General features: G+C 45.6%; 4 protein-coding genes and 1 long non-coding RNA gene across 6 annotated transcripts; 1 reads left to right on the forward strand and 4 right to left on the reverse strand.

Annotated features, from left to right (window-relative positions):
- Window positions 1-18402: 18402 nt before the first annotated feature.
- Window positions 18403-26221, reverse strand: TRIM11 (tripartite motif containing 11). Of its 2 annotated transcripts, none has more exons than XM_016128464.2 (6): window positions 25600-26221; window positions 23406-23501; window positions 22930-23157; window positions 20109-20131; window positions 19927-20027; window positions 18403-19618 (listed from the first exon to the last, which is right to left on the reverse strand). In XM_016128464.2, exons 1-6 carry the CDS (start codon window positions 26005-26007, stop codon window positions 19071-19073), a joined length of 1404 nt encoding a protein of 467 aa, XP_015983950.2. In that variant the 5' UTR covers window positions 26008-26221; the 3' UTR covers window positions 18403-19070. The 2 variants fall into 2 exon arrangements, with proteins under 2 accessions (XP_015983950.2, XP_015983949.2); XM_016128463.2 differs by having other exon boundaries at window positions 22930-23160.
- A 1010-nt stretch (window positions 26222-27231) lies between these two features.
- TRIM17 (tripartite motif containing 17) lies at window positions 27232-32086 on the reverse strand. The gene is made up of 6 exons (XM_016128465.2): window positions 31360-32086; window positions 30052-30147; window positions 29435-29665; window positions 28266-28288; window positions 28077-28177; window positions 27232-27803 (listed from the first exon to the last, which is right to left on the reverse strand). The coding sequence occupies exons 1-6, from the start codon at window positions 31963-31965 to the stop codon at window positions 27256-27258; spliced, it is 1605 nt and encodes a 534-aa protein (XP_015983951.2). The 5' UTR covers window positions 31966-32086; the 3' UTR covers window positions 27232-27255.
- LOC118605356 lies at window positions 31731-32820 on the forward strand. The gene is made up of 3 exons (XR_004952097.1): window positions 31731-31848; window positions 32094-32147; window positions 32313-32820. It is a non-coding gene; the product is annotated as an uncharacterized LOC118605356 (long non-coding RNA).
- Window positions 32821-38192: 5372 nt separating this feature from the next.
- LOC107501894 (histone H3.1) lies at window positions 38193-38761 on the reverse strand. Its single transcript, XM_036224904.1, has one exon. It carries the CDS (start codon window positions 38730-38732, stop codon window positions 38322-38324), a length of 411 nt encoding a protein of 136 aa, XP_036080797.1. The 5' UTR covers window positions 38733-38761; the 3' UTR covers window positions 38193-38321.
- Window positions 38762-58523: 19762 nt separating this feature from the next.
- LOC118605533 (histone H2A type 3) lies at window positions 58524-62359 on the reverse strand. Its single transcript, XM_036225075.1, is given in 5 exon segments — window positions 58524-58597; window positions 58600-58730; window positions 58732-58958; window positions 61964-62047; window positions 62132-62359. Coding segments are annotated over 5 exon segments (744 nt in total).
- Window positions 62360-70832: the final 8473 nt, after the last annotated feature.

Below are 70832 nucleotides of genomic sequence, written 5' to 3' on the forward strand. Positions count from 1 at the left end.
CAATGTCAAAGTCAGGGATGGCTCAGGGACAGGAGGTGGCTACACAAACCTTATGATATCTAGGGTGCTCTAAGTGGATCTACAGAGTAATCTAAGCCAAGTTATGAATTCTAAATAAAAGCTAGTGTACAATGGGCTCCCTGTTAGGCTGTATGTATATGTTAGGTTACAGCAACAGTCTGTAGAACCATACACAGAAATGGGATGTAACCCACATGTTTGCCTGGTTATATTTTGGGGGCCTCCAACCTCATGGTTTAATCACTTGTATACATGGAGCTGATATCCTGCCTGCCCTGGCTGGACAGAAAGCCAAGGCAAGTTCTCAAAACATAAGACAAAACAAACAGGAAAGCAATACCATCCCTGGGAGAAAAAGATTTGTAACTGGTGGGTACCCCCAAACCAAAGGTTAATCAGAGTCACAATCCAGGAAATTGATTCTTACAAATGTTTTTCTTCTGCCAATCTGAATTTGGAAAGGAAAGAACCATGTGAAATTTTGCCTTCCTCTCTCAACCAGGTTCTACAGATGAGACCAGGAAGAGCTAACTTTGGTAGAATCCTCATCCTTTTTCAGCTTCTGCCAGTTTTCCAGGGATCCCGTCTGCAGGCTCCTAAGAGAGAATGGTTTCTTAGGAGGTTATGTCATGGTCGCCAAAATTATAAGGGAGGAAAAATAATTTTACCTCTACTCTTCTAGGGTCTTGTTTCTGAGGCTCCAACACCCTCTATAATAAAATATGGATTAACAAGACAAAAACAAACATTAACTTGTATACCTCCTGTATGGATGGAGGATGCCCAGGAAAACTTAGTTATAAGTCTCTGAAATGTCTCAAGTCACCACCTTAGATATCCTCTTCATCAAAAGATAAAAAACAGAGGTTGTGGGGGGAGCCATTTATGGGGGTGGGGGCGGCATTACCAGGAGAAGCGCAGTCAGCAAGGGAGATGTTGTCAGGTAGATCTTAACCTGGCCTTCTCCATGGGTGAGACAGGAGGGAGACATCCTTACACATGGAGATTTCTCTTACTGATGTGAATCGCCTTCACAAAAGGGCAGTTCCTTCTCTGTTTTCAGGCTCTTTTTGTGTCTGCAGCCTCTCAAAACAGCCCCAAACTGTCCTTATGCCAAAGAGGCATATTTTGGGGTGGCACATTCTGCTCCTCTTGATTATCATCAATCTTCCTCCTTCCAGAATTCTACCATATTTTATGTGCCAGATGGGAAACTATACATTGATTGTACATGAGATTCATTAAATTCTATGACTAGAAATGATCAAAAGATTTTTTTTCATAACATTTTGCAGAGAGAAAAGTCTTGTCTTTACCCATCTAGGACCTTGAGCTCTCACAGGCCCAGTGAAAAAGTCGAGACACACTAGCATGTCTTAAAGGGGTCAAGTGGGCCTGTGTGACATGTGGACACAAAGACCAACTTCTAAGCAGGAGCACCATCAGTTTATCTCCCTGTAGGCTTAACCTTCACATCAACCACAGAAGCAGGATGAGCCATCACTTGGGAGAGAGGGAGATGGAACACACCAATAGGGCATTTATTCATCCTCCTGAAAAACAAAGGAGAGCAGCTGTGTTACTTGAGAGATTCAATGAAGGGTGTTTCAGTAAACCCAACAAATATTTCCTGTTAGGCTTGCTTCCAAATGGATGGAACCCATGGGGCACCAATCGCCAGAGTTGCTGCCCGGCAAAGAGCCTTTTTGAGGAAGGGGGAAATTGTTCCCATCTGCCTAGACTAATGAGAAAAACCCTGCCCTACCTATATTAGTAGGAGAAGAACCACGCCCCCATATGTACCAGGTGGCAGCAATGTTCTGGGCCTGGGACTCACCTGTAACCTGTGCCCAGGGATGGTGCACTTCTGGGCACGTTCACCACTGTGCCCAAGAGCTGAAGGTGACTTTCTGTTTTTCTAGGGCTGCTGTCAACCTGACATGGGTGAAAGGTGGCAGGAGAGGCCACCCCAAAATGTGCCTCTTTGTCATGAGGATCACTTCAAGCTGTTTATTTTTGAAAAACAACAGACACCAGAAAAGCTGAAAACAGAGTAGAAGCTGCCTTTTGTGAGGGATGGAAATACCAGTAGAGGGACTCTCCGTTGGTAAGGGGGCTCCCCTCCAGATCCTATCGATGGAGGCTTCGATCTGCATGATAAACCTTATCCCTGTTCACCAGGCTTGACCTGAAGACCTCCCACAACTGGTTCCTCACTCCCCCACTTCCTTTTTTTGTCTTTAGCTGAAAATAGTGTTTAAGCTGGTGGTTTAGGCCACCTCAGGAAGGTACTCAGTTTCCCTGGTTATCTCCCATGTGTACATGAGGGGTATGTGCTAATAAACTTCTGTTTGGATATTGAAAAGATAACTGCACCCCCATATTCATTGCAGTGTTATTCACAATAGCCAAGACATGGAAACAACCTCAATGTCCATCGATGGATGAGTGAATAAAGAAAGTGTGATAAACATTGTCAAGGTAAAAATGTCTAAACCTGTGGAGAATTTTGTAAGAGGTTATGTGAGCGAAAACTGATGACAATTTTTGGGAAGCGAGATCTCAAATGCTCCAGAGAATGACAGTTATGCAGTTTCTTTTATACATTTGAAATTAAGGATGGAACATAAGGAAGATTACATGAAGATGGGAGCGAGCAAGGTGGGGTTGGATTACGGGGTGGTTAAGACTATGTGCTTTTTTGAGAGTGGTTATGCCTTCCAGAGGTATTACTATTTCAAATGTGTGTTAATCTATAGACACAGAAACAATGGACTTAAGGCAAAGATAGGACTTCCATGAAAGTTACAGGCCTGGTGCATCAATACCCACTATGATCTGCCCATTTAGGAATTATCTATTCATCACAGCACCCCTTTTTCATCCACAATACATAGGAATATTATTTTTTAATGAGAAATAAGGAAATCCTGACATATGGGACAACATGGATGGACCTCGAGGGCACTATACTAAGTGAGGTATGTCCGACAGAGAAAGACAATTATTATATGACCTTACTTACATGTGGAATCTAAAAAAGGTGAACTTGAAAAAACAGTAGAATGGTGCTTGCCAGGGGAGGATAGGAGAAATGTTGTTTAAGTCACAAACTTGTGACAGTGGATAAGTAAGAACTGGAGATCTAATGCACAGCATAGTAAACATAGACAACAATGCTATATCATAATCATCAAACTTGTTAAGAGACTAATCTTCATTATTCCCACCACAAAAAGAAATGATACTTATGTGACCTGATAGAGATGCTAACCATTGCTATAATGTCAGTCATATCGAAATATATAAATGAAATCATGTTAAATTTATGAAATGCATGAAATGTTAAATTTACATGATGTAATATATCAAATGTATTTCAGTAAAAAACTTCTTTTTGTTTATCTCTTGTCCATGTGTCTTTTATTACAGGAGTCTCAGTAATAAGTCATTTGCCCTCTACCCTTGAACTCAAAAGAGTAGAGGGCAAATGACTTTTCCTCCCCAACACAGAGTGTCTCTGCTGTTGGTGGTGTGCTCTGCACCTTCCATACCCATCATCCTTGAGTGACATCTGTCACACATCTGCTTTATTATTTTGGGAGCTTCCTTTCTCTAGGAATTTGCCACCCTTACCTGTTTGGGGTGAAAACACTCTCTGATGTCACAGTCACAGGAGTGAGGATGGTCCCCCATGTCGACATGTTGGGGCAGCATGGACCCCAGGACCACGGCCAGCAGCTCCTCTGATAAGCTCCATTATCTGCCAATTATCTTCCTCTTGTCTTACTGTGTCCTCACTTCTCTTTTTACATTTTTCTTCCTTCAGTAATTTTTGTCTCATAGTCTCCTTTGTATACTGTGGTCATGACTACAGAAATCTCCATCGCACAGGGTTCCCGAGTGGATCTTTTATAGCCACATGCACCACCTCCCAAGCCCCCATTTCCTGACTTCCCTAAGCGATCCCCCTTTCCAGAATTTTCACAGTTTAAGAATGTTATAGTAATAGAAATGCACAGTGCCTGACCTTTCGGGAATGTCCCTTTTCCCACTCACCATAATTCTCTTGAGATCCACTAGGTTGTCACCATGTCAATAGCTCCTTCCTTTTGTTGCTGAGTTGATCTCACCATGTGGATTCACCACAGTCTGTTTAACCACTTGCCCACTGGAGGATGTTCACACTGTTTCCAGTTTGGAGTGGCTCCAAATAAAGTTGCTATGAACATTCGTACACAGGTCTTTGTGTGCACATGAGCTTTATTTCTCTGGGATAAATGCCCCTAAGCGCAACTGCTAGGTCACATGGTGGCCGAGTGATTTATTTGTTTGTTAGAACCACCCAACTGCACTCCAGAGTGGCAACCCAGGTCCACTCTCCCAGCAGCAGGGCACGGGGGTCCAGTTTCTCTTCACCCTCACCAGCATTTGGAATCGTCACTTTTTAATATTCCAGCTGCTCTTATAGGTGAAGTTGTGATATGTCATTGGGGTTTTAATTTGCCTTTCCCTGATGGATAATGATGAAAATATCTTTCATGCGCTTATTTTCCATCGGTATCTCCATTTTGGTTCAATGTTGCACATGTCTTTGGCTTATTTTCTAATTGGACTGTTTGGCTTTTAAAATATATATATTTAAATACATAAGTATATTTAAATATATAAACATTTATTTATTTGCACACAAGTCCTTTACAAAATACATGGTTTACAAATATTTTCTTCCACTCTATAGCTTGTCTTTCATGCTCTTAAACAGGGTCTTTCATAGAGGAAAAAGTTTTTAATTTTGCTGAAGTCCAATTTATTATTTGGAGGAGGGGAGAACTCTTTGCCTAGCCCCCAACAATTTTATTGTATTTTTTTCTAAAATCTGATATTTTACATTTAAGTCCACGATCCATCATTTTGAGTAAATTTTCATACGGTGTGTGAGGTTTAGGTTAAGGTTCATTTTGTCCTCTGTGGATGTCCATTTGCTCCAGGACCATTTATTAATAGGCTCCTTCCTCCACTGAATTGCTTTTTATTAAAAAAAAGACTTAATTATGCAAAGTGATAGCTGTATTAATTGTCTTGATCTTGGTAATTATTCCAGAAAGTATATGTTTATCAAATCATTACATTGTACACTATGATATATACAACTATATTTGTCAATTATTCCTTGACAAAGTCAGAAAAAAATAAATTAAAAACATCATTTGGGCATATTTGTGTGGTCTGTTTCTGGGTTCTCTGTTCTATTCCATTCATCTATGTGTCTACCCCTCTGTTAATAATGTACAGTCCTGATTTCCGTAGATATATGATAAGTTGTGAATTTGGGTAGACTAATTCTGCTCGCTCTTTTTCCAAAATTTTCTAGATATTCTAGTTTATTTGCTTTTACATATAAATTTTAGAATGATTTTGTTTATAAGTGCAAACAAATTTTGCTGGGATTTTGATAGAAATTGCATTAAAACTGTATATGAATCCATGAACACAGTATATGTCCCAATTTATTTAAATCTTTGAATCCTTTTATCAGTGTTATGTAGTCTTCAACATACAAGTTCTGCACATGTTTTGTTAGATTTACACCCAAGTGTTTTTCTTTCTGGAGGTAGTTTTGTATTTTTAATTTTGGTGTATTTTTTTTTTTTTTTTTACTGCAAGCATATAGGTACATTCAATTTTTATGTTTATCTTGCATCTTTCAGCCTTGCTAAATTCACTTATTATTCTGGGAGTTTTCTCCATAGAAAATTAAGTATCTGCAAATAGGCAGAGTTGAATTTCTTCCTTTCTGATCCTATGCCTTTCCATTTCTTTTCCTGCCTTTTTCCCTGGGTAGACCTTTGAGCATTATATTAAGTAGGACTGGTGAGTGCGAACATCCTTGCTGTGTTCCTGATCTTAGGAAAGCTTTCAGCCTTTCATCTTTGCACACAGTGTTAGCTATAGGTGATATTTGTGCTCTCTACTAAGTTGAGGAAGTTCCCCTTCAATTCTTATTTTCCAGAGAATTTTTATTGTAAAAAGATGTTGAATTTTGCCAAATGCTATTTCTCCATTATTTATACAGTCCTGTGATTATTTTTCTTTAACTTATTCATTGATTTTTGAATACTGAAATACAGAAAGTCTTCCATGTCTACAAAGACCGCATTTTGTCACAACGTATAATTTTTTATATATCGTTGGATTCTATTGGATTATAGCTTTAAAAATATTTGAGTCTACATTCATGAGACATATTGGTCTATAATTTTCTTTATTTGTACTGATTTTGTCTGCTTTCGGTATTAGGATAATACTGTCATCTGTTCTTAAACATGGTTTTGCTTTCCAGTTTCAGTTACTTGCTGTCAACTCCAGCCTGAAAATATTAAATGGAAAGTTTGAGTAATAAACAGTTTAGTAAACAATTCATAAGTTTTAAATTGCATACTGTTGTGAGTGGCATGTGAGATCTCACGTTGTCCCTCTCTGTCCCACTCTGGACATGAATTATCCCTTAATTATCCCTTTATCCACATTATATCTGCTTCATACCTATTAGTCACTTAGTAGTTGTCTCAGATTGACTTTTGAGGTATTGCAGTGCTTGTGTTCAAGTCACTCTTACTTAATAATGGCCCCAAAGCCCAAGAATAGTGATGGTGGCAGTTGGATATGCTAGAGAAGCTGGAAAGTGCTTCCTTTAAGTGAAAAGGTGAAAGTTCTTGACTTAAGAAAAGAAATTATATGCTGAGGTTGCTAAGATCTGTAACAAGAATAAACTTTTTACTCATAATACTGTGAAGGAAAAAGAAATTGGTGCTAGTTTTGCTGTCACTCCTCAAACAGCCACAGTGCACGGTAAGTGCTTAGTTAGATAGAAAAGGCATTAAATTTGTGGGTAGAAGACATAATCAAAAAATATGTTCTGATTGACAGCATCATGTTCACCAGAAAGCACTGAGCCTATATAAAGACTTCTGCCAGAGATTTCCCCTAAAATGAATAACCACATTCATATAACTTTATTGCAGTATATTGTTATAATTATTCTGTTTTATTGTTAGTGCTATTGACCTCTTATTGTGCCTAATTTATAACTTAAACTTCATCATAGGGGTGCATATATAGAAAAAAACATAGTATATATGGGGTTCAACACCATCTGTGGTTTCAAGCATCCACTAGGGGTCTTGAAAAGTATCCCTTGCAGATAAGGTGGGGATGGCTATATTAGCTTCATACAATGAATTGGGAAGTGCACTCCCCATCCCCGGTTTATGGAAGGGATTACATAAAAGTCATATTAATTTATCTTTACATGTTTTGTAGAATTTTCTATTGGATCCATCTTTGACAAGAGCTTCTAAATAAATTTATTTAATTGTTATAGGGCTGTTCGTATTATCAATTTCATCTCCATTGGTTTTGGTAGGTTTTGTTTGTTTGTTTTTTTGTTTGTTTGTTTTCTTTTTAGCAATTGATCCATTTTTCCCAAGGTGTCAAATTTATAAGTGCAAAATTGTATTCACTTATTAGCCTTCTGGATTTGTAATGATATTCCCCATTTCATTCCTGACATTAGCAATTTGTGTTTTTTTTAAAATTTTCATCAGTTTTGCTAAGGGTTTATCAATTTTACTGATATTTTTGAAGAACTAGGCTTTTGTCTCATTGATTTTTTTGCCTTTACTTTCCTACTTTCAATTTCACTGTATTATTTCCTTACTTCTGCTTGCTCTGGGTTTATTCTGCTCTCCCTTTTTATTGTCTTGATTGATACTTAAATTATTGATTTGAAATCTTTTCCCTTGTCTAATCTGAGTATTCAGTGCTATAGAGTACAATCTCAGCACTGTGTTAGCTGCACCCTGCATGTTTATATGTTGTATTTTTATTTTCATTTGGTTACATATATATTTTATTTCCTTTGAGACTTTCTTTGACCTGTGCATTATTCAAAAGTGTGTTGTTTAATTTCCAATTGTTTACAGACGTTTTTCTTCCCTTTCTGTTATTGATCCCTAGCTTGATATCATTATGGTCAGAGAACATACTATATAATTTCAATTTTTAAAAATATTTTGGAGTTTGAGTGTGTCCCTGGATATAACATGTCTTGGTAAATGATTCATGAACTGATGGTATTGTGTGGAGAGTTGGCAGAATGTGCTGTTCAGATCTTCTAAATCCTTGCCGATTTTCTAATAGTTTTATCAGTTGCTGAGAGAGGAGTATCAAAATCCTCAACTGTAATTGCAGATTTTGTTTGACCTCACTTTTGCTTCATGTGTTTTGAGTCTCTGGTGTTTGATGTGTACACCATTAGGGTTATTGTATCTTCCTGGTGGATTGATTCTTTCATCATTACCTGATGCCCCTCTTGTGCTCTAGGAATTTTCTGACTATGAAGTCTAATTTATCTCATATTAATCTAAGTGCTTCTGATTTTTTAAAATTAATGTTTGTATGGGCTTTAACTCAGTATGTTAGACCATTTACATTTAAAATAATTATAATATATTGTGGGTTTTTTTCTGTTTCTTTCCTCTTTTTTTGTTCTCTTTTCTTTGTGTGCGTTACCTGAATATTTTTTCATATTCTTTCTTGATGTATTTATAGTATTTTTGAGTTGTATATTTGTACAGTTTTATTAGTCATTCTCTGAGTGTGTGTTTGTATGTAAAATCATGGACTATTGGTATCAACATTTTACTACTTTCTGTACTTTTAAATGTTATTGTTTCAGAGGCAGGAATGTTTCCGAACATTCTTCTGTGAAGTCAGCATTACCCCCATACCAAAACCAGACAAAGAGATTACAAAAAAAGAAAGAAAGAAAGAAAATTACAGGCCGATATCTTTGATAAACAAAGTTGCAAAAATTCTCAATGAGATATTAGTAAACTAGATTTAACAATACATTATATACCATGATCAAATGGAATTTATTCTAGGGATGCAGGGAGAGTTCACCATCCACAAATCAATCAACATGATCATCACATTAACAACATGAAGGATAAAAATCATTAGATCATATCAATAGATGAGGAAAAGCATTTAACAAAATTCAACATCTTTTCATGATAAGAAGAACTCTCAACAAAGTGAGTATAGAAGGAACATACATTGACATAATAAAAATTATGTATGACAAACCCATAGCTAACATTATACTCAATGGAGTGAAGCTAAAAGTGTTTTCCTTCAGATGAGGAACAAGAGAAGGAAGCTCACTATCACCACTTCCTTTCAGCACAGTACTGGAAGTTCCAGCCGCAGCAATCAGACAAGAAAAAGAAATAAAAGAAGGAGCAAAACTCACTGTTTGTGGATGACATGATAGTATATATAGAAAACTCTAAAAATTTCACCAAAAAATTATTAGAATTGGTAACTGAATTCAGTAAAGATGCAGGGTATGAAATTAACATATGAAAATAAGTTGCATTTCAACATACCAATAACAAATGACCAGAGGAAAAAATTTAGAAAACAATCCCATTTACAATTGCATCAAATAGTGTAAAATACCAAGGAATAAATGCAAACAAAGAGAGGAAAGCCCAGTATTCTGAAACCTATAAGGCACTGAAGAAAGAAATTAAAGAGATTACGAATAAATGTAAGGATATGTCTTGCTCCTGGATTGGAAGGATTAATAGTTTTAAAATGTCCTTACTACTTAGAGCAATCTACCAATTCGATGCAATCTCTGTTAAAATACTAATGGCATTCTTCTCAGAGCTAGAACAACTAATCCTAAAATTTATATGGAAACACAAAATACTCTGAATAGTCAAAAAAATCTTGAGAAAGAACAAGTGGAAGATATCACACTCCCAGATTTCAAACTGTACTGTAAAGTGACAATAGTCAAAACAGTATGGTGCTGGAATATATATATATATATTCCATGGAATAGAACAGAGAATCTAGAAATAAGTCCTCGCTTATATGGTCAATTAATCTATGACAAAGGAGGTAAGGACAAATTATTATTTGAAAAAGAAAAAATGATTCTATTTACAATACCATAAAAACAATAAAATACTTAGAAATAAATTTCACCAAAGAAGAAAAATATATCTACACTTAAAACTACTAGACACTGATGAAAGAAATTGAAAACATAAATAAATAAAAAGAGAGCCTCTGTTCCTGAACTGGAAGAATTAATATTGTTAAAATGTCCACAATACTCACAGCTATCTATAGATTCAATGCAATCCCTGTAAAGATTCCAGCAGAATTTTTGCAGAAGTAGAAAAAGAAATCCTAAAATTTGTATGGAACCACATAAGACCTCAAATAGCCAAAGCAGACCTGAGAAAGAAGAACACAGCAGAATGCATCACACTTCTGGATGCCAAGCTATATTATAAAGCTATAGTAATCAAAACAGCATAGTACTGGTATGAAAATAGATACTTAGACAAATGGAACAGAATTGAGAGTCCAGAAATAAATACATGCTTACATAGTCAATTAATATTTGACAAGGGAGCCACGAATACTCAGTAGAGAAAAGACAGCTCCTTCAATAAATGACTCTGGGAAAATTGGATATTCACATATAAAAGAATGAAACTAAACCCCTGTTTTATACCGCTCATAAAAATTAACTCAGAATGGATTAGACTTAAATGTAAGACCTGAAACCATAAAACTAGAAGAAAACAGGGAAAAGGCTCCTTGACATGGGTTTGGTAATGGTTTTTTGGATATGACACTTAAAGCACAAAAAACAAAATTTAAAATGTTATATCCATTTTTTGACATGACACCTAAAGCTCAAGAAACAAAATAAAAAATAAACATATCAGACTACAACAAACTATAAAGCTTCTGTACAGCAAAAGAAATGATCAATAAAATGAAAAGGCAACCTATGAAATGGTAGAAAATATTTGTAAATCATATATCTGATGAGAGGTTAATATCCAAAATATATAAATTACTCAAACAACTCAATAGCAACAGCAACAATAATAATACAATTAAAAAATGAAGAAAGACCTGAATAGACATTTTTCCAAAAAAGATATTCAAATGGCCAAAAGGTACATGAAAGTTCTTCAACATTACTCATCATCAGGGAAATGCTAATCAAAACCACAGAGAGACCTCGCCTCACACTTATTAGAATGACTGTTATCAAAAAGACAAGAGGTAAATGCTGGCAGGGATGCGGAGCAAAAGGAACTCTCATGCACTTTTGATAGGAATGTAAAACAGTGCAACCACTATGGAAAACAGTATGGACATTCCCTTAAAAAAATAATAACAATAGAACTATTGTATGATCCAGCAATTCCACTTTGGGGAATATATCTGAAAGTAATGAAATCACTATGTTAAAGAGATATCTACACTTCTATATTTATTGCAGCATTATTTATAATAGCCAAGACACAGAAACAATGTAAGTGCTCACTGATGGATGAAAGGATAAAGAAGTTGTGTAATATTATTCAGCCATAAAATAAAGGGAAACTCTGTCATTTGCAACAACAAGGGTGAAACTTGAGGGCATTATGGTAAGTGAAATAAGTCAGAAAGAGAAAAAGAACTATCACAGAATTTCACTTAGATATGGACTCTAAAAGCACCAAACTCATGGGAAAACATATTAAATTCATTGATATCAGAGTTGCACCCTGGGGGGCAGGGGCAGGAATTTTATAAAGGTAGACAAAAGATACAACAGTTTTAAAATAAGTAGGTTCTGGGAATTTAACATACAGTTGGACTAAAGTTAACACTGACGTATGCTATACCTGAAAGTTGCTAAGAGAGTAGATCCAAAAACTTCTCATGACAAGGAAAAAACATTTTGTAACTATATAAGGTGATAAATGTTAACTAAACTTATTGTGGTAATCATTTCACAATATATGTACGTTAAGTCATTACGCCATTCACCTTAAACTTATACAGTGCTGTATTTCAATTATTTCTCAATAAAACTAAAAAAATACAAACTATAAAACACTGCTGAAAATAATTAAAGAAGACATAAATAAATGGAAATACAACCAACATTCACAAATTGGAATAATTAATAATGTTAAAATGTCCTTATTATCCAAAGTGATCTACAGATTCCATGTAAATCTTATTAAAATCCCAATGACAGTTTTTTTTGGCAGAAATGAAAAAAATCTAAAATATATATATAATTTCAAAGTACCCCCAAATAGCCAAAACCAATCTTGAAAAAGAAAAACAAAGCTGGAAGCTTCACACTTCCTGATTTCAAAACATATCGCAAAACTAGAGTAAGTAGAACAGTACGGTATGGGCATAAAGACAGACATAGACCAAGTACAAAAACCGAGCAGAATAGAAAGCCCAGAAATAAGCCCTTGTATATATGGTGAAATGGTCTTTGATAAGAATGCCAAGGTTATATATACAACAGGGAAAGTATCGTTTCTTCAAGAAATGCTGCTAGGAAAATGGGACCCTTCCCTTATACCATATACAGAAATTATCTCAAAATGGATCAAATAATAAAACTATATAGCTACAAGAAGAAAACGTGGGGGGAAAACTTCATGACATTGGATTTGGTAATAATTTCTTAGATATGACACCAAAAGCACAGGCAAAAATATAAAACAAACAAAACAAAACAGGAAAATGGGACTATATAAAAATTTTAAATTTCTGCACATTAAAGGAAATAATCAAAAGAATGAAAAGGCAACTTACAGAATGGGAGAAAATATTTACAAATTGTATATTTGACAAGGGGCTAATATTCAGAATACATGGCAAACTCCTACAACTCAACAAGAAAAATAACCACGTTAAAAATGACAAAGATTTGAATAGACACTTCTCCAAGGAAATTATACAAATGATCAAAAAGCATATGAAAATATGCTGAAATTTACTAATTTTCAGAGCAATTATTTAAAAAAAACACTATTGAAGGAAATAAAACACAAAATAATTTGTGTTAGCAAGGATGTGAAGAAATTAGAATTCTTATACATGGTGGTTGAAATGTAAAATGGTATAGTTCCAATGTAAAACAGTAATAAAGCCACTCAAAAAGTTAAAAGTAGAATTACCATCTGGCCCAGGAATCCCACTTCTGGGTATACACTCAAAATATTTGAAAATATCTTGAAGAGATTTTTGCACAACATATTCATTGTAACATTATTTATAATAGCTATAAAGTGGAAAAAAACTAAATGTCAATTGACATGTGAAAGGATAAAGAAAATGCAATACATACACACACACACAATATAACATTGAGCCTTTAAAAAGAAGGAAATTTTGTTATATGCTATAACATGGAAGAACCTTGAGTGCATAACATTAAGTGAAACAATCTAGTCACAAAAAGGTACTGCGTGAATCTACTTCTATGAAGTATTTTAAATAGTCAAACTCAGAATCGGAAAATAGAATGGTGGTTGCTAGTGGTGGGAGGGGAAAAAGGAGAGTTGTTCAATGTGTTTAGAACTTAATTTTTGGCAGATGAGAAAGTTCTAGGTGCTGTTGAAAAACAGTATGCATATAGTTAATACTACTGTGCTGTACACTTAAAAAGATTAAGATGGTACATTTTGTGTTCTATGCACTTACCACTATTTTTAAAACAATTAATAGGCACCTCTACACACACACAAAATAAGGAATTTAAAGAAAGTATGATGACAATAATCCATCAAATAGAGAATATTAGGAAGAAGATAGAAATTATAAACAAGAAACGAATGAAAAATCTAGAGTTGAAAAGTACAAAAATGGAAGTGAATAAATTTATAAAGAGGGCTCAACAGCAGACTTGAGCTGGCAAAAGATAGAATTAGTGAATTTAGATGTATCAATACAGATGATCCAAGCTGAAGAAGAAGAAAAAAGAATGAAGAACTCTGAACAGAACTTCGAAGAACTGTGAGACACCAACAAACATACCAACATATGTGTAAATAGGAACTCCAGAAAGTGATAGAAAGAGGTTGAAAAAATAGTGGCCAAAATTTCCCCAGACTTGGAGAAAGACATTAACATATACATCCAATAAACTCAATGAACTCCAAAAAAAAAAAAAATGAACACAAAGAGATTCACATCCAGACAATCCAAGGAAAGCCAAAAACAAAGAGAAAATAGTGAAAGCTGCAAGAGAAAAACAACTTATTGCATATAAGGAAACCTCAAAAAAGACTAACAGTTGGCTTCTCATCAAAAATAGGGGAGGGCAGAAGATATTGGGACATTTAAAGAGCTAAAAGAAACAAAAAGTGGCTAACCAAGAATTCTATAACTAGCAAAACTATCATTTGATAATGAAGATGAAATAATGATATTCCCAGATATAAAGAAACTGAGAGAATTTTTTGCTAGCAAGCTTTACTAACAAGAAATACTAAAGGACATATTTCAGACTGAAAGAAATGGAAACAAGATGAAAACTCAAAATATACGTGAAGAAATAAAGAGCACGATAAAGATAATCACGTAGGCAGATATAAAAAAAGTCTCAATAAAATTCTCTCTTAACTAATTTAAAAGACAATCATATAAAACAATAGTTACAAAATTGTATTGTGATTTTAACACATAAAGACTTAGCATACATAACAATAGTAGCACAGAGAAGAGAAGGAGGGATGGAGCTATTTTTGAGAAAGGAATTGATGCCAGGCATTAATGTAAATCCACAGGAATTTTTCCTTTTCCTGAGAAATATAAGTAACAAATTTTTCTTTCAATAGTGTCATCACTCAGTCACCATGGGTACAATCATTGATACAATAAACACTGAACTGAACAGCAGTAGAATACACATTCTTGTCAAGTATACATGGACCATTCTCCAGGACCAGCAATACGCCAGGCTAGCAAACAACTATCATCATGGTTCTGACCACAACAGAGTGGAACCAGAAGTCAACAATAGAAAGAAATCTGGGAAACCCATAAGTATTTGGAAATTGAACATCATACTTCTAAATAACCCATGTGTCAAAAAATAAATCACAAAGACAACTTGAAAGTGTTTTGAGCTAGATGTAAATGGAAACAGTATCAAAATAAAAGGATGAAGCTGGAGCAGTATATAAAGGAATTTTATAGCTGCAAAGGCCTGTGTTAGATTAGAAAATTTAAATCAACAACCTAAGTTTCAACACTAAGAAAAATAGAAAAGGAAGAGCAACCTGAACCCTGAACAGGCAAAAAGAAGAAAATCAGTAAAAATGAGCGTGGAAATCACTGAAATAAAAATAAGGAAAAATACAGAACGTTGAATAAAATTAAAAAGTTATTCTTTGAAAGGATTGAAATAATTTTGACAAAATGTTACTTTTACTGACCAAGAAAAAAAAGGTACAAATTAATCGAGATCAGAAATGAAAGACATCACACCATTAATTAAAAAGATATGAAATATTTTGAACAATTTTATGCCAGAAAATTAGACAATTTAGATGAAATGGGAAAATTCCAAGAGAGACAAAAATTACTTAAGAAATGGAAAATCTGAACAGATCCACAGCAATTTTAAAGAAGTCGAAATAGCATTTTATAATTTTTCCATAAAGAAAAGCATAGAATCAGTGTCTTTGCTGGAGAATTCAGCAAGTCTTCACAAACATGTTCAGAACACAGTGGAGTAGGGAACAAAGTCCCAAAACCGCAGATTGACAACCCAGGTATGGATGTAAAAATCCTGAACAAAATCTGAGCTAACGGAATCCAGTTAACATCTTGAAAGGACCAGATGGGATTTAATACAGGAATGTCAGATTGGTTTAACATCTGAAAATCAGTAAGCAAGACACATTAGTGGAATAGGATCTTCCTGAGGTGATGGAAATGTTCTAAACTTGGATTGTGGTGATGGCAGATTTAGTAAAGGTCATTGAATTGTCCATTTTGAAACAGCTGTTATTTTATGGTGTGGAAATTATATCACAACAAAATTGTTACAAAAAATGAGTGACCCGGAGAGGAGGGGCTGGGCAGGGCGTGTCCAGGGCAGATTGGGGACCTTTGGACACTGGACTCCCTGTCTACAGGGTTCAGGCTGGCTCTCAGGTGGGTCTTTGGGTGAGCACTGAGAGTGAGACAGGCCTTGGGAGGTGGGGAGGAGGGCTGGCCTCAAAGGGGCACCGGATGTGGGGGACAGGAGCCAGGAAGCATCAAGGTCTGAGGTGAGCAGGGTGTGCGGATGGGTGTGGGGAGGGAATATAGAGGGTGGGGCCATGGGGAGGATGTGGAGATTGTGCGAGGTATGAAGGCGGGGCTTGGAGATCCTTGGGCCTGCACGTTGAGGGGCACAGGTTTCCAAAGAACGTGGGAAGTCTCAAGGGACTGCAGAGCAGGCAAGGAGCGTGTAAGGGTTGATTGCCCAGGGATGCGCAGGAGATAGAGGTGATGGAGGGTGGTCGTATACAATGCAGTCCTCCACAAAGACCTCGGGGCTCCTGGCTCCCGCCTGGAGTGGGCATAGACAACCTCGGCGTCCCCAGACGATCGGCTGGGGCATAGCCCTCTGGACCTTTGGACACTGGACTCCCTGTCTACAGGTCTCGTCCTAGGCAGCATGCTGTCTTGTCTGGAATGGAGACAGCCATGATTCCGACGCACACCTGGAGTGACGGGGCATTTACTGACATCACTGAATTGTCCGTTTACCAAGTGATGGCATGAAAAGCAGTCGTTATTTAAAATCCAGCTCTGTTGGAGTGGCCCTGCCCTTCTCTCCTGTTCACTCCGTGCAGTGTGTTACGTACCACACAGATGCGCTGCCAGATTAGCCAAGGAAGACATGTGAAAAGGAAGAAAAACAAAGACCCTCTTACCGCATTCCTGTGTGTACATCACATGCCAGGGAAGGAGCAGGAGGGAAAGGAAAAGGGACATTGAAGACTGATGGCTATTTCACATTTTCCTTATACCACAGGTACCAAGCTATGTGGATTAGACAAGTCACACATGTCCTCCTTTGGTAGTGTCATCATACCCAGAATGCTCATTTCCCTTTTCTACTAGCTTCCTTCTGTCTCCCTAGGGCAGCTGTGCCACGTGGGGACAGAGCTTCTGGGCATTTGAATAACCTGGCTGGCTCCTGGAGGGTGAGTTTTGGAAACCTGTTTGCCTATCATCTTCACGCCTGGCTCTACCTCCATTCAGCTATATTTTCTGCAAGACACCTGCCCAAGGGAGCTGCCTGATTACTGTGGGATTCACTCACCACTAGTGCAGGTGACAGCCACTACTACTGTGGGACACACTTGCGTACGCTATTCTGAGGCACCAGCCACCCAGAATCTTGCGTGTTCACTGTGGTCTCTTGTGCCCAGAAAAGTGGGGGCTACCACGTAGCCCCTGGATCAACAAGTAGAACATGTGGAAAGTACATATGGGGTGCGCTGTGGACAGAAGTCACCTAAGCCCATTTCTCATCACCTGAAGGATGGCAGAACATTTCACCCCAACAACCCAACTTTGGCAACGGGATCACTTGGGCTGGAGGCAGCAGATAAGCAGACACTAGAAGAGCTGACTGTCCTCCCAGGATTCCTAAAAGGTGTTTTCCCTCCTCACCACCTGGACTTAGCCAGTGGCCGAGACTACACCCTTCAGCGTGGAGGCTTGGGGAAGCCTTCCTGCCCTCATCCACCCGCTTGTGGGTGCTGCCTTGAAGCCTCAACTGCTTTCTATGGCCTGTCATTTTCTGGCAGACTGTTCCAGGATGCAGTCTGTGGGCACTGGAGTTCTCACCCGCTGTTGGAGTTCCTTTTTCCTAGGTGTCTCCCATGAGGTGTATGTGTTAATGAACTTGTTTTTCCCTATGAATCTTTGATTTGAGAGGCTGAAGCCATCTGTCGTGCTGTTCTAGACATGATCACATGCTTGTCTGGGCTCTCACTGTGAGGCTGTCACACCGCCTAGGTCCTGGTGGTCGTCTGGGAAGTCCCAAACTTGAAAGTCCACATCTTGCTCCAGACAGGAACTGACCAGCCTCCTCAAGATTATCAACAGGGACAGTGGGCATATTGCTTTGGAAAAGATAGGGAAGCTTACCCAGGCACAGAAATACCTAGTCCTGGCTCAACTGAGAAAAACTTCTCGTGCAGTTTGAAGGAATTGGTATTGAAGATACTCAAAGTGGCACGTGTCTAAAATGACAACAAAAGTCTAACAATGGGTAACGAGCAAATAAATAATCAGGTAAAGCACTTAGCTACTGTCAAACACCGTGGAACCCAGAAGTGTTAGGTTGTCTGAAAAAAGAAAAAGGATCTCTAGCAGCCGCATGAAATGAACACAAGCACAGGGCAGGTGATGTGTCCCCGACTCTGAGGCTGGTCTCCACCCGTGGACTCTCTGCGACCCATTCAAGACAGTAGATCAGACAACAGTTAGTTTATTTATTGCAAGGACGGTCCTTACAACAGGTGAAGTCTCAGTGTGCAGAGATGCTGCACCACGCCTTCCTGTGAAGAAGCACCAAAAACCAAATCCTGGATTCTGCAAGTGGGGCTCTCGCCCCCAACTCAGGCAAGCCCAGAGCATCATTCCCGAACCCTTGCTCACCTCTGGGGTGGAAAGGAACATTCTTTAGAAGCCCTGAGGGGTCCACACTAAAGGACCTGAGGGCCTCTGTCTGGTTACTTTGCCCCTCACTGGTCACCTTTTGCTCCCAGGGCCCTTCCTGTGGCTTCCCACATGTCCCCTCCTGAGGACTGCTGTACCCTGAGGCAACCACATCCAGCCCATCTTCTATGACCAGATCCCGAGACACGGCCTCACAATCAGGCTCAGGCTGCAGCCCCAGAAAGTTAAACAGGCCGTGATGCCCCAACCTTGACCAGCCAGGCTGACTGGGCTCCTGGAAGCAGAGCTGCCAGGAGCCCAGGCTTGCCTCTGGGGAGGGCTGTGAACGATGCACTGGCGACGGAGTCTCAACACCCGATGGCTGTGGAGGGTACCCCAGGTGAGGACATTGCCGGCCCTGCACTCACTTGCACATGGCTTCTCGAAGATCCAAAGGCAAGACAAGGGCGTGAGAGGACCACTCACTGGGGAGCCAGCCCATTCCCAGGGCCGCCCTTGGGCCGACAGATGGTCATAGGGGTCAGGCTGCTGGATAGTGGAGAGAAGAGGGCCCGCAGTGTCCCGGAGAAGGGTGTCTCAGGGAAGGCATAAAGAAGCGACCCATCAGTGGCACTGTAGAAGGACAGTTGCCCGGCCTCGTAGTCCAGAAAGATGCCCACACGTCGGGGTGGGTCACGCAGCGGGGCGAAGGCCGGCTCGGAGGAGTTGTAGAAGCCCCCCAGAAATACCAGGATCCAGAAGCCGTTGCCAGCGAAGAGCTCGCCTTTTTCCTTGCGGTTGGCATTCTCTCTGCAGACACCCAGGGCCCAGCTGGCCCGCTCGCCCACCTCCACTTCCCAGTAGTGGCGGCCGGAGGTCAGGGGCTCCCGGCCCAGCACGCAGGGCCCAGGGTCAAAGCGCTCAGGGCTATCGGGCAGAGCCTGCCGCAGGTCCCCCCGCCGCACGCTTCGCTTGTCCTCTGATAGGACCAGCTCAGGGTTGGCGGTATCAGGATCCAGCGTTACTTCCCCTGCAGACAGAGCAGCGGTCACCTCGAGTCCCTCCCACCAGCCCGAGGGGCTTCTGCTCCTGACCTGAGCAGCCTCACAGCTGCCTGCAAAGTGCCCACTCCCTCTAATGCATCCTCCCCAAAAAGATCACTTAACCATTAGCAGTTGTGACTCAGAATGTTCTAGATAATAGACCACACTGCTTTGTGAATCATTATCCTTTAAGAAACAGGAGGAACCCAAGTGCTTTCTATGACCATTTTCCCAGCACGGCTTTCATGCCAGGATCCCCAGGGCCTGGAACCCTACCTGGAGCAGTGGCACCCACCTCGAAACCTCTGCAGGACCTCCACCAGACCTGGGACCCTGCATACTGTTCTCATCTCCATGGGCACCACCTTGGGTGGCTGCAGCTTCATGTCCTGGACCCTGGAGAGGCAGCCAGGTGTCACCTCTGAGCAAGCCCACCCACACCCACCTGCCTTCCCTGGGGAGAGTCTGGGCTCCTACCTGCGCAGGGTGTCCCTGATGTCCTGTGGGAGAGACATGTGGCATCAGTGCCTATCACCTGGTCCTGGGCAACCCCCACCTGAGGGTCCCCCCAAACCACAGACATGCCCCCCCACACACACATATGCACACATGGTCAGAAACTGCCCCTGGGCCATCCCTAGCATGCTTACAGATGGATACGCTGAGAAGCTTGGGGTGCGGCCAGCCACACAGATCCAGCCCCATTCTTTCCATGTGCTTGGAGGGAACAGGGTATCTGGCTGCTGGCTCACTGGCTAACAGCCTGGAATGCCCATGGGTGCTGGGAACAAGCAGGGTGGGGTCCCAGCCTCCAGGGGATAAGGGCTGGCTCCATTCTAGCTGAGAGCCTGGCCAACATCTACCCAATGATTTCTGCATTCTGGCTCCCATCCCCAGCTCACCCCACAGGCATCCTGCCCAGCTCCCACCAGCTGCCATCCCTTAGATCTTGACTCACAGTCTGCCTTCCAGATCTGCTTATCTGTCTGGATGTCCTTTTCTCCCATAACAAAACATAAGAGCATTTTATTCAGTGTTACAAGCTGGCTGTGGCCCCCCCAAATCACAAGTTGGACCCTAATGCCCAGGACCTCAGAAAGAGGCTCTATTTGGAGATGGACTTTTAAAGAGGATTAGGTTAAAATGAGGTCACTAGGGTGGGCCTTAATCTCCTATGACTGGTGTCCTTATAAGAGATCAGCACACAGAGAGATGACCACGTGAGGACACAGGAGAAAGCAGCTATCCACATACTGAGAGAGGCCTTAGGAAAAACCAGCCTTGCCTACATCTGGATCTTGGATTCCAGCCTCCAGGACTGTGAGACAATAAACCTGTTGCTTAAGTCACCTATCTGTGGCATCTGTTATACAGCCTAAGCTAACTGAGATACTCTGTTACTTGAAACACTAGCTCCTAGCAGCAAGCAGTTCTTTTTAGAACACTGCCTGGCACACTTTGTCAATCCAATGAACCCCATGGCAGTCATTCTAACCACGCTGAGCACGAGTGACCAGGCAGACCCTGGAATGCAGACGCAGTGTGACGTCATGTCCAATGAGGGCTTCCTTTGACGTGGGGACTTTCACACAATAGGTGATTCTGTCTGGGGGGCACAGGACCCACCGAGCCTCAAAAGAAGAGGGAGATTGGTGGGTTTCTGAAGCCCGAGAATTCATCAGGAGACATGGGAATGGTGCAGACCTGGAGATGCACGTACAAAAGGCCTGGGCATGAGCAGCTTTGCATGGGTTGGGTAGAAGCAGTTAGAAACAGTTGTCCTTATTTGTTTTATTGGATGCTGGGGAATGGGGTAGGGGTGGGTGGGTGGGGGGGGTGGTCTTGGTTGTCACAAGGCCTGGGATTCTGTTGCCCAATCAGTAGAGGGACAGAACAAGACACCCTGCACAGGGGTAGGGTGGGGTGCGCCTGGACCCTGAGGGGAGGGAGATGGCCTCTGTGGAGACCACCTGGCTACTACGGGTAGTGGGGACTCAAGACACGTGTCCCTTTAGGAAAATGCTCTGTACCCATAAAGGAGAGCTGGGGGCAAGCTCGGGCGGGGGGCTGGGGGGAGCAGCTGGGACACCAGACTGTTGGCTCCAATGTTACCCAGATCCTTGCCTTCTGTGTCCTCGGGGCCTTGAGCACCCCCCACACTGGGTGTCAGAACCCCAGCTTGGGTGGTCCCTGCAGTAGATCCTCTACCCAGCACCGGGGCTGAGGGTACAAACCTACCTGACCTCTCCACTCACACCAGTAAACATGGTGCTGCCCATGGCTGTTCCCCAACCCTCCACAAAGCAGATTTACCCCCATCCAGCACAGGTCAGGGGAACTGGGAGAAGCCCTCCCCTACAGCCTGGGGCCAGGTTACATAAGAAAGTGGGGGGCTACAGAGCACAGGTAGAGAACAGTGGGGGCAGGTGGGAAGAAGTGGGGAGCAGGGAGGGGGCAGAAAGACACAGGTAGAGGAGCAGGTGACTACTTAGTGATGTGAAATGCAGCCAAGCTAGCTGAGGGCACCCACCCACTAGGACACCTGAGATCCCAAATTGCATTTCACACAGACCAGTGGGTCCATTCTAACACCCTGGGAAGACCCTTCTTCCTAGAACCTCCACCTCCCAGCTGGCCGCCCAGCTCTACTTCACTGTTGCTGATGCCCACAACCCCAGCCAGATACTCGTCCTGGTTTTGTCCCATTTCTCAGGCTTAGAACTGCTCGATGGCTCAACGAAGCCCAAAAGACCAAGTTCAAACCCCAGGAGAGCAGTCAGGAGCCTCTTCCTGGTCCCCAAAGGTATGCCCAGCCAGGCTCCATAGAGGGTCACTTCCAGCAAGAAGCCCCTTGGGCTGCACACACAGTGTCCTCACTCTGGCGTGGAGTAGGAAGAACTGGGGATAGGAGCTGGGCAGGTTCCCAGGGCAGCACAGGGGCCACACAAAAGCCCTATGGAACTGCTGGCCTTTTCTCTCAGCCCAGTGGGCCTGAACCTTCAGGGCTAGGCAATGACCCATAGCTCCTGGAGTTTGAATGTCATCCACCACACAGCTGAACCAGCCCTCAGCAAGGCTCTTTGCTAACAGCAGTTCTCCACTCTCCAGGCCGCAACATGTCTACAGGGACCTGAAGTCACACCTGGGACACCTGTCCTAGCCCCTACCCCACAGGGAGCGTAAGGAGGTGCAGGAAATTCCGAAGTCAGATGACCTGCTCCTCCACCCAGGGCTTCCTCTACTTCCTACTCCCAGGTGGCCCCCTGGCACTCCACATGCCCACCCCTGGTGCACCCACCTGCAGCAGCCCCAGTGCTGGCAGCTGGCAGCGCCCCTCCAGCTCAGCAACAAGCTCAGCCAGCTGGGCGCTTTGCTGCCCCAGCCGTGCTGCACTCTCTCGCAGCGGGGGCAGCACCTCCAGCTCCTCCTCCTCCAGCCTCTGCAGCAGGCGCTGCTCCTCTTCTGCCAGCAGGCGGCGCAGCCGCTCAAACTCCGCATGCACGTTCTGCCGCTGGCTCTCCACCATCTTCTGTGGGGGCACCGGGGGAGCAGTGAGCCGAACTCCCTCACCCAAACCCACCATGCGGGCCCCCTACCATCTCCCCTGATCCCCAGGACCACCAAACTCACCACCAGACTCTCTTACCCAAACCTGCCCCAGGGGTGCAGGGTCTGGAGTAGGGGTGCTGCCTTATGAGAAGCATGAGTGTGAAGGTGGGAGCCTCAGTGACCCCCTTCTCCCCATCCCCAGGACCTCAGTGCTGGGCTACTTGCCTGCCACAGGGCGCAGGTCTCCTCCGCCTGTGCTTGGAACAGCAGTGCGTCCTCCATTTGCTTCTGCAGGTGCTCCAGGGACTTCTCCAGCTTGCCCTGCAGGGAGGCGAGGCCAGCCAGTGACCCCACTCGGCCCTGTCCCCGCTCCCGCTGCCCGGGCCCAGCCGAGCCTACACCTGGTAGGCAGGCAAGCACCAGTTGTGGGAAACCATGTCTGGAACACAACGGACAAAGCAAACTGAATATACCAGGAAATGCCCTCCACCCCCATGGAGGCTGACCCCTGGCCCCCTTGCCAATTATTTCCTTTCTCCTGCCACCGTCTTCCCCTCTCCCCCCCCCCCCCCCCCGCATCTCCTGACAACATTCACTTCTGTGCCCGTCCTGGGCTTGCCAATGGTTCACCAGAAGCCCCCCGAGCTACCAGATGCCTACAACTGCCACTGTCTTCAGGCAATGCCCAACTTTACTTCAACTGTTTACCACACCCTGCTAGAGCATCCCCACCATTAAGACAAAGCAGACATCAGTACAGTGAAGGGAATCAGAGCATGCCACCCCAAGACAGGCCACTTTGGCATCAGGATTTAGAGTTACAGATGATGGTGAAACAGCAGATGCAGGAAGAGACCTCTGCCCTCCTCCTTTTGGCCTAAAGGCAGGGCATGGATTTCCTGTGACAAAGGTGGCTTCCTTGTACCAGGCAGGAGGCACACTACTCACGAGAGATGTGTCATCCCTGAAAGGAGTCTGTCTAAAAAGACTTTCCTAATACAAAGCTGATCTTCCAGTTGTTCCTCTATACATTTCCAGGTTCATTTCCCAGTTATTGGCCCTAGAAGCTCAAATTCCCATTCCTCTGTCTAGTTACTTTTCCATAGTTAAAATGGAATATAAGCCCCTGAATCTAACCACTCCTTTGGGTTTTTTCATTTCTTTCCTGTGAAACTTAATGCCATGTAAAATTAAAAAGACTAATAAAATTACATCTTTTTATGTTAACCTGTCTTTTTTCAGTTTAATTTGCAAGACTCAGACACAAAACCTAACAGGACAGAGAACATGGTTTTCCTCCCCCTACGATAGAAAGGGTTAAGTGCTGCCCCATAAGACTTTATCAGGTCAGCTGGAAAGGCCCTCTGGGGAGCTGCTAGAGAGCTCTCTGTTCTCATGATCACTTCCTGTACCCTAATCGACAAGAGTACAAACTTGCCAGATTGACACGAGGAGTGGACCATTCTGCATGCATGTAATACCTCAAAGTGAGAAAACCACAGGAATCCATGTCGACACCAGATCACTGATGTGGATGGGGGAACAGGTCTATCCGAGTATATCAGAAGCTTGTTCTATGATAGTGACCTACCAGCCAAGTATTGAACTGAATACTGATTAAAGTTTGTACTTGGCAGATCACACACGTGCACTGGCCATGAAACAAAATGCAAGCCAGTCAAAAAGCTTGAAAGATGCTGTCTCTGTATCAATACCTGGGTTCCAAAAGCAAACTCTCTGTGGGCAGCAGGCCAGGTGGGTTAGGTGAGCTTTTGTCCTGATGCTCCCAGCAGGGGCGAGGTGCTGGTGTGGCTTTGGGTTTTAAGAAAATGCATTTACAGAACAAGAAAACAAGGCTTCTCAGCCTGAGATCCAAGCATGGCTGAGCCCTGATGTGTCAGATGGCAGTGGTAATCCACTCAGAAAGCCAGGTAGGTCCTAGCATCTGCCTCCCAGGCCAATGGCTCTGCCAGCCAAGGTTCCTAGCGTGGGGCTCTGCAGCCGGTTCCTTCCTGCCTCCTTGAGACCCTTCTTACCAAGACTTTCGCTCTTGCTGAGGCCCCACTACGGACCCTGGTCACAACTCGTCCCCCTCCCCCGTCAGAAATGACAGTCCACCTCTGAGTGAGAGCCTCACCTGAGGTTCCCCGCCCACTTTCTCTTGCTCCGGGCTCCATCCCGGCTACTGTCGTCACACCTGCCCAGTACCTATCAGAGGGACCTCAGCCTCAGAGCGCACGCCCCGTCTCCCAAGTCCCCAGGTCGGTGCGCCACTGCTGAGAAGCGCCCCAGCCGCGCGCAAGGGCTGGTCTGGGACAGGCTTAGCGCCCCCAACCGGCACCCCCCACCCAGACCAGGCCGTGCTCCCCAGACCTGAGCCAGGCTGCGCTCGGGCCCACTCCCCCACCCTGCGGCGTACCTTGAGGTCCTCAGCCGCGTCCTGCAGCGGGCGCACACGGTGCGTCCAATGCTCCCCGGAGCGCTCGCAGGCAGCGCACAGCAAGCGCAGCTCGTCAACGCAGAAAGAAGCCAGCGGCTCTCGGTGCGCGGCGCACACGCCCTGCGGGACAGGCGACGGCGGGTGCAGGCGCCGCGCCATCTCGGCCATCTTGGCAAGCGGGCGGTTGGGCCGCAGGTTCCGCTGCGGGGACAGCTCGCGGCACTCGGGGCAGGCGTACGGGCCCTCAGGCTGACCCCAACAGCGACGGATGCACTCGCGGCAGAAGTTGTGGCCGCAGTCGGTCATCACCGGGTCCGTGAAGTAGTCAAGGCAGATGGCACAGGTGGCCTCCTCCTGGAGGTTGGTGGACAGGTCAGGGGCAGCCATGGCACGGTGGAACGGAGGAAAACGGCGTTCTCTGCTGGGTTGGACGCTGGCCTGCAGCCGCCAGGAGTCTGGAGAGTGTGCGGGGACCGGGGACTCTGAGCATGCGAGGCTCAAGATTCCGGGGAGCGCAGTGGCTGCGGGGTCGCAGGGCTCAAATTACGCGAGGCGCAGGATTGCAGGGGGCGCGGTGGCTCCCGGACGCGGACAGGAAGAGGAGACGGCGGAAGCAGGAAGCATTCCCCTCCCGCCCCCCCAGAACCACCGCTTTGGCCCAGGATTGGCTGCGGTCTGTCACGCGGCCCGCGGGCGAGACGGAATTGGAGGCTGTTCCGGTGTCGACCTTGTGTTTTCACTGCGGCTGGCGCGCGCTTGTGGCTCCAATTTATTCTGGATGTGCGGGGCTCGACCTCTTCCTCCGGCCTGGAGAAGAATGGGGTGCAGGGCCCAGGCCGGCAGGACGCCCCACACGGTCACTGGGCTCCTCACGTAGTGCAGCGACCGCTAGGACTTAGGGATCCTTACGGTAGCCCAGGCCCGTGCATCCCAGACCGGGCGTCCTCGGGCAAGCTCAGAATGAATAGGGCGCAAGGCTCGGTCAGGAACTCTGGTCTTTTTGGGGCAGGAGTACATTGACTGGAATTCTGGGGTGCTTATAGGTGTTACAGGGCTGTTGATGCGCCTGAAATTGCAGGCGTGGGGAACTTAAGGGTGGGGTAGGGAAGGAGTGAGAGAGCCCACCCACACAATGATCCTTACTCTTTGAATTTCACCCCTACTGGTGCAACTTAATGGGGTGGAAAAAGATGTGGGGTGGGAAGCTCTGAGGCTTTTAGGGATTCAGCTTGAACAGTTGTTCTTGTTTTCTCTGCGAAGGACCCAAATGTGGAACTGACGATGACAAAGAAGGTGGACCCCTGAGATCACAGCTTTACCTGTAATAACCAGAACCTGGCAGGACTCAGCAAGTGGCAGGTGGAAAGGAAAATGGCTAAAGAAAACTACAGCATGCTGACCTGGTCCGTAGGTGTGACTGAGAGATGGATACAGGTTCTATGAAGCCTTTGTGAGTATAGTCTCAACATTTAACTGCTTTAATCATGATTATACTTTGGCTCTGTGATCCTGCCTGGTACAGCAATAGCTGTCCCTGCTCCACCTGAGAGAAGCAGGTAGGTGGTGCTGAGCAAGACCGCCTCACCTTTTGGAGAAAGCAGGTGCCCACACTACCCACCCCCCACTCTTGTATGCCTATCCTTTCACCCACAGTGTCACTGTGGAGATGACCATCTGACCGGATTTGGGGGCCCCGAGGCAGAAGAAGGGCTGCAGGGGGCCTGGAAAGGTGGGCTGGGTGTAGGTATGCAGGTGAGACCCACTGTTCACATTATAGAAAGATACCTCTCCCGCCTCAAAGTCCAGGAAGACACCCACATGGCTGGGAGGCTCGGTCAGTGTGATGGGGGTCTGGGTGGACACAGGGGGCACGTACTTCTTTCCCTTACACAGCTGCACCACCCAGAATCCGTTTTCTGGGGACTTGGGGACCCTGTCCTTCCGGCTGACATTGTCCCTGCACACACCCAAGGCCCACAGTGCATCACTGGTGAGGTTCATGCCCACCTCCCAGTAGTGTCGTCCCGAGGAGAAGGTTTGACAGCCCACTGCACACGGGTAAGCCAGGAATCTGTCCTTGCTGCAGGGCACGCCGGCCGGCGGGGTGCTCAGGTAGCGCCTCTGGCGGCTCTCGTATAGCAGGAGGTAGGGGTACGCTGTGGCAGGGTCAGGCACCACATCTTCTGCAGACAGGCCCAGCCAAGGGGGTAGGGGGCCTAAATCATCCCCATTCTTCCCCAACCCCCCTTCCCCAGGACTCCCCTTAGCTGAATCCAGCTGTGAGCCTAGGTCACTGCATGGGCTACCCCTGCTGTCGATATTGGTGGTGCCAAGGAGATGGGCTGGGGATCATTTGGGCATCTCCCAGGAGGAGTTGGTCAGGGCAGCGTGTGAATGTTCAGTGAAGGTCAAGGCCTTCAGTGGTGGCTCTGGCCGAGAGAATGGGCCCCACTTACCTTGGAAACTCTTGAACACTTCTATCTGCCCTGGGACTCTGCAGACTGTCTTCAACATAGTGGGCGTGGCCTCTGGGTACTGCACACTCACACTGTTCTTCCTCAAGTGGACACAGGTGTCACTGTCCCCTCTGGCCCATGTGGAGCCCTCAGCGCCCATCACTGCCTCCACCGCAGGTAGCCACGTACCTGCCCAGGGTGTCCTTCATATCCTGTGAGAAAATGGAGGGAGAAGGATAAGGCCTCTATAGGAATCTGGGGCATCCCCAAGCACCCTATGTGGACATTTCTTGCCTGCAGAGCAAGAAGGCTTTATAATGCTTTCCCATGGCCCTGCTCCCAGTTTCAAGTTGAGCCCTATCTCTGGGCCACCCAGGCCTCCTGCTTCTCCCCTGCATGTGAGAGAGGACATGTGAGCAAGGACACAGGAGCTGTCCTGCTTGAGATGGGAGGGAAGGCACAGGAGACCCAGGGAGGGTTGCTTCTACAGTGTAGGCCTTGGGTGGGTCAGGAGTGTTTAGTGGTTGATGAACAGGCTGCCTTTTACTAGAAGACAAAGTAGTCCCCAAAGTTGGTGTGAGTGCATAGTCTGTCATCTAAACCAGGGCACTTATTGGTACAAAACCAAAGATGCCAGGACAATAGGCATATGCTTCAGTTGTATAAACATGGGGTGGGGTGGGGGGCGGGTAGGCAGAGACAGGGCTTGCAGGGTGAAATGTATTTTTTGCACCCCACACACTTGAGTCTGTCACCTATTTGTAGGCCTGCCCTGGCATTAGCATGCAGGCCCATCCCTGGCAGGCCTGCTGTGCTTTCTCTCAGCTTCCATCCACCTCAGGTGATATAACATGACTTATTCCTGCCACGAAGTCATGGGGCCTATCATAGCCCATGTGTCTCTACCCCACATCTCTACATAGATGACAACTGCCCTTGGGCCACCCCTTGGCTAGGAGGGAATACAAGTGTCTAGGACTGAAGCCTGTCAGGCCCCCAAATCCAGCCTGGCCCCCAGGACCTCTGATTTGGAGATGGGGCCTTTAAGAGGTGACGATGGTGAAATGAGGTCTCTAGGATGGATCCTAATCCAATGTGACTATTGTTCTTAGGAGATCAGAACACAGAGGGTCGACCATGTGAGGACACAGGAAGGAGGTCATCCACACACCACGGGGAGAGGCCGCAGGAGAACCAGCCCTGCTTGCACCTGGACCCCGGACTGGGAGACAATAAATGTCATCTGAGTCCCCAGGCTGTGGCATTTGTTAGGCAGCCTGAAACTACAGAGACAGAACCTGTTGGCCTATATTTGTTCCTGCAGGCCAAGCACACCTGGGCCAGAGCTCCCTCCTCACCTGCAGCATGTGCAGTGGTTCGCGCACGCTCCGGTCTTCTAGCTGCAGCAGCAGTGTCTCCAGGGAGCGGCTCTGCTGTTCCATCATGGCTGCGCTCTCCTGCAGCCGGGTGGCCGTGGCCTCCTCCTCCTGCCTCAGAGCTTGCAGCAGGCGCTGCTCCTCTTCCATCAGGAGAACACCCATTTTCTCAAACTCCATCACAATGCGCCTTTTCCGCTCCTTCACCTTCTCCTGAGGGGTGGGGGCCAGGAGTGAGGCACCACTTATGACTGCCAACTAGGAGGGCCCCAGGTGACCCACATAAAACCACAGTAAGCAAAGCGGAGTTAGGGGCCAGGCAGAACACCTGTCACTAAAGGGGTGACCCCTGATCCCCAAATGGCAGCATCTTGGCCTCCATGTGTCCATGTTCTTTGCGTCTCCAAGGTGGCCAGTCTGGACTAGGGCACGTTCTCAGTCCCGATTCTGGCAGCAATTCTGTGCCTTTCTGGGGTTCTCGATCTCATCCATATGTGATAGTGAGTCCCACCTCAAGGGTCCCCAAGTTTCAGAGGCCCTGTCGTGCCCTGGGGCCTAACCAGGTCTTCCCATCTACTCCCTGCAGCCCCAGCACCTGCCTGCCACTCTGCCAAGGCCTGCTGCTCCCTGGTCTGCAGCTTCTGGGTCTTCGCCATCTCCTCCCGCAGGTGCCCCATGTCCTCCTCCAGCTTCAGCTGTGGACAACAGACTGCAGGATAAGGATCAGAGGCCCCTTGCACACCCGTGTTGGGAGGTGCCCTCTGAAGCTGCATCCACCACAAAGACCATCTTAAGGGGGATAGAAATATGCCATCCCAAGATGTGCTCCTTGGGCAGGAAGATTATTCTGAGCTGGAGGCTAATGATAAGAGATGCAGAAGGATGCCTTCTAGGGCTCCTGCTATGTGACCAAAAGCAGAAACTGCTGAGAAATGAGGGCTGCCGTGAATCTGCCTCCCAGGGAAGTTTTATGGTCGTGAAGGAGATGGAAAGTGAGCACCAAGAGGTTACTGATGACCTTTATCTTCCATTAGTTTCCCCAAATATTTACTTTCTGCTTATCTGAATGTTCATGTCTCCCCAAATTTACATTAAATCCTAAGCCCCAAGGTGATGGTAAAGGAGGTTGGGCCTTTGGGGGTGATGTGGTCATGGGGTTCCCTCAGGAATGGTGGTAGTACCCTTATGAGACCCCAGAGAGCTCCCAGCCCCCTTCTCACTGTCTCACTTCCTGAGGACAGAAGTCGGCAGTCTGCACCAGGAAGGAGCCCCCACCTGACCATGCTGGCACCCTGATCCCAGACTTCTAGCCTCCAGAACCGTGAGCATGAAATTCCTGCCTAGTCTCTTATAAGCCTCCTGGTCTTACATTCTGGGACAGCAGCTAGAAAGAACTAAGACACTCCCAGGTGGCTGTCTTTGGAAGCTTATCACTTTTACTTTTGTCACTTCTCTCCAAATGTACTGTTCTTTGTTCAGATGCCAGACAAGCCCTAGTTCTGACCTCTCATCACTCAGCACTGTGGTGTCTCCTCTGTGACATGCACCAGCCACACATGTTAACAGTTTGCCTTTCTCTCCCGGATCTGGCTTTGCTCAGTCTAATTGAGGGGCCAGAGAGCCTCAGATGGGTGGAGGAAAAGGTTTTTCCCTCCCCTACAGAGGGGTCACCTGGCCTGCCCACACAGATGGCTGCACGAGGCCACTCAGTCAGCCTGAGTAACCATGGAGAGAATGCCCTGCTGTCTCTGCAACCCATCTGCTTGGTTGTGGGAGCAAGCAAAGACTTCCACTGTGGGGTCCCAGACATGGGCTGATTGTTAAAACACTCGTCCTCCCACCTGACACAATGCTCGATGCATGTGTACTCAGGCCTCCTTGGTCCCTGCCGCCCCAGCTGGGCCCACCTTGTGCTCCTGCACAGCCTCCTCCACAGGGACCACCCTGTGGGACCGGTGGTCCCGGGACTCCCTGCAGACCACGCAGATGGGGCTCTGGTCATCCTCGCAGAAGAGTTTGAGCAGCTCCTGGTGCACCTTGCACAGGTCCCTGCTCTGGAGGCTGGGGTGCTGTCGTGCCATCTCGGCCACCTTGGTCAGCAGGCGGTTGGGCCGCAGGTTCCTCTGGGGAGACAGCTCGCGACACTCCGGGCAGGGGAAGGAGCCCCTGCGCTTCCTCCTGCCCTTCTTGCCTTTGGCCCTCTCCCAGGTCAGCCGGATGCACTCGCGGCAGAAGTTGTGGCCACAGGTGGTCATCACGGGGTCGGTGAAGTAGTCAAGGCAGATGGAGCATGTGGCCTCCTCCTGCAGCTTTCTGGCAAGTTCCATAGCATCCATGGTTCCTGGGGAAGGAACAGAGCATCCTGCCACACTTGTCCAGAGCTCTGGGCACTTGAGGTATCCTCTTGCAGATGGAGCTGAACAAGGGGTCCTGTTAGGGCACCCCGACTTCTCTTTAATAAGACACACGAGTGCCTCTCTGGATCTCTGGAAGCTGACACAGTTGCTCTCCATGACCAAATCCTAGCTAGGCTCCCCTGAGCTGCCGCCCTGGTTCTAACTGGCTGTGCCTAGTCTTATTCCGGTTAGAGAGCCCTCCCCTGAGATGTCTGATCTAGTCTCTCGTTTCCCATCCCACCTAGGGTAAATGCATGGCCTTAAACCACCTGCCTGAGATTCCTGCTACACTACTTTTGGTAAGAAGATCCCTCCCCTATCTCTTCCTTAGTGATTTTCCATCACTGGCCCCTTTCCCTGCTCATGGCCCTTCATCCTGCTGTGTCAGCTGCATTATAAGCCAAACCCATCTCCCTCCCTATTGCAAGAGCCTTGAATAAAGTCTGTTTTTTTTTTCTTCCTAGTCTAATGAGTGTCCATCAGTTTCTCTTCAATGGAACACCTGTGCAACAAAGGGAATGGGGACTTTAAGCGGAAAAATTGGGGTTGACAAAGGTTCTCCTTGACTAAACTGCTCAGGCTCTGGGAATTTTCCAAACCATCCCTGGGCTTCTGTGTCATCTCTGCATTGTCCAAGCTTAGTAAGAATCCCACTCTGTTGGTTTAGCCAGAAGTCCCCTACCCGAAGGTTCCCTTTTATTAATTTCATATCACCGATGACACCCTGCTCCTTTGCCAAATCCCCACTGGCCTACCCTGTATTTGAAGCTGAGCTTTCCTATGGGGTTCTATGCTGTTCCCTTAGGGCAGTAGTCCTCAGTAAAATGCCTTTACTGCTCAGACTACCATCCAGCTCTGGTTTTCTTTGTTACGGTGCAGCACAGAAAAGACACAGGAGTGTTCATATATACACACATGCATCCACAACTGTACACATACACAGGTGCACAAAAACACACATGGACACTGCACATATGCAACACGCACACCACATGTACACATACATGAACATCTTACGCCATACAGATGCACAGCCTCTCAGTGCACCTCACAAGGTGATCACTGGGGCCAGAGACCATCTGACAATCATTTCTGAACCACAGCACTATGTGGGCTCCCATTCCTGGCATCACGCCAGTGGTGGCTAATTCTTTAGACACTGTGAGTTCACTTTGTGGAAGGTACCTCTCTCTGAGCAGATCCCTTGGGGTTGGTCTGACTATCTGCTCTTGGCCATCCCAGGCTGAGCTTCTGCCCACTCACCTGAAGCCCACTGAGCCTGGACGGTCTGTCTGGTGGGCAAAGGTCTGGTTCAGGCTCAGGGGAAGCCGGCCAAGAGCTCTGGATCAGTGATGATAGACAGCCACACTCAGTCCTGAGACGCTCCAGTGTAATGCGGGCTAAACCAGGTGACCCGTGTAGTCCCAATTCATAATCATCTTCAAAGCTGGGGTCCCAGGGACACCTACAGGGTAACTACCGCCCGCCCCTGGAGAGGCTGGTAATCACCCAGGAGAGGGACACACACTGTCCGCAACAGGTGCCAGCGTCCACACGCGGCAAACAAGGCCTCCAGAAAGCCTGTGTTTGTGCCACGGAAGGAAACCATCGGGGGCGGTGGCCGCGGGGCTCGGAGCTTTGTGGCGTCAGCAGTGTCTGAGAGGCCACAAAGGGCCAGGATGGGGGTGGGGGCGGGGAGGGTTTGTGGGAGGTGTCAACAGCCTGGGGTGGGGGCGGGGCCTCTGACCCGCAGGGGGCGGGCGCAGAATCGGCCAGTGGTCAAAGGTGGTGGGAAGTGTCTTAGATAGAGGGAGGCGGGAGCGGGCGGGGGCGGCTGGATAGGGACTGGAACCCTGTCTCGAGAGCCGAGAGCCGACAAAAGCGAGTTGCGAGTTGCGGGGCTGAAGGCGGGCACGTGGCCTGGGGGATGAGGGAAGTTTTGGAATGGGTGGGAGGAACTTTGCAGCGGGGAGTCAGGGGCGGCCCGGGCGTTGGAAGGGAGGTGAGGGCGGAAGAGGCAGCAGGGACCCGCACTTGGTTGGGGAAGGTGACGCGAGTCATTGGTATAGGTGACATGGGTCGGGAGGCCCCAGCGGCTCCAGATGAATGGAGGAGGTGGCGTCCAGACCCCGGGTTAAGAGGGCATGGGGCAGGTTGGGCCCCTGGGCGTCTTGTCAGCGCCCCGAAGTGGTTTCTCTGGGTCACTGCCCTCCAACCCTGACCTAACCCTGGCCAGTGGCTGCACGCACCCTGAGACCTAGCTCCTGGGGAGGGGATAGATGTGGAAACTGAGGCTTGGGTCACCGCAGGAGTGCGCGAAACAGAAGGACGTCATCTTCAGGACGTGCGGATGCAGACCGTGCCTGCGCGTGTTTCTTGGGTGGTGGCTCCTTACTGAACATGACTAGGACGCAGTTGGGCTGCGCAGCCCCCCTGAGTGTCCTGCGCAGTGCATGGCGGATGAGGGGGGCAGACGACTTGCTGAAAGAGGAAACATTGTAATTCTCCCGCCCCCAAGTCCTTGACCCCGTTCTGCAAGTGAGAGGATTCTGAGCTGAGGGTTTCTTCCAATTTTAAAAATAGAATCACAGAAGCTTTAAAACTTTAAAACAAAAATCAAGAAAACAGACAAAATGATGGATCTCATATATAAATTGCCCAGATCAGCATTTCACTGTGTTTACTTCATTTGTCCTGTCGTTTTGTCTTGGCCGAAGAATTAAGAAAAAAAAAAAAATCAGACATCACTAGATTCATCTCTACCAACTTCTACAAAGGAGAGAAAATTTTCCCTCTGCCCTTTTAGGATCAGTGTTTGGGACCTGTTAATTAAACAGACAAAAGCCCAATCAACAGGAGAAAACTATTTAGCTTGGATTTGCGTGGGGGTCAAGAAAGGAAGTAGCTGGCTTGTTAAATGAAGGCTTATATACAAAACTTAGTAGGAAAAACGGAGAGGCCTCTGTGGGAAACACAAATAGGTTTCCTTAGGAAAGACAAACGGGTTTTTAGAACAGAGGAAATAAAGTGTGTAATGATGTTTGTCCACACAGCTGCGAGTGGTCTTTCCACATTCTTCGGGACCATAAAACTGCCCTAGAGAGGGGGTTTATGGCAGCCTCATTCCCAGTGGCTGCTGCTTTTACTCAGATAAGGGAGGCTCTAAGGAGGCTTTCTTCTGTATCTGTTGAATATCAAATATCTTCATCTTAATGTTTATGGCAATTCCTGGGTTCAAAGTAGGTCCCATACTTCCACTCATCTCTTGAAATGTGGGTGTTTCTTATGTAACCACAAGGCTTTGCCAGTCTTGCACAATCATTCCTTGTTTTATCTGACCTCTGGTTTATATTCAAATTTCATCTATTATCTCAAAAGCATTTAAAAGTTGGTTAGTTTGAGTCAGGATCTGAACAAGGTGATTAAGTTTTTCAGGACTTAAATGTGTGGTCCCCCTTCTGTTCCTTACACGTTTTTCCTCCTCCTCCATCATCATCATCTTACTTTCATGGGCTACAGACCTCAGGGTGGGCACCCTTCACAAAGCAGCCCAACTTAGGGATCTGTCTCCTTGCTCTCATAGTATTTCTGATTCTGTCCCACCATCCCGGGATGTTCTTGACAAGGGATGTTCTCTCCAAGGCTGAACCTGGCAGCAGGGCTGCAAATTAGGAACCTCCCCACCCCCAGAGGAGGAGGGGCTTTAGACGATCCAATGCTGGGCAGCTCAGCATCTTTGTGCAGGAGCCTGGCTCCCCTGTTTTTAAAACTCCAGGAGCGTCCAAGTGGTAGAACAAATACAATGGAAAATAAGAGGCTTAGTTCTCTCTCTGTGGAAAATAAGACCACTCCCTCTACCCCTTCCCTTTCAGAATTTCTTTCTTTGTCCTTTCTGAATGCATGCAATTTCTCTCTTTCTTTTTTTCTTTCTTTTCTTTTTTTTTTTTAGTGGCTAATTAAGCCTCTTGCCAGGCTCACGCCACCTCGGGAACCTGGAAGCTTCTCTGAAATTTCTTAGGGTCCTGGGAGGCGATGGGCCTAACTTGTCACCTGATGTCAGATCAACCAGGTCATAACCTCAGGAGAAAAATTTCGACTTTACATAAAGACAGAGAAGTAATGGTTGTATTCACTGGGTCTTGCTGTCCCCTTAGCTGGTGCCTGTGAGTGGTGTCATGTTGGTTGAATGCTCATTCAGGAACAAAACTGTTTTCTTTCTTTTCCTTCTTTGTGGAGCAGTCTCCTGGGTTGGGGGCAGATTTCATTGTACGTTATATTTCTCCAACATTAAGGAGCAGCCAAAGTTGAGAACTAAGAGTCTAGACCATGACCAGATTCAGGCCAACACTTTTGTCAAGAATGCCGCATGGTGAGCGTGGCTACAGGCACAAGTGTGGTGCGGAACCGGAGTTTTAAGGAACCCGTGAGACCGTTAAGCCTATGACAGGGCTGGAGACCCTTGGGTCACTGGTGAGAATTTGAGCCAGGGAAAGTGTGGGCTGCATTCTTGCAGCGGTGCAGAGGCTGGAGGGAGCAGTTGCTGGTCTTCTGGAACCTGCTGGGCCCCAGACTTCTCATTCAGAAGGACACATGGGACAGACCAGGTAGCAGCACAGCTTCTGCATCCAGATGCCCCTAGTTCCTTTCCGGCATGGAAATAAAAGGAGCTCAAGGACAAGAACGGCTCTTTATTCAGAGCTTGCAGCAGGAAGGGAGTCGGCCACTGTCACTCATGAGAAGATAAACCCAGAGGTCCAATGGAGACAGGGAGGGCTCCAGGGGTGCCCTGATGGGGCTGTGGGCCCATGGAGCTGGTGGCTGACTGGACAGGTTGCATATCCATTCAGCTCTGTGAGAGGGTGAGATCTCTTCCTGCCTTCACAGTCTCTCAGCAGATTGCCTGAGGCGCACCCACATTCTGGTTTCCTGCTTACTAAATAATAGAAAAGTTTTTCTTTTCTCACTTTTGTTTTTAATTACATTGCCTCAACAGGTGCAGGTATGTGTGTGGTCAGGATGGACACCTGACACTGCTACTGTGCTTCCTCTGGTGGGACCATTCTAAGCACTGTTCCCTGGAGCTCCCAGGGAACACAGATGTGTGTTAAAGAGGCTTCCTGGACTAACCATTTATGTCATCCTGAGAGACTTCAATTACCTTCTTCCTGGGTCCCCAGTTCTTTGCTTCTCTGTCCTCTGTTCCTCACCCTTAGGTCCTCAACAAGAGGACCAACCAGTTCTCAGACACCATTCACTCCCATCACTCAATTTCCCAGCTCCCCTGCCATCTATTCGTGTACTGGCCCACCCATTAAATAGAAGTTAGCAAAGTTGAGTGGAACATGCATTGCCAGACCTGGCTCTGGATACAAAGAACAGAATGATATGGATCTGCCAGTGACTTGGTCTCCTACAGAAAGATAGTTTTACTGTGATTTTCCAACCTACCCTATTAAGAACATATAATCTGCATCTATTTCCCCAAAATGTTGCTGGTTGCTCCTTTTCCTTCCTCCCTGAAGCTATAGCAAGATACACAGGTCACGTATGTTTAATTCTGACATTGAGCAAATCTTTGCCAAGGGCTTCATGAAACACAGCACAGCACTACGTCCACACTTGATTAAAACAGAGGCTACTATTGACGGTTAGAGCTGACGCTGAACCCATGGCTCCAAAGAACGTGGCTGTCCCTGAACATTCTAAGCTTCTTGTGTGGCCCTTCATATTTGTCACCTACTTACATTCTAAAATTTAAGACACTATTTTTAACCTTAAAAACTGTGTGTACTTTAATTGAAACTTTTGAGTCTGTTGAATACCATGTTGGGCTGAAGGGATGTCCAGCACTACAGACTGATAGCACTGGGCCACTAGCGCAACACATTCCTTATAACTGCCACTATCCACAGGCCTTCACATGGCTGTAAGCACCTTTAAGCACAAGTCCAGAAAGGACGGGTTTGATTTGTTACCACCACTGAGCAGCGACTCATTACATTAATGAAACCTTAACATGCCAACATGCACTAGAAAAAGAAAAATCCTTACTCATCCTCACAGCCACTCAGGTTCTCCGACACAGCTCTGCTCCTGGATTTGTTCAGTCACCTGATTGTTAGGTTTCTCAAGTTAGTCTCATGACTCATCCACCACAAACAGCCTTGATTTTCTGGGCTTGGAAAGCCTATTCACAGGTGGACACCACCACTAAATCACCTCCTAAAAAGCCCTTTTCCAAAGCCAACATTGGGGGGTTTCCAGTGGAATCTCCCTCCCGCCCGCCAAAAAAAAGCTAGTTAACATACCCAACCAGTTGTACTTCTGGTGTTAAGGAAGAAAAGACATACAAGCAGGGAGGAGGAATCCCAGGTCCCTACAGCACCTTTTGTGAACATGTGGTGGCTCTGAAAAGAGCCTTTGGGGGCGAGTGGTAACTCTAAGCAAGGCAACGTGAGCGTGCTCTGAGGTTATTAAGCACGCTCCCCACGGATGCGGCGTGCCAGCTGGACATCCTTGGGCATAATGGTGACGCGCTTAGCATGGATGGCACACAGGTTGGTATCCTCGAAGAGTCCTACCAAGTAGGCCTCACATGCCTCCTGCAAAGCCATCACAGCCGAGCTCTGAAAACGCAGATCCGTTTTGAAGTCCTGCGCGATTTCGCGGACCAGACGCTGGAAGGGCAACTTGCGGATCAGCAGCTCAGTAGACTTCTGGTAGCGACGGATTTCGCGTAAGGCTACCGTGCCGGGCCGGTAACGATGTGGTTTCTTCACCCCGCCGGTAGCTGGCGCGCTCTTACGAGCTACCTTAGTAGCTAACTGCTTTCGCGGGGCCTTGCCGCCGGTGGATTTGCGAGCTGTCTGCTTGGTGCGGGCCATGTTACCGACGTCTTCAACAGAACCTCCACTGCCGAATCCGTTGCCGATCAGCGACTATGCCGAATACGCTGAGCGCCTCCTTTTATAGAGGCTGCTGTTTTCCTATTGGATGACCGTGGGATGGCGTGATGACAGGATGCACTCTGATTGGTCTGTAGGGAATTCCGCTCAGAGGCCTGCCCCTTATATTCGCATCTCCCGGGCGTGGCCGGCCACTCAGTCCTGCGGGAGTTGGAAGTTTCGCGGACCTGTTTGAAGTCTCTGGGAGGTCTGAGGAAATTACAATTTGTCATTGTCATTCCTTTAACGTCATTCTTTTAATTTCAATCTCCTAACATGTAAAGTGGAATTTGTTTCCTTATTTATAAGTGACCATTGTCTGTACTTTTTTTTTGGTGCGCCATCTTCATTTGTTTTAACAACAACATATTTTCAGAAGAAAAAAAGGCTTTCATTTTAGGGAAATTATTTACTAGTAGAATTTTATATTTTTAAAAATAGTTTCACAGTAATTTGCCTGTGGGCTATTTTTTTCAGTTCTTCAGGCCTCTAAAAATCTTTAACTCATTTAAAACATTTAACAGTTATTAGCATATATGAATGTTTGCAAGAGATAAGCTATGTCACAGGCCAATTAGAGAATTTTGTTTTAGGAAAGATACTTATAGGAAAAATTATAAACCTATTGTTAACCTAGATTTAAAATAGTTTGGTGAAAGTCCCTAAGAGCTTAAGCATAAGAGAACATCCAAACTAGAAAGCAAGAAACAAAATTATTTGCAGATGATGTAATCTTGTGTATAGAAAGTTCTTACACTTTTAAAGAATTTTCCAGACTTTTCTCTATTTCCTTCTAGAGCAGTGGTCCCCTACATTTTTGGCACCAGAAACCTGTGCTCCTATGAGCCTCTAATGCCTGATGATCTGGCAGTGATGCTGGTGCTGGGGAGCAGTTGCAAACACAGATGAAGCTTTGCTCACCTGCTCACCCTTTACCTGCTACTGTGCAGCCCAGTTGCCGAGGGTTGGGGACCCCTGTTGAAAGTCTAAATGGCATTATGTTGTACTTACAGATCAATTAAGGTGAAAGTGGAGCTTTTTCAAATATTTTAAAAGCAAGTCTGTTTTATTTAAATATTCTCTACCAACCTCACAATACTTTATATTTTACCTCAAAATAATATTTACTTTTTTTGGTATTATCCTTACTTTCTTACAATGAATGAGATTTTCACATATTTTCTACTGATTCCTACTTAGATACAGGAAAAATGTGCTTAGCTGAATTCCTGAGTGAACATTTTCATTTGTTTTGGTTGTTTCTACAGGGCAGTGGCTCTAAATGTTAGCATCCACTGGGCTACCTGGATGTCTTTGCAAAGCGGATGGTTAGGCCTCAATGAGTTTGGTTCAATGGAAGATAACAAGTTCTGAGCAACCTTGATGCTGTTGGTCCAGGCCAACACTATGGAAAAACACTGCTCTAGGATTTCCAATGGTGCAAATTCAACACCAGAAGGAACAGTGCAGTAAAAATGGAAACTAATCAGAGCAAATAGCTTAGTAGTGCTATAATTCAATTGTGAAACTGCATGGCTCTGATGAGGCCTTGGGGAAAAAGATCCTCACTACCTAGACAGGTCTGGTCTGTTGGTCCACCTGACCCAGGCTCTCTTCTACTGTGCTCTCCAACAATCTTGTCAGCTCTATTAGCAAGTTCAATCTGTTTCATGCTCAGTATTTTAAACTCAGCTGTGGTAACAAAAACTAAACACAATAAAAAATAAAACTAACTCTATCTTCCAAAGAGGAGCTGGCCTATAAGTCCAGAATTCCATTCCTGTGGTCCCTGATTGGTCTGTCTTTATGCAAATGAGGATTCAAAATTCTCACATTTTGATTGGTCCAAAAGGCATTGTCCCGATTGGTCAGAATGGAGCCATTCTGATTGGTCAAGAAGAATGCTAATGAAAGAATATAGCTGCACAGCTCTGATTGGACAGGAAAGCTTCAATTCTATTGGTTGAAATACTATTCCAGGAACTTCTTTATAAGGGCTGGCTCTGGTGGTAGAACACAATGTAGGCAGGCAGTTCAGTGCAGCCTTTTATCTGAGTTGTGGTTGTGTGAGAGGCCCCTGGGTAGAAATGGCTGGGAGGTTGTGGTTTTTGTTTGTTTTTTGACCCTGGTTAGCTACCAGAAGCATTTCTTAGCAAGTAGCTTCTTTCTCGGGGTCCACGCCAGGTATTAAATACTTAAACAATTTGAAATTTATATAATTTACTTTTTAAAACCACCTAATGTTTCTTTTATCACATTCTCTAACATTCCAGAATAAAAGTAATACAGAACTTCCTTGTTGCTCAAAGAATGACATGTTTCACCACCATACATGATGCTGGGGGGTTTGTGTGAGAACTACTTATTTTACCAGGTTAAAGAATCATGAATCTATTACACTTTACTAAAAGCTTACTATTTATTAAAGGAAGATAAATATCCAATATCAGTAAAAATAATTCCAGTAATGATTGGGAATTTTTATATGTACATTCCTGGGAATAACCCACCTTCATTCTGATGGCAAGAGTTTCTGGCAAGAGCTAGTTGAAGGGCTTCTGGAGGTATCTGCATTCTGATTGGCTGTTTTATCCAATTAGAGAGCTGAACTGTAGCTGCTTATTTAAATGTTCCATTGAATTGAATCAGATGTTGCATTCATCAAAGGCCTAATTTGAATGTAAGCTGTACAAATAAGACTGGCGTTGCCATCCACCTTTCAAAGGACCTGAGCTGTCTTCAGTAAAGTACATTTCTGCACCTACAAGACTTAGTGTTAGGTGTGCCTGATGTGCAGGAGACAGATGAAGCAGAGCCCAGTGACCTTGTGTCCAAAGCACCCAGGTCTTCTCTAGGTTCACTAGCTACAAGGAGCTGCTTATTTCAAAAGTAAATTCCGAGAGCCTCCCTATTAATCTAAACTACCCAGCTAACTTTAAAATAGACTTCATATTAGCTTTTGATGGCTGCCATAATGTATTATCTCCAATATAGCTACTTAAAACCCCTTTATTAAGTTCTGTAGACCAGAGACCAGGCACTGTGACTCAGGTGGGTCCTCTGAGTCTCATGGGCTCAAGTCAAGGTATCTTCCTAGCTGCCTTACTCTGGGGATAATTATGTCCCCAGGCATACTCAGGTTGTTGGCAGTTCCTTGTGACTGTAGGATGAGGTCTCTTTCTGGCCCACAAAGCAGCAGGCTATCTTTTCTCCTATAACCTGCCCACATTCCTTTTCAAGCTTTCCAAGCTGGCCCACCCAGCAAGGGCTATCAACTCTTCTCAGCTTCCAACTACTCTTGTGATTAGATTGGGAAATCCAGGATAATCTATGTTAAGGTTGTTTAATAATATTTGCAAAGTCCCACTGGTATGTGACACAGCTTATCTAGAAGTCTTGGGATCTAAGGCATTGAGATCTTGGAGGAAGAAGCTGCAATGTCCTTGTCACAGACTACTCTAGTCAGATTTTCCCTTGGGACTGTAATGGCTGAAAAATGACTGCTAGAAATTTATTATTTGCAGGAAAATTACTGCTTGGCTGTGTCCATGAGAACATGGCTATGTCCATGGGAACATAGGCTGTCACCCATAGGAACATGACATTCTAACAATAAGCTTTCTGCTTCTGTACCCCCGCTTACGCACCTGACCTGTGAGTTGACAGGTAATGAATAGAAGAAAAATAGACCTTTGTGTTTAGACAGAATGAAGAATGGGATTTTGGGCTTAAAACCCCTGTACCTCTACATTTCGGGGCAGCTTAATTTGGGGTCTGCGTACCCCTGGCAGACCCAGCTGGCTGAATAAAGAGTGTTTCCTATAACTCACTGAGTTCTGCTGGTCCATGTGTATTTCAGGGGCTGGCGGCCACAACATTTGGAGGCCCCAGCGAGATCTCAGGGAGGGGCCCTGGGATCTAAGACTGGACTGGCCTCTGAAGCGATTGCTGTCCCTGTTACGGATTCAAAGGGGTGGCCAACCTGTGACGTTCCAGGGCCCTTGAATGCCGTGACGGGGTTAATGCAATCATCGAGGATGCAACTTTTAGGACATGTTCTTTGTTCCTGGTCCCGACAGGAATCTGGAATCTCTGAGGCCTCGGCGTCTGGATAAAAGGTACTTTAGTGGTTCTGTTGACCGGTCATTGGGGGCCCGTGGAGAGAATGGACGCAGTCATATCTCCTGGACAGTGGCCAGGCTGCGGGACACCGCCTCTTGTACCCTGTTGGTGGGTTCTGTTTATTGTCTCTGGTCCTGTCTAGGTTGTAGGTGGCAGATTTCTCTGGGTCCACCTGCACCTCGATAATTGTTCTTGTCCGAGTGTCAGTTTTATGTTGTCTGTTTTGTGTTTTCTGCACAAGCGATGGGGTGAAGCCTGAGTTCGCAAAAGACACCCTTGGGGTGTCTCCCACAACATTTCAAGGACGGGTTTGTAGAGGGGGCTGACTATGGCATAAAGTTTCCTCCAGGCAGACTAAGGACATTGTGTGAAGTTGAGTGGCCGGCTTTTGGTGTAAACTGGCCACCAGAGGGCTCTTTTGATAGGGGTTTGGTGAGGAATGTTTGGAAAGCTGTCACGGGAGACCCGGGACATCCTGATCAGTTTCCCTACATTGATCAATGGTTAAACCTTGTTCAGAACCCCCCTCCTTGAAAGCTGTCACGGGAGACCCGGGACATCCTGATCAGTTTCCCTACATTGATCAATGGTTAAACCTTGTTCAGAACCCCCCTCCTTGGCTCCGCCGGTGTGCTCTCTCTCTAGGGGTGTGGGTTTTAGTTGTGGGCACCCCAAGACAGGCAGCAACTGAATCTCCAAAACAGCCCAGTCCCTCCATCTTCCAATCTCCACCGGAGGATAGTGACCTTCCCCTGCCCTACAATCCAGGACAACCGAAGCCACGTAGTACCACCTCCCCTCCTCGAACACGGGCAGGTAACCCTATGGGCCTCTGGCTCCTGCTCCGGGGGGAGCACCACCCCGGCCATCCTCCCCTTGCAAGAAGCACCACCCCAGGGGCAACACACTGACAGGCCCTTTATGGTTTAATATGCCTTTCTTGACTAGTGCCCTGTACAACTGGAAGGCACAGAATACACTTTTCTCTGAGAAATGCCAGGCATTAATGGGACTCTTGAAAGTGTCTTTCACACTCACTGCCCCACCTGGGACAATTGCCAACGGCTTTTAATTACCCCTTGACCTTAGAAGAATGTGAATGCATTCAGACTGAAATACAAAAAATACCTGTGGGAGGGAGGAGAGTTGAGGAAGCAGGGGAACAGATTGAAAAGGAATTTCTCTCCACCCACCCAGACTGGGAACACAATTCTCAGGCAGGGAGAACGGCATTAGATCGGTACCACCAGATTCTAATTGGGGGAATTAGGAAGGCTGCTCACCAGCCAACTAACCTTTCTAAGGTAACTGAAGTTATACAGGGAGGGACCCCAGGAATCCCCTGGAGCGTCTCTTGAACGAGGCGTACTGGGTATATACCCCCATTGATCCTGAGGCCCCTGAGAACCAGCAGGCAATTACTATAGCCTTTGCTATTCAGGCAGCCCCTAATATCTGAAAAATTAGAAGGCTTTGCAAGGATGAACCTGTCTCAATTTGTTGAGATAGCCCAGAAGGTGTTCAACAACAGGGAGGCACCAGATGACCCCAAACGTATGGCTAAAATCCAAAGCTACTGTCATCACCTCAGCCAATCTGTTGCCAGACTCAGACCCTGAGACCCCCATTCATGACTGCACAGATTTCACAGATGTTGTGTATTCCTCACAGCCAGACCTCAAAGACTCCCCTCTGTCTGAGGCCGATGAAGTTCTGTTCACGGACGGGAGCAGATTCATACAGGAAGGAAGGAGGTATGCTGGGGCAGGGGTCATAACTCTAACTGGCACTATCTGGTCACAAGCTCTTCCCCATAGGACTTCTGCTCGAAAGGCAGAACTCATCGTCTTCGCTGAGGCACTAAGATGGGGAAAGGATAAGGCAGTCATAGTATACACTGACAGCCGATACACCTTTGCCACTGCACATATACACGGAGCCATCTACAAGGAAAGAGAGCTTCTGACTTCAGCTAGAAAGGACATTTGAATGAGGAAGAGATCTTAGCCTTACTTGAAGCCATATGGATGCCTAGGCTCTTGCTATTGTTCTTCGTAAAGGGCATCAAAAAGGAAACAATCCTGAGGCTGAGGGAAACCAACGAACAGATACAGAAGCAAGAGCAGCAGCCACAAGGCCAATGGGGCCCCCACCACATCTACTAACTGTTCTCCCTTACCCAGAACTGCCTCTGTTTCAAGATAAGGGAGTCACTAGGAACCAACAGGGTTGGTGGATGATCCCAGATGGAAAAATCGGGTTCTCATGGGCTCTTGGAAGGACTCCCCTCCACCACCTACACCAGACCACACACCTAGGGCAGACTAAGATGCTACAGAAGGGAGAAGAACCGCAGAGGAGATTGCCTCACGATGCCCGGCTTGTGCCCAAGTTAATCCAAAGAAGAGGAAGATAGAAGAACCTAGGCACAGAGAAAGAGAAACTTATCCGGGGGACCGCCAGGAAGTCGATTTCACTGAGGTAACCCCGACTGTGGGGGGCTACAAATATTTACTTGTTTTTACAGACACCTTTTCAGGATGGGTAGAGGCCTTCCCTACCAGGGAAGAGACTGCCTTAGTAGTTACTAAGAAACTACTACAAGAAATCCTCCCTTGATTTGGTCTTCCCGGAACTTTAGGGTCGGATGACGGGCCAGCATTCGTAGCAAAGGTATCACAGCAATTGGCTAGCTACCTAAATTTACAATAAAAACTCCACTGCGCCTACTGGTCCCAAAGTTTGGGCCAAGTAGAGTAAATGAATCAGACCCTAAAAGAGACATTAGTCAAGTTAAAATTAGAAACTGGTGGGACCTGGGTAGAACTTCTACCGTTGCTCTTCTCCGAGCCAAGTGTACTCTGTATTTTAATAGATTCACCCCATTTGAAATTTTCTTTGGAAAACTCCCACCTTTAGTACCTAGAATAGAAGATGAGAAAAAAGGCAGAACTGCGTAACCTTGTCTTACTTGAGTCTTTACAAGCCCTTCAAAGTGTACAGAAGGAGATTTGGTCCCAAGTTCGTGCTGTCCACTCAGCCCCAGGGGATGGAGTTCCCCATCAGTTTCAGCGTGGGGACTCTGTGTGGATCCAGAAGTTCATTTCTAAAGGACTAGAACCCAAATGAAAAGGACCCTTCACTGTCTGTCTGATGACGCCCACTGCAGTTAAAGTAGACAGCATCCCATCATGGATTCATCACTCCCTGTGAAGGCAGCATGAGAGTGGACAGCTCAAGAAGATGGGCCCTTAAGACTAAGACTCAAGTGTACATAAGTATAACCCTCTTTTCCGCTTTAGCCCAAGCATTTGACCAGCCACAACCAGAACCAGAAAGATAGGACAAGATTGCTGGTTGTGCCTTAACCCCAAAATCCCCTTGCTGTGTCAGGGTAGGAATTCCCCTAAACTTAACTGACCTCAGCAGGCTAGAATTTCGGGTTGATTCACTTAGTCTTAGAACAAGATGGATTATGTATGGCTCTAGGTAAAACCTGTTGCTTCTATGCCAATAACTCTAGAGTAATTAGAGAAAGCTTATGACTAGTACAGAAAAATTTAGGTGCCAGAGAAAGAAAGAGACAGGAATCAAATAACTGGTTTCATAAGATGTTCAATTGGTCACCATGGCTAACAACCCTTTTATCTGCTGTAACTAGACCTGTAATCATTCTCCTCCTCTTGTTAACTTTTGGTCCATGTTTCCTTAATTTCTTGTTTGCATATATAAGGAAAAGAGTTAATTCTATTAGACTTTTAGTATTACAGGTGCTTATCACCAACAAATCTATCAAGAGTATACTATATGGGTTTTATAAGTATGGGTGCTTTCAAAAGGGCAATAGCAGAGCAACTTTATGAAACCATTATCCCAAGCAGAACGTTTACTCAATCCTGGAGTGCTGTGTAAGAAATGCCATAGACTAGGGGCTCACGCAGATATTTATTCCTTTCAGTTCTAGAGGCTGGACCTCTGGGGTCCAGGTTCGGGCAGGGCTGGTTTCTCCTGAGGCCTCTCTCCTCAGTGTGCGGACAGCTGTTCCCTCCCTGTGTCCTCGCATGGGTGTCCCTCTATGCATTCGTGTGTCCTGATCTTCGCTTTTATAAGGACTTCAGTTATATGAGGTGAGGCCCTACTCCAGTGACCTCAGACTTTTCTGAGCCTGGATCTGCAGCACCAGCTCTTCCCTGGGCCTCTGGCCAGCTCCACAGATTTCAGATTTGCCAGTTCCACAGTCATATGGGCCAATTCCTTAAAACAAATCTCTCTCTATGTCATTTGTTATGTTTCTCTGGAGAATCCTGATGGATAAAACCTGGAATCTACATCCTCTCTTTTCTCTTTCACCCCTACTTGTAAATAGGCCAAGTTCTTTTCTGAGTTTGTAATTTTTTTTTTTTTTTTGGTAATATCAAATGCAGCTAATAAAATCCACTTATCTTGGTAACACTCTCTAGTACAAGGAGTGATGGCCTCACTACACAAGTGCGAGCGGGCTTCTAGCCTCTTTTAAGTTTCCTGCCATATGGCATAGGGATCACTCTCCCATCTGCCATTTCTTCCGTGGTAACCTACCTTCTGGAATAATGCTGCATAGAGACAGCTGCACCCCTCGGTGACCTCCAGCAGCAAGTCCCAGGCTTCTGGTGCTGAACTGCTGCCTCCAGGTGGCAGTTCTGAGTGGCATACTCCCTTCTCTGGGTTCAGGAAGCAGCTCCTCCCTGGGGCGTGCAGGTCTTGGGGTATAGGAGAGGAGGGAAAGGTTGCTGGTACTTCGCAACACCTCCTGAAGTCCTTGTTCTGGAAATGGAACACTGTCCCTTCCATCCATCTGCCATTGGCCAATGGGGCCCCAAAGTGTAAGCTTCCTGGGGTGGCTGTAACAAACTACCACAAACTGAGGGGCCTACAACAGGAATTTGCTCCTAGCTTAGAAATGAGGTATGGGCTGGCTGAACTCCCTCTAGAAGTGCTAAGGGCAGAAACTTCAGGCTTCTTCCAGCTCCTGGTCTGGCCCTGATCATATGGTCATGCACATCAGCATTTCCTCTGCCTTTCTCCTACAAAGACATGTAATTGCATTTATAGTGCAGGAGAATCCAGGGTGAGCTCCTCTCAAGATTCTTGATTTTTACTCACTTCTTTTCCATGTAAGGTAACATCCATAAGTTCTGGGTGTTGTTGGGTGGCCAGTTTTAGAGCCAGCTACATGTTAGCAGGCAGAGTAGTTTATCTCTGGGGGTGTGGAATGGGGCTATAAGATGGGGACATTTGCTAAATTTCAATTGATACAGGACAGGGCAAATTCCCCAAAGTAGCCATGCACCAAGAGAAAAGCGTTCCTGACTGAACACAGGAAAGAATTCAAGTGCATGCCAGAGTTAGAGTTAAAAAGAAAGTTTAGAGAAGGATGGTTAAAAAGATGAAGACAGGAAAAAACAAGACAAGCAAAGACAAGAAGCTCAGGGAATTCAGTTTATATGTCATTCTTAGTTTCTGTAAATTATGGTTTAAAGACTTTGTTTACCCATTTTGCTTTAATGGTATGGGTATATAGTGTGAACAGGTAAGAATATATAGCAAGAAAGGCCTGTTCACAATTCACAGCCTTTGATCCATAGGTTTCCTGTGGTTTTTGCCATAGGGAATAAATGATTATGTTTATTTCACAGCTTAAAGACTGTTTTCCTGTTTTCCCTTCACAGTGTGGGGAAATGGGTTGTTAGTAATCCTAGCAGAAATCTTCCTTTGTTCTATAGGTTTCCTCTTGGGCTGATCAGCACATTGCAGTCTCCAAATATAGCTTGATTTAACTTTTTGTTCTCTTGCCTTCTCCCTACATTAGAACCAGCACAGGGAGATCTAGTGCGTGGCAAACCCATCTCCTACCATGACCAGAGACCAAGAGAAGGAAACAGCACATTGGTGATCTTCCTTAAAGGGATCTTGCTAAATGGAACGCTCAGATGGAACAAAATATGCACTAACAACCCAAATTGCTCCGCCAAGGAGAAAGGCCACATAAGAGTTATGTGGCAGGGGGGAATGTTCTAATTATTAGTGGTGGCTCCAGGGAATCACAATTTGATCCAGTGTTGCTTGGTTTTGGATGAAGCCTTGTAAATGGCAGGAAAACAATGCAGTGGTTTTCATGAAATAACTCTGATGTATTCACATGGGAACCAGTCATCAGGATGACTAGGGGGAGCCAAGTATGTGCTTTACAGAAATAAGTCTCCTGTTTCTACCATGTCCTCACTGAGACAACCAAGGCCTGGGAATTGTGGAGGACCATCAGTGATCACAGTGACACTGAGATCACTCACTACAGACACACATCACCATTAAAGGAAGGGCAGTGAACAAGAGAAAGAGGAATGGCGGCGTCTCAGCTCTCCACACAAATACTGCAGACAAAACAGAAGCAGTATTTACTCCCCTCCCCCTGAATCCACCACCACATGTGCACCAGATCTTCAATTTTGTCTGTAATACTTATTTTCACGAAGAGCAAAACTCCTTGGAGTATAGTTGAATTCACACCTTGAGTGTAAAAACCAAAATCCTACACCACCAACGAATACTTCAATTCTTAGTGGATGTTGAGTGTCCCATAAAGTTAACTCAATTCCGACCTTATTTATCTGGAGAAAGTGTCAGCCCTCACAGGTGAAGGATCAGTCATACAAGAGCCCTATGACTTCAGATACGGATTGCAATGCAGGTTGTTTCCCGTGCTTTTGACCAATGATCCCTCCTCCAGTTCTATTAATTTGCTAGAGTGGCTCGCAGAACTCAGAAAAACATTTTACTTACCAGATTACGAGTTTTATTATAAAAGGATACATAACAAGAAGAGTCAGGTGGAAGCAATGCATACAGCAAGGTATGAGGAAAGGGCATGAAGTGTCCATACCCTATAAAGGGGTGTCATCTCGAAACTCCATGTGTTCACCAACCTAGAAGCTCTCGGAACACCATCTTTTGGAGAGTTTATGGAGGCTTCATTATGCAGGCTTGATTGATTAAATCGCTGGCCATTGGCATCTACTCAACCACTCTCTCCCACCCCATATCAGAGCTCTGGAGGTGGGACTAGTAACCTAGAGAGGCCTAGGAAGAAACCAGCCCCCTTCCTTAGGTGGATTACAAAACCACCTCGTTAACATAACAATACATCTTTCCATTTCAACACAGGAAATTCCAAGGGTTTTAGGAGCTCTGTGCCAGGTATGGAGACAAAAATCAACTACGTATGTCTTATTATAAGATCATACAAACCCCAAATCAAAATCCCGTGACAGATCTGAAATAACTTTTTGCTGTCAGAAACATAAGATGCTTTCAACAATTTGGGGGCTATGTTAAAAAGATAAAATAGGCATTTTAAGGGGTCTCTTATGGGCCACAGTCGACACTTTGAGATTGCACAATAATGGTTAATTAGAATACGTTTAGTTTACAAGGGAAAAATAGGTGCATTCACAACCTTAAGACAATAAAAGGATGTGAATAAATTGTGTTGAAAGTTTATCTTTTCGTGAAAAGAAAAGCGTTGGTATATGTAGTATTTTGTCCTTAAGCACAAATCTGTAAGGTTTAGATGTGGACGTGTGTGTAATCCCCTAATCAGGAAAGCAGGAGAAACCTGAGGTGGTCCAGCACTGAGATCCGATGTCAGGCAGACAAGGTGGAGAAAACGCTCCTAGAAAGGGCACGGGAGGACAGAGTTTGCAGCCCTGCGGAGAGGCATTGGGTACCCCAGCCCTGCTCGCACAGGAACAAAGGTGCTGTGTAATCCATCTCCAGACAAGAAAGAAAAGGCTCTCCTTTTAGGAAGAATTCGCCAAAGCCCTTATGTCTACGGCATGCACGGCCTGAGAGAAATCAGTGACATCAAGTGTGCCAAAACCCGTAGCGCACACGTGATTCTGAGCGGGAGGAGAAGCGAAGGGGCGGGTCCGCGCGAGGAGCAGGATTGCAGTCGGCTTCCTCAGGGCAAGGGGGTAAATGCGCCACTAATTCGGTCAGGCCAAGAGCTTTTGAACCGACCAACCCGGAAACGAGCCTGAGTGTAAATACGGCAGCAAGGCCGTTGATGCTTTCTATAGGAGGCCAGCGCACAGCGCGCCTGAGCCTCCGGGCCCGCTGTTCGCTTCGGGACTGTCTCCTGTGCCCTGCACCCTATAACACTGCATCCCTTATCCTTGTACCCCTGCATCCTTGCCACCTATATCGCACTGCGATATCACCCCATCTCTCATCTTTTACTCTGCGGCCCTGAACGCTCGCACGCATGGACCTCTGCACTCCTGCCGCCTCGCACTCGGTACCGCGGCGTCGCAGAGCCCAGCTGCTGCCAGGGATCGGCCGATCCTCCCACTTGCGTGCTCCCTCCCGGTACCCCGGGCACCCAATCGCGCAGAACCCCAAGACCGAGAGCCCTGCCGTGTGGCGCCGCCGGAGGCGCCAGGCCCCCACCGTGAGTTTTTGAGGTCATCTGCCTCTGCGCCACTCCGCCCCACGCGTTCAGATCACGCCCAAGGACCTCCACCGCATGCGTCGCACACACAGAGAGCGAGCTGGAGCGGCGACTCGGGCTCTAAACGACATCAAGCCCACGTCCCTTTTTACGTTTCAGCAAAAACAGCCCTGCGCTCCCTCCCCGGATGGCCTCTGAAGAGGCCACGGCTTCAAAGTTCCTTTGCAACTACCGTCGCATGCCGGAACCGATGGATGGTGGCTCTCATCCTTGTGTGCTCAATTTTCTTTTCTTGATAATTTCCAATCAAAGCTGGAGTCCACTCGCTGACCATTGTGGAAAAGGAACCGGTAGAGTTGTGACTTAGTGCCAGGGCACTGGGTGGCACATGCCCTCCGTCCTCTGGCTGTGTGGCAGCTGGAGCTCAGTTTCCTTCCTTTCTGTGCCTCCATTGGCTTTCCAACCACTACCGCGTGTGCGCGCGCGCGCGCTTGTGTGTGTGTGTGTGTGTGTGTGTGTGTGTGTGTGTGTGTGTTGGGGAGTGGCTGGTGGGTGAGTGGGTGGTGGTGGTTTACATTTCATTTTTCAGTATTCACTTAGCACCCACTGGTGCCTAAACAGCTCTGAGCACTTCCGGGCGTGGATTCACAGGGAAGAAAAACTTGTGTGTAGTGAGGAAGGTGACGACCTGTAAAGGTAAGAGTGTAGAGGTTTTTTCACGCTGAGTAGAAAGAACGCACCAAGGCCTGGGGTATGTTGCCCAGGACATGGCGGCAGATTTGAGCGGAAACTCAAGAGGCCCTCGGGGAGCCTGCGGGTCTGCTGTAGAGACTATGGGAAGCACGATTTGGGGGTAGAGGGGAGGCACTGGCATGTGAAAGGTGAGGGGAAGGGAGCTCCTGCTGCCATGGAAAGGTTAGGGCTTTTACCTGAGTGCTCCAGGGTCCTGAATGCTTAATATCTCTTATATACTTAGTGATTCTGAATATTTAGTGCCTCTGGTATACCTAGTGAGCATGAGTTTAGTGCCCAGATGACTCACAGTTATTTGAGCTGTCTTGGTCCTCTCATTTCTTCCATCTTTAAGACCCACAGACTCTACTTCCCTATATTAAAACCTGCTAGGAAACTCATCCACTCCACCACCTGCCCACTTCCCCTCTGGTCCCCCGTCCTCCCCCACACACCTTTTTCTTGTCTTTAGCAGAATCAAATGAATATTCTAAAACAATAAAGTGCCCATTCCAGGAGGTGGCAGTCAGACTGAGTTCTGGAGAGAGGGATGATGGGGGACAGGGAGGTGACAGGCATGGCCTGTTTAAGAACTATAATTGCATGTGCTTTTCACTGTGGTGTTTTTGAGAGTTCCTTAAATCAGGGGTCCCCAATCTGGGCCATAGGCTGGTACTGATACATGGCCTGTTAGAAACCAGGCCGCACACCAGATGAGTAGCAGGCTAGAGAACAAAGAATCATCTGTATTTGCAGCTGTTCCCCAGTGCTAACATCACCGCCTCAAGTTGTACCTCAGATCATCAGGCATTAGATTCTCATAGGAGTAGTGGTCCCTGGTGCCAAAAAGGTTGGGGACTACTGCCTTAAATGTTCAAGATTCTAGTCCTTTTTCAGATCGATGGTTTGCAAATATTTCCTTCCTCTCTGTGGTTTGTTTTTTCATCCTTGTCGTGAGGCAAAAGTTTTAATTTTGATGATGCCCAATTATCTATGTTTCCTTTTAAGGATCTTGTTTTTGGTGTCAAGTCCAAGCACTCTGCCTATCCCTGAATCTGTAGATTTTCTTTATAATTTTTCTTTGTAGTTTTACATTTTCCAATTAAGTGCCTGATTCACTTTAATTTTTGCATAAGATGTGAGGTTTTAGGTAGAGGTTCTTTCCCTCCTGAGGATGTTCAGTTGCTCCAGCACCTTTTGTTGAAAAGACACCTTCCTCCACTGAATTGCTTTTGCATATCTGTCCATCAGTTGTGCATATTCGTGTGGCTCTGTGTTTTTGGGTTCTGTTTTCTTCCATCCATCTCTGTGTCTGTCCTGATATACCACACTGTCTCGATTTCTGTAGGTAGCCTTAACATCAGGTAGAGTGATTCTTCTACATTCTTCTTTTTCAAGACTGTTTAGTTATTCCAGAGCCTGCAACTTTTCATATAAACTTTAGAATAAGCTTATCTGTGCCTACAACAAGCCTTGCTGGGACCATGATAGGAATCATGTTAGAACTATAGAACAGTGTGGGGAGAATTGAGTCTTCTGATCCATAAACATACATTTCTCCATTTTAGATCTTTGATTTCTTTCATCATCATTTTGTGATTTTTCAGCAGACAAGTCCTGTATGTGTTTTGTTAGATTTATACCTAAGTGTTTTATTTTCTTTGGGGGTGATTTTACATGGTATTGTGTTTTTAATTTTGGTTTTCACATGTTCATTGTTTATATGTAGAAATGCACTTGATTTTTGTGTTGAACTTGTATCTTGAGGCCTTCTGAATTTGTTTATTAGTCTTAGTGGTTACTCTATAGATTCCTTGGGATTTTCTATGTAGACAACCATATCATCTGCAAATAGAGACAGTTTTACTTTTTCTGTTCCCATCTCATCTGTATGCCTCTTCTTCCTTCCCACTCCCTTTCTCTCTATTATTATTATTTTGCCTATTGCAACTAGCTAGCACTTCCAGTACTACATTGCATGAGTGGTGGGGTGGATGCACTTCCTTTGTTCCCAATCTCATTCTGTATTTCAGCATTAATTGTGTTGTTAGCGGGAGGATTTCGCAGAAGTTCTTTATCAGGCTGAGGGACTTCTTTTCTATTCCTAGTTTGCCGAAAGTTTGTTTTTAATCATGAATGGCTGTTGCAGTTTCTCAAATGCTTTTTCCGCATCAAGTGAGATATTTTTTCCTGTTTTTATTTTCTGCCTGTTGATATGGTAGATTTCACTGATTTTCCGTAGATTTTATTCTCAAGCAGGAGAACTGAATTTTTGAGCATCTCACTTATGTTGTAGTGTGGGTAGTAGTTACTAGCCCAGGTAAGAAGTGATGGTGTATGAGTTTCCCAGCTGCTGTAATAAATTTGCATAAGCTGGGGGGGGGGGAGGGGTCTGAAATAACTGGAGTGTGCTCTCTGGATCTGGAGCCAGAAGTCTGAGATCAGGGTATACCAGAAGTCCCTCTCCAGAGATCATGCTCCTTCTGGGGTTCCAGAGGAGGGTCTTTCCTGCCTCTTGCAGATCCTGGTGTCCCAGGCATCGCCAGGCTTGTAGCCGCCCCCCCCCCAACCCACCCCGGTCTCTGCCTTCTATCACATGCCCTTCTCCCTGTGTCTCTGCATTTTCTTTTCTGTCTCTTATTAAGGACACCAGTCATGGGATTATTGTACCTCAATACAGGCTGATCTTAAGATCCTTAACTGAATTATACCTGCACTGCAAAGACTTTTTTTTCCAAACGAGGTCAAAATCACACATGCCAGGCATTAGGACAAGGACATATCTTTTGAGGGGCACACCCTTCAGGACTAGGGTTGTAGAAGTTGACACAGAGAGAAGGGCCTGTATCCGATTATCCCTGGCTGGCTGTTGGTCTGGTCTTCCTGTGGGCAAGGATGGAGAGGGACAGGTCAAAGGCAGCTTTTATTTGTGTTTACTTAATTGAGTTGCAGGCAGATGACAGGACCACATACCCAACTGGGGAAAGACAGGGGTAGTGTTGGCGAGTGGCTGTGCCTGATGCAGCCAATACCACCAGAAGGTACATCCAACAGGAGCTAGAGCCCAGACTCTGGGAAGATGGCTGTGTGGGCAGGGTTTGGGCCTCACTACAGTCTTGGCTCAGATGGGCATGCAGAAAGAGAATGCCTCCAGTTGAGCCATAGAACCCGTGGTGGATGGTAGCGTGCCCTTGTGCTCCTTGCATGCATAAGTGGCCATTCCTCCACAGGCCAGGTCCAGTGACCTCCAGCACAGGGCATGTGTGACAGTGTGCAAACTGTGTCTCGGGGTTCCTGGACACCTTTTGTCCTCTGGGGATGTGTGAAAAATCCCAACTTAGCCACAGTGACTGAGAAGAATCCAAGCACCCAGCTAACCCGACACCTCAACTGACCTATTGCTGACCCATTGCCAACCCCCTTCTGGCCCCAAATGCCCAGGAGCCAGCCTTCAGTAATCTGACTACCAGCTTTCATGGCACCCAGGCTCCACTGCTGACCCTCAGAAGTACCAGCCAGACCTTTTGGGATGATCTGTCATCCAGGACAGAACTTCAAGAACATGACCCAAAGAAGCCTACACATGGAGCTGAGAATGAACTGAGGACAGGGGTGTGGGTGATGGAGGCAGCACTGGCAGTAGGAGCTGCTGGTGAGGGAGTTGAGAAGCAGAAGTGCCAGGGCCTGGTTCCCTTAAGACCTGTGTGGGACGCAGTGGAACCTAGCTGACCAGCTGGGAGGTAGGGCAGTGGGCAGAGGGGAGGATGCAGTTTTAGAGCTTTTGCTGGTGGTGTCAGAGAGAAGCAAAGCCTTGGTGAACCATGGTGAGCAACACACAGGTAGGTTCTGATGACCACAGTGACTGATACATCAGTGAAGAAAGACTAGATTTGAGGCAGGTGTTAGAGACAGACCCACACCCAAGAGAGAGGCAAGGTGGGCTATGGGATGTGGGCTGAGCTGAGATTTGCAGACACTGGGGTCACTTTACCCACAGTGAGCATGGATGATTCTGAGGCTGGCTAGGCTGCATTCTTCCTCTGGCACCTTCCAACTCTTTTTCATCTTTCTCAGTACAGTGATCACTCGTGATATAATCCCAGTGAAGGGATCGTGTGATGTGCTGCAGACCAGGGAAAGGCCACCCAGAGGGAATCTATGCCCCTCTTCCCACATGGTTTCCAAGGGGTGCTGGGCAGGCAGGCCAGTCCATCTTTCCCACCCTCCACCCACTGGATAAAGTGATGGAGACACCCAGTTTCCTCTTCTTTCTAGTGAATAATGGTCTATTAGTTGTTTTTTTTTTTAAATCAAGGTGAAATTCACATAACATAAAACTAACCATCTAAAGTAAACAATTCAGTGGCATTTAGTACATTCGCAGTGCTGTGAATCCATCACCTAATTCCCAAACATTTTGTTACCCCAAGAGGAAAGTCATGCCCCGTTCCGCCCTCTATCCCCAGTTCCTGGTAATCACTAATCTACTTTCCATCTCTATGGATTTGCTTATTCTAGATGATCCTTAGAAATGGGATCACACGCCCTGGCCTTTTGCATCTAGCTTCTTTTCACTGGGCATAGTTTTAGAGATTCATCCATGTTGTAGTGTGAATCAGAACTCCACTTCTGTTTATGGCTGAATAGACCACATTTTGTTTATCTGTTAGGGACATTTGGGATGTTAGAAATGATGCTGTGAACATGGGTGTATGGCATCTGTTGGAACACTTGTATGTAATACCTGGGGATGGACTTGCTGAGCCCCTCAGTGCTTGTCTTGTGGAAGCAAGCGGCTTGGACGGATGATTGAATTTTAGACCAGAGTTGTCTGATAACTTTCTGCAAGGATGGTGATGTCCAGTGTGGTAGCCTCTGGCCACGTGTGGCTAGGGTAACTGAAAAATTAGATAGCCCTTGTGGCTTGTGGCTGCATATGGGACAGCTCAGTCACAGAGAGGGGAAGTGCTGTCTGAGTTCATCTCCTACCTCCCAGCTTCCCTCCCGACACCGTACTTGAGGAATTACATCAACAACCTGAAGCTCCATCTTAACATTCGGAATGCCTAAGCCCCTGCTCCCAGAAAAGGCTTCCTTCAGCACCTCCAAAGGGTGTGAGGGATACGATAACCTATATTGGTATCAACATGTGAATGAAAATTTACATGAAAACTAAAGGCCATCACTGGGAACATGCCAGCTGCACCTCAAGAAGGCGCTAGAGTCTAGAATGGTCCGTGGCAGTTTGTTTCCTGAAATTGGGCCTCTGGGCCCACTTTTTTCCTTCCCACACTGCAAGGGAGTCCACTGTTTCCATCCACATAAACAGCAATTGCCCATCAGTCTTTGGCAGGAATAGTTTTGTGGTGCTGGGCTATGTTCTAAAGACTAGCAGATGGCTGGCTAGCTCCAGATGGTTCTAGGGAGACCTGATTTAGTAGACTTAATTTTAGTAAAACAATTACATTTCTGAATTGTCTTACTGCCTATACTTATAATAAAATATTACTAACAATAGCAATGATAATGATAGGAAAAACAAATGCCAAAGTCTTTTTTTGTGCTAGGTATTGTTTTAGGGGTTATCTAGGAGCAACTCATTTAACCCCTCCATGAAGTAGGTGCCATTTACATTCCCATTTCTCAGCTGATTTTGCAGGGTCTTCTCTGGAACTCCAACCCAGCTTTATATCAGAATGTTAAGTTAATAGTCATCTTCTGAAGCAGCCACAAAAATACATCATCTGGTCCTAATAATAGTCACTTTACATTTACTAAGTTTACAAAACTAGTTTCCCTTATCAAACTCTGTACTAATTATTTTATTCCGATATTAACAATTTAAGAGGCTCTCTGACCATCTCAAATTGATAAATTCTTTTAATCAGTTACAGTTTCCTTAAAAAGTTTATACCCCTTTAAAGATCCTTAAGTACTGAAAATGCCTATAGCAAAACAAACCTCAAGATTTTAGAATTTCCAACCCAATAAATCTGATCGTAATTCCAATGAACCCTACCTACGATCTCCACAAACTACCACCTCAACTTACATTTAAAACGGGGATCGCAGTTTATCAGAACGAAACGGCACATTCTAAAGATTACGAGTATTTAACACGATTAAAAGTCTATACTTGATGTCTAAATGTGACCGACTGACACTGTGGAACTATAATTTACCACTGGTACCTTGGGGGCGGGTGGGATTGAAATCCCGCCAGCTGGAGCGAGACTCTCCGCAAACGGCGGCGGCACTTCCGGGTAGCACTCGTTGCAGCAAAGCCCGGAGCCCGCGGTGGCCTAGGCGCTGCCCAACCTTCTCCTGCACAAGAATACGCTAATGCAGCTATTTTCTGGATACTGTGAGCGGCTCTGAAAAGAGCCTTTGTGTCACCAAGTCCCCTCGGCGCAAGGCCGTTCCAGGCCCACTCCGCAGCTTCCCTTGCCCTTTGCTTTGTGGTGGCTGTCTTCTTGGGCAGCAGCACGGTCTGGATGTTGGGGAGGATGCTGCCCTGAGCTATGGCCACTCGACCTAGCAACTTGTTGATCTCTTCATCATTGCGTATGGCCAGCTGCAGGTGGCAAGGAATGATGCGTTTTCTTGTTGTCCCGGGCCGCATTACCTCCCAATTCCAGTATCTTGGCTGTCAAGTATTCCAATACTGCTGCCAAGTGCACAGGAGCGCTAGGGCCCACGCGCTCCGAGTAATTGCCCTTGTGGAGAAAGCGGTGAACACGGCCCACGAGAAACTGAGGGCCTGCGCAAGACGAGCGCGACTTCGCTTTGGTGCACGCTTTATCATTCTGCTTTCCGCGACCTGACAACTCTCAGACAGATTCTGAAAAACACAAGAACCAGAACCAGGCTGCCAGGCCCCCAGTCCTTTATATAAGTACCGGAGGTAGATGAGCTAGCGCCGTCCGATTGGATGGCAACGATAGCCAATCAGAAAAGAAGTCGCCATCCCTTAATTTGCATGTGACTTTTCCAGTGATGACGTTGCAAAGAGTTTGAGCCTACCAGAAACTGAGAACTTCTATTCTTGATTTGAATACAAGACACATAAATAGGGTTGCTCCACGCCATAGTTAACTGTTGCGGACAGATATATTCTAGTCGTTGTTTCTTCAATTACGTGTTTTTGCAAATCATGTCTCCAAAGGAAACAAATAGAGGCAGTTTGGGCGGGTGGGGCTCCAATTCCTTTTTCCTGCATGGATCCACTCCAAAAGAATTTTTAAAACCTTACACATTTTAAAGTTGGCATTTGATATATTTTTGTAGTTAGTTGAAATAGTTGCAAAGGTGGAAATTCCACCATATGACATGCTAAAAAACAAAATGGACACACACATTGGCCCTTTGGGAATATCAACTTGGTACCATAATTTATAAATTATACGATCAAATTATTTGATAACAGCAAGATATTTTAGGTGGCCCTGAACTCGTTTGTATTCCACTTCTGTCTTAGAATTTCACCCTAATGTAAGATATATATATTTTTGACAGTTTTATCTACCACCTTTCCCCACCAAAAAAGTATGTAAACTGATATTTAAAAATACGTGTAGATGACCAAAACTTAGTGTTTAAAAAATCATCTGGACAGTATACAATTTTTAAGACAAATTTGGATAATTATGAAACAAAGAATGTTAATAAAATCTGCCTCTTAGAGGGATGGTTGTCCCTCCCTCCTTCTCTGCTTCAATTAGTTCGTAAAACCATGGGCACATATAATATTGCTATGGTTACAATGAAAGCAGTATACAGCAGTATTTCTTTTCCTTTGTATTATTTTATAGACATATGCTCTGAAACAGGTATTTCCAAAAATAAAGACCTAAGAATGGAAATTTTGTCAGGTGTTTTACTCATTCTTTGCTTTCCAACAATTAAGCAGTGATGTCATCAAAAGTCAACACTTAATTCTCAGAGATATCAAATTAATATTCAAAACTACATGGATCTGGTTTCAAGCTCTCAACCTTCTACCAGATCTGGAGTCAGTATCTTAATCACCACTTCTAGTCACATGAAGCTAGTCTCACAGATCCACGTAATTCTCTACCTTAATGAGCTTAAAATCTAGGTTTAACAAAATGAAACTTGTCTCCAACAGTAGGCAACATCACTGCTTAGTACAAAAAATTAGATCAAGAAGCAAAATGAACGTTATATTAATTCCCAAATACAATTCTATAAAAATAAATTTTGCTGTGGATAATGTAAAACATCAATAAGTTTCTCATTCTTTTTGGCTCCTCTTACACACAGAGTTAGCTTGAAGTAAAAAAGTCTGCCTCTACTTGCCAAACAGTTGAGTGTGGACTGCATAGGTGCAGAATGGGCCGGATTTGGCCCTCTCCTCCCACATGAATCTTGAGAGGGCAAGGTTATCGTCCTATTGAGATCTTGTAATCAAGAAAATAGAAATTTTATACAGAACACAAGTCTATATCATTACTACAAAGAAATCTTAAGTATTATGTTAAACTGAAAGTTAAAATTCACCAAATATTAAGGATGTGTAGATGATAAGAGAATCTTAAGACTCAATGGCAGCATTCTCTGGGTCTGAAATAACCAAGGAAAATTCTTCCTAATGATCTGGAATAGGCATTTTGCTGGTATCCATTCTGACATGCATTTAAAAGACTATCCTTTCCCATCTCAGCACTTTCCAGTCAAATTTGCTAATAGTGGAGTAAACCATGGATTTTGCAGAAAGGAAAACTGTTACTTTAAGAAGAAACTACAAATGCAAGACATAAATTTGTTGTGTCATAAGTTAAATGTTGACCAGTGCATAGTGGTCACTGAGATGGTATGACCTCCCAGGGAGCACAAGTCAGAGGGTCATTGTCCACCTAAGGGATCAGAGCCACCAATTCAGGAGGCGTTTCCCCGTTGGCAGACTGGGCTCAGGAGGGTAGATTAAGAGGTTGGGTGTTCTTCCTGGTTTGGGAGTCATCAGTACTGGTGTTTTTAAGTAATGACTACATAGGCCCCAGGCAGGCATGCATGATTTAATTATTAAATATCACACAGGAAATATTATACTAGCTTTGCATATGACTAAGTTTTTTTAAAGCTATATTTATTAAAGAGCCTCTTTTGCTGGTTACTAGATTTACGTTAAAAAGTATACATGTTTTGGGTATAAAAATCCAATTTTAAAGATTATAGCTGAGAATGAGCCTAGTATGTGCGCCCGCTGTTTTGCTTTCAGACAGGAACGCCTAGTGCTCATAAGGTGCCTAAACTCGAATGTTGCGGAAATGTTTTTGACAAGCTTTTGATGGCTGGTCACGAAGACGGCCTTAAGCGCCACTGCCAGGGCTGTGGAACAACCCCTAGGGCTCTCACCAAATGTCACGCCCAGAGCACCCCGGCTTGACCCACGAGGAGTCACGGGGAGAGGTTGGCATGAGGCATTCATGGAGGAATTGGCGCTTGCCATGAGCGGACCGGACACCCGACCGGTCCACACACACGACAAGTAGGGCCGCACTCTCCTAGACTGCGGCTGGAGCCGAGGCTAATCGACTGGGTCTTTCGTGGAAAACATGCCGCAAAGAAGGAATCTTTGCTGTTCTAGGACTTGCGCCCCTCCCCGCCCCCCCCCGCCCCCCCAGCCCCCCCAACGTGGCACACTGCAGCTCCACCAAGACTCTGACCAAACAGCACATACAAGCAGATCAAGCGGCACGCTCCATTTTCAGCTGGGAGAGGTGGCTCTGAAACGAGCCTTTGGATTTCAAGGCGCCACAGCGTCTCACTTGGAGCTGGATACTGGTGACAGCTTTGGTGCCCTCAGGGATACGGGATGCTTGGCCAGCTTCCCTGGCAGCAGCAGGCACATGACCGTTTGCACCCCTGAAGATGTGATGGCGGAAGGCTTGTTGTACTGCGCCAGGCGGGAGGCCTCACTGGTAAAGCGCTCGAACACGTCTTTCACTTAAGAGTTTATGATGCCTGTGTTCGGGTGCACCTGCTTTAGCACTTTGTACACGTAGGTGGAGTAGCTCTCCTCGTGGCTGCATTTGCGCTTCTTCTCGACTTTCTGTGCCTTAAGTGTTGCCCTTCTTGGAGCCTTTCTTCGGTGCCACAGCCAAACGAGAAGGCTACTGTACGGGATAACAGCCACCGGCAAAAAGCGGACCAAGGCAGGAATGGGACCCACGGAACGGAATGTGGTGCAAGTAGTGCTATTTATCATCTCCATATTCAAATGAAGGCTCCAAATCTCTACACTCTGATTGGACAGCCAGCCGAGCGCTGCCCGAGGAATTTATGTAAATAGCAGATGCCGATCCTTCTTTCCTGTTGGACAATAGTACAACCAGTCCAACGGTATGTCTCCCGGCTTGCAAACAGTCGGATTCAAAACTTTTGTTGTCCCCCGTGGGAGTGTCTTTGTTTATTCACCATGGATAGCTACAGCAAAAAAATAATAAAATGACTGAAAAGGAAATAACCTGTTTAACCCGCGTCTGCACCTTATTTGGATAGACTGCAAATGGGGGTGGGGGGTGAGGAGGGAGAGGGGAGCATTTCTTTCAGAGGCTTAAGGTCCAAGGAAGGGGAAATTGATGCTTATTCAAGCGAGGGACTGCGAATGGCTGCTTCCAATTTCCTTAACCATTTCTTTCTCATGGCTGCTTCCAATTTCCTTAACCATTTCTTTCTCATCATCTCCCCAAACCCCGCAAAGGCCAAAAAGATAAATTCCTTTCAGTATTCAAGAGTAAAAACAAACGATGCTTTGAGAAACTGAGGACATAGTATTGAAGATATATTAAGGTGCTGACATTTGAATTGTAGCAACAGGGCAGACTTACTAGAGGGAGGACTTGACTGGATTTCAGAGAAAACACTAGTCCTTACAAACTCCTTTGAAGTGACAGCTATATGCTTAGTGCTTGATATGTGAGCTCTCATTCAGTCTCCTAATACCCCCAAGGTTAGATACTATTAACGTTCTCTAATTATCTATGAGAACATGGGCTTATGGAAACTGGTAAAATATAAAGGAGACATACTATAAATTTTATGTTTATTTGGGTAAAAATTGATTTGAATTGGGCAGCATCCGGTCTAGCAAATAGAAAGGAGTTCTGAGATGCTGTATAAAATGAAAGCCTATAGGCAAAAGGGAGCAGGAACAGGGAAGTCAAACTAGGCAAAGTGGGTTAAGTATTGCAAGTTGCTTTCCTTTAAGGGATGGCAGAGGTTTCCCATGCAGACACCTCACTAGTGCTGATCAGGCAATTTCTAATTGTTTGGTTTAAGATTCCACTTCTGAGGGAGCTGAAATTGAAAAAAGGCTAAGTTTCAGTTTGGTGATATGAGGCTTAGCATAAGTGGCTCCAATCTGAGCCTGTTTTATTGTTTCCAATAGAAGTCACCAGTTCCTTGTTAAATTAATTCCTATATACACAAAGTTAAGTTCCCTTATTATGTTAACTTCCAAGATAGAAATATAAGGTGTAATGAATTCATTTTTTTATTTATTTTGTCACCCAGGAAGCTCCTTAGAAATGCAGAAGAATCTTGGGCCCCGTCCCAAATGTATTGAGTTAGAATCTGCATTTAAATACGTTCATATGCACTTTACAGTTTGGGAAGCTCTGGTCTGCAGGTCATTTACCTGGCTACCATCCATGGCATTACCCAAACTGGCCAGGGGATGTAGCGGTGTCCCCAGTAGACAAAATGGTTCACCTGGTTTAGAGCAGTTAGCACTTTGCTTTCAAGATACCAACACAAGCAGTGCCTTCTATATGCAAGTTCGTCCTCTGAGGTCCATCGGGCATCTGGAGATTGTAGGTCCCCTGAGCTGCTTTAGCATTAACCATTTTATCTATTTACTTTAAAAATATAGAGTTGATTTAACAAACATTTCTACACAGCTCATTATGAGCTAGGTAACCTCTTAATAAATATTTGATTCAACTTAGTACTAACAACAGCCCTTTCAAGTATGCGCTATTATTAACTCCATTTTACATATAGAAAGCAAAGGGCTGAAGAAAATATGGCTCAAGTGAGACAGCTGATGAGGTGGCGAGCTGTCCCTGGAAGTAAGGCCGGCTGGTGCCAAGCTCCCTGCTAACCACCACCTAGATTTTTTTTTACCTTTTGGATGTTAAATTTCATTTCGAAAAGGAAATAGCACTTAAGATGTGATGTGTAGAGGAAAAATATTAACAAAATTAAAATGGCTTGCTCTGTGTTTAAGTTTTTTGGGAAAAAAGTCAGAAATCTTAAAATTTCTACCAGAATAGAAACATGAAAGTACTACAGATGAAATTAATGCTCAAATCCACAATTCAGATTCAGTTTATTTTTTATTCTTTGAATTCAAGGCATCTTAAGAAAATAGACAATAGCTTGCTTCTGGATCATTTATTTAAATTTATTTTTATACCAGAGACTCAATAATCACTGTATAAAAATTATTAACGTCACCCCATCTCCCCATCCCTAGCACCCCTGGGAGAGGATTGAAGCCTGTTGTCGCATAGGAGGTTCACTCAAAGCAAAAACCTCTTTCCTTTCACTTGTAGATCTGGTTGGCACAAATTCTCTGGCTACAAGCTGCCTTCTATTCTTAAACTCACTGTTCTGAGTAGGTCTTTCTGTCTCAGTAGAGGCTCATTGGCGATTAGATGTTGAAGCAGTTAACACCTTTGTAATGTTGGGGAGGAAAGACTTTTCCTCACTTCTGGATGCCTGAGTCCATGAAATCAATTAATAAAAGTCAGATTAACAGGACAAAAGGTATAAACATTTACTCAATTTTAACATTAGAGTGAAAAAAGTGAATACCCCCAAAGCGATGAGATTTGAGAGCTTACAGTATATCTGAATAGGACATAAGCCTCTTAGGGAAGAGCAAATGATTTTAGGAAAGATGATTAGGCCTTTAGGAGACTAGGTGGGAGGAATGACAGTTTGTGACAAAAACTGGATTTGGCATGGACTTTAGTCTCTTCTAGGTAAGAGTCAAGCTTCCCTGGTTGACAAAACTCCTGGGAGGGGGATTGCTGGCAGTTGAATCCATTTTGGAGGATCTATCTTAGGCAAATAAAGGAGGTTCAGAGAAAGCCTTTCCTAGCATTTGTAGTTTTTCTAGTGGTTTCGACTCAAAATAATCAATATACCAATGTGGCATATTTTGGGGTAGCATGTTCTGAACTCCTTCACTAGCAAAGGTGTTCGTCACAGAGATCTGAGCTTGAGGTTTAGGGAATGGGGTGGTTGGGGGATGTCACATGACAACAATATGATTTGTAGGGCCCAGAGCAAAATAAGAATGTGGGTACCTTGTCCAAAGACTATGAAGAATTCTAAGAGGGCCACGGTAGAGCACGGGGTGCTTCTTAGGGTGGCCCTGCTGTAGGCCCATGAGCTGGCCCTGGATGTCCCTTGGCCTGTGCCCCATGAAGGAGAAGGGTATCCTAGGTGTTGTGCATTCATGGTCCCCCTCCCCTCTGTGGGATTGCCGGTGAGCATTTCTAGGAAGCACATGAGTAAGAAGTTGTCCTTCTGCGTATATGCTAAGATTTGGAGGCATTTAGTGCCAGAAAATCAGGAGTAGAATCTCATGGGCTCAATATTTTTGTACGCCCAAAATTCATATGTGAAAACCTTAACACCCAAGGTGATAGTACAGGAGGTGGGGACTAGGTCATGAGAGTGGAGCCACCATGATGGGGTTGGTGTCCCATCAATGAGGCAGGGAAGAGCTCAATGCTGATTTTCCTTCTCCTTTCTCCCCCTGTGAAGACACAATAAGAAAGTGGCCGTCTACATCTAGAAGGGGGTCCAAAGCCATCCATGCTAGTACTCTGATCTTGGACTTTCAGTCTCCACAGTTGTGAGAAATAAATGTTATTTTAGCCACCCAGTCTATGGTGCTTTGTTATAGCGCCACAAGTGGACTAAGGCAGCCACTGGGGTCAAGAGCAATGTGATGTTTTGATAGATGGAACAACATAAGGCAAGCTTGAATTTCCAGAAAAAAAGAGAGACAGAGAGGGAAAAAAAAAGATGAATGAAGGAAGGAAAGAAGAAAGGGAGTGAGTTGGAGACAAATGCAGAGAAAAGGAAGAAAAAGAAAAGAATCCATGGCCTGCAGCTTAGCCACCTGGGACAGACAGCTGTGCTTATAATAGCCTAGAACAGGGCCACAGATGGTATTGGATGGTATCGGTCCATGGCCTGTTAGGAACTCAGCAGGAGGTGAGTGATGGGTGAGAGAGCGAAGCTTCATCTGTATTTGCAGCCTCTCCCCAGCGTTAGCATTACTACTTCAGCTCTATGTCAGATCATCAGGCATTAGATTCTCATAGGAGCGTGAACTCTATTGTGAACTGCACATGTGAGAGATCTAGGTTGTGTGCTCCTTAAAGAGAATCTAATGCCTGATGATCTGAGGTGGAACTTAAGCGGTGATGCTATTGCTGGGGAGTGGCTGCAAAGACAGATTAACATTAGCGGAGAGGTTTGATTACACAGAGACCATAATAAATCAAGTGCTTGCAGACTCATATCAAAACCCTATCAGTGAGTGTGGCAAAAAATAAGCTAGATCTGGTGGCAGGTCTTATAGTGGCAAGTGAGTTGCTGTACTTCAGTTGTACAGCTGCATCTGGTGGCATCTGATTCTGCATTATGGTAAGTTGTAGAATTATTTCATTATATATTAAATGTAATAATAATAGAAATAAAGTGCACAGTAAATGTAATGCACTTAAATTATCCCAAAACCAATCCCCTGCCTCCTCCTAGTTCGTGGAAAAATTGTCTTCCACAAAACAAACCCCTGGTGCCAAGAAAAAGTTGGGGACCGCTGGCCTAGAAGGAGTTTGGATAATAAAAATAAACAGACGAAAAAACCTCAAAACATATCCCCATCCTCATCAGTTCTAGACCACAGCGCCTGGTGCTGGTAGCAACTGAATGAGCATGATGAGTGCATTTTACCCACTTGGGTTCTCAGGAGCATGGTGATGCCATCCTTTTCTACTAAGTTAGGGATGATGTGCACTCACCTCCCTCCTCATTCAGTAGAGTCCCTGTAAATTCTCTCAAACAAGCATTTCCTATAAATGAATCATTGCAACAGCAAACAACCCATACATTGCACCCTCCCCCACCCTGCCCCGTTACCCAATGGAGTGCTGATTCTCTCCTTATTGGACCAATGGAGTGCTGATTCTCTCCTTATTGGAATAGCTAATGTAACACTTGCTTCATGTAGAGTTTGCTGGGAGGGAAGGAGGGAAGGCTGCAGGGCTGCCTGGAGGTGGTGCCCTGCAGACTCACACAGCACACCACCAGGGCTACTGTGGATGCGTTTTAATCATTGGCATTGAGAGCCCTTGGAAGGTAGGGGTAAGATCACAGGGTGTGCTGGGGAGCTCCGCAGAGGAGCTGAGCCTCACCAAACGTCTACAGTTTTGGAAAAAACAGTTGGTTAGCCTTTGTTCTCTGGACAGCTTCTGGTGTGCTCTGGGGGACATAGGCTGTCCTCTCACCGCACATGTGATGCCTCTATGGCGGCGGCCGAGGATCCTTCTCTCCAAGGCCCTGCCCAGTGCTGAGCGGGCCCCTGCGTAGGACCTGGAATGAAACAGATACTGGCCTGCATCCTGCCCAAGGTGACTAGGGTAGTCCTTCCCAAATGCCTGTGGTGGCCAAAGCAGTTCCTGTGCCTATTTCCAGTTTATTTCAACAAATAGAAAAGACAAAGTCTGCAATCAAATCCCAGCAGTAGGTGTGAATGAAAGACAGGTGACCACAGCCTCCAAGGTGGGAGAGGGCCAGGAAACCTAATCTGAGAGGCAGCAGCCGGCCCTGTGATGGATGCACAGCCAGCCTGCAGACAGTGTGAATGCGTTTGGGTCTGAGCGCCAGGCAGAGAAGCAGAGGGTGGACACACTGGGGGAAGACAGCCCACTTCTGGGTCCCTGAAACACACAGGGCCTCCGAACCCCTGGGGTTTCAGGGACCCAGGGGTGGGCTGTCTTGCCCTGACATCCTGCCCCACCCCCATAGGCTGGGGCGAATTCTCCCCAATCTATGGAGGTGGGGGAGGATGTCAGGGAAGGAGGGGAGGGGAGGAGGGGTGGGGTGGGTAACTCAAGCCCTGCACTGAGAGAGAAGAGGGTTCTTGGTAGAACTAAGAAAGGATTCAAATACATGCCAATATTAAAATCAAAAGGAAAGTTTATTCGAGAAGGGGAAAAGCAAAGACAAGAGAAAGCGAAGACGAAAAGCCTAGACAGGAGAAAAAAGCCCAGAATGTTGGGGAATCCAGTTTATATATTATTATTTAGTTCCTGTGAGTTACAGTTTAAAGACTTTGTTTCACCATTTTCCTTTGATATGGACATACAGTAAGGACGGATAAGAGTATGTAGCATGAAAAGGTAAGAATATGTAACATGAAAGGCCTGCTGGCAATCCCCAGTCTTCTAACCATAAGTTTCCCATAGTTTTAGACATAGGAAATGAATGATCTTGTCTTGTGTAGGGCACCACCTGAAGACTGTTTTCCCTTCATGGTGTGGGGAAATGGGTTGTTAGCAATCCCAGCAGAAATCTTCCTTTGTTTTTCAGGCTTCCTTGCGGCTTGGCTGTGGGGCTGATCAGCAGACTGCAGTCTCTGAATGTAACTTCATTTAACATTTTAGACCTCTTGCCTTCTCCCTACATTAACCTCCCCTTCCCACATGTGCACTGTACATTTCTTATTATAATTTCATATCTAACACAGGAATGGAAGTCTCTTAAGGGGTGTTGAAAGCTTCCAGCAATGTTGGAGGAGATACAGAAAACAATAGATCTGAAAACACAAGATTAAGGATATTTTATAATGAGAATTTTCTATATGATATATTTGTATATTTACGGGAGACATGGTCTTGACTTGAGAAGGGAGAGCTGTAGGGCTGGGGGAGGGGTGTAGGGAGGCTGCTCTGGAGGATGGGGGCCAGCTGGCCTCATCCCAACCCAGGGGCCATCTCAGGCCCGCCTGCGGCTTTTTCTAAAATCTCCCCTAAGCTCCTCCACTGCAGCCACATTCCTGTGTCACATACATGACAGGAGATCACCAGGACACCCAAAGACAGGGGCAAAAATGTTAAGGCACAAATGTGCATGAAATATGACAAATTCTGAACTCAGACACCAAATAGAGGGACACAGCAAAGGTGAATAGAGGAGGCTTTAGAAAGCTCCATAAGGTGCCTCAGGTTGGCTTGATCCTGGGGGCAGGCCTAGAAGTGTGATGGCAGGGAAGGGGCCTGCAGGGTAGGTGTATCTGGTATGTCACGGTACCATGGCACTCCTGTGCTCTGTACTTCTTTACCCAGCATCCCTGCAATCCTGATCCCAACATGCCTGCAGCCTGCCACTCTTGCTCTGCTGCCATCCCTGAGCTCTGCGTCCCGCCCACATTGCATGCTGCCCTCCCTGCACCTGCAGCGCCCACCGACAGGGCCTCAGTGCCAGGTCAGCCTGAAGGGCTCCGCAGTCACCCTCCTGTGCACCTTCCCTGCTAGCTGATCTGCTGCTGTTAGGTAGTTAGGGAGCCATGAGGACAAAAGCAAAGGCCTAGCTCTGTAACCATAGAAACCTCCCTTGAAGATCTTCCTTAAGGACCTCCCAGAAACACCTCCCCCTTTATGGTTATGAATTATCCCAAAACCTAAGTTACAAAGGCCGTAAAAGCTGCTGGCTTAAACCAGCCACACACGCATGCGGAAAAAGTACTACCCTAACCTGCCCATAACCTCAGCTTCATCATACCATAATTATAATATCATGCTTATGCTGGGAAGTTCATGAATCTAATTATAACAGACTGAATTCTAGGTAAGCACATGCACAGTAGGCAGTGTTATATGGCAGCCAACTGTCAGTCAAGGTGACCTCACGTGAGGACCATCTAGTACTGCTCTTGTACTCTCCCATCACTGCCCAAGTATAAACAGACCCTCCCACTTCTGAGATGTTATAGCTCTCTGAAAACCCGCTCCCTCCCGTCTTTTATCTTTTCACTTTCTAAATTTCACAGGGCTGCAGCCTTTCTTAGCATGGGCCATCTCCTTCTAAAAATGTACTTTCAATAAATCTTACTTTTTCTAAATCTCGCTGACCTGTAATTCTTTACTGCATCGGTGGGGAAGAACTGAGGACCCCCTCTACGCCACTGGGGTGATGCTGGATTTCACATCACCCCAGCAGTAACAGTACTATAGTACAACATTGAAATATATTTATATTATGCTGTTCATAACAAGGGTTATATTACTACTCATACCTTGAGGCTCAAGGGTCACTGTCACCATTGGTCTGTGTGAGGCCCCTCTCTTGTTTAATTATATATGCTTGTATATATATGTATCTCTATATCCCCAAATATCTTTCCTGTGATGCCCATTTTCCTGGCTCTGCCCTCCATTTGGCAACTATTCTGTTTTGTTTACTATATTGCTTTTGGGTGAATGCTTGCAAAATGTGTATTATTCAGTGTGCACGCTACACACTTAATTTACATAAGTCCTATGCTACACATCATGCTTACTTTCTTCACTCTGCACCATTCTTGAGCTCCATCCTCACTTCAGGTATGGACAGCATTAGTTCTTGTTGCATCATATTCACTAGAGACCCCATAT

Source organism: Rousettus aegyptiacus, unplaced genomic scaffold (assembly GCF_014176215.1).
Source record: "Rousettus aegyptiacus isolate mRouAeg1 unplaced genomic scaffold, mRouAeg1.p scaffold_m13_p_7, whole genome shotgun sequence".
Classification (NCBI taxonomy): Eukaryota; Metazoa; Chordata; class Mammalia; order Chiroptera; family Pteropodidae; genus Rousettus; species Rousettus aegyptiacus.

What these genes read in the sequence shown, in the direction of transcription:
- TRIM11 (XM_016128463.2), bottom strand. Translation starts at nt 26,007, where the DNA reads ATGGCTGCCCCTGACCTGTCCACCAACCTCCAGGAGGAGGCCACCTGT. An exon ending in AGACCTGCGCCCTGTGGCAG is followed by an intron (nt 23,161 to 23,405) that starts GCAAGTAGCCCA and finishes GTGCCCCCACAG; the next exon opens with AAGATGGTGGAGAGCCAGCG. An exon ending in CAGCACTGGGGCTGCTGCAG is followed by an intron (nt 20,132 to 22,929) that starts GTGGGTGCACCA and finishes TCTCTCCCACAG; the next exon opens with GACATCAGGGACACCCTGCG.
- LOC107501894 (XM_036224904.1), bottom strand. Translation starts at nt 38,732, where the DNA reads ATGGCCCGCACCAAGCAGACAGCTCGCAAATCCACCGGCGGCAAGGCC.
- TRIM17 (XM_016128465.2), bottom strand. Translation starts at nt 31,965, where the DNA reads ATGGAGAGCAACTGTGTCAGCTTCCAGAGATCCAGAGAGGCACTCGTG. An exon ending in AGGCCTTGGCAGAGTGGCAG is followed by an intron (nt 29,666 to 30,051) that starts GCAGGTGCTGGG and finishes CCCACCCCTCAG; the next exon opens with GAGAAGGTGAAGGAGCGGAA. An exon ending in ATGAAGGACACCCTGGGCAG is followed by an intron (nt 28,178 to 28,265) that starts GTACGTGGCTAC and finishes TGTCCACTTGAG; the next exon opens with GAAGAACAGTGTGAGTGTGC.